Genomic DNA, 72,089 nt, shown 5'->3' with positions numbered 1-72,089 from the left:
AAAGAGGTGCTCATCCCCCAATTACATGCACTTTAAATATGGAGATGTTCTGTGTTTTAATCCTATTAGCATTTAAGCATAAGCAGGATAGATAGTGGAAAGACTGAATGGGGAACTAATGAAATCAACAAAGAGGAAGATCGTTAACTCAAATCAGCAATATCCTCGAAACCGATGGCACTCTAAACTTGTGCAGAAAACCATTAAATTGCAAATGAAACCAAGTTCTACTTACTTGGCTGCATTTGCAATTTAAAACTCCTTTTCGGAATAACTGTTATACAGACAGTCACACCAAGGCAAAATAAACATTATATTGTATAGTTCACTGGATCAAACAAAAATACTAAACAAAAATAAAGAAATGTTATAAGTCAATGGGGATATGCCAAATACAACTACCAAAGTAAATCTAGCTGTAAAGTTAAATAAATCACAAAAAATAAAATGTATCAGGTAATTGTACATTATGTATTTTAATTTTCATGGTATACAACATGATGCCTGTATATCTTAATATTACCATGAAATCTTATAAAATCTTTAATATGCACCTGTGCATAATACGCAGGTATAGATTTCTATCAATTTTGTAGGTAAAAATGAAATACTTGTGTATAATAAGCACACGTAACACCAGCTTTGCAGGTTATTTCTACAATCAAACATACCAATATTTACATATACAGATACTCATACATGTACACACTAACAAATACAAACTCACTCCATGCATCACCTCTACGTTTAGGATCTCCTCCCAAGTTACCTACCTTTGGAGGCTGAGCAGGAGGATGCTGAAACTGTAAAGAGTCTGTTCACCTGGCATCTAAGTGTCCTCACGTGCTACCTGCATCTGAGTGCCTGGAAATGAAGTCATATCCTGAGGCTCTGTGTGACATCTGAGTGCCAGTAAGTGACATCATTTCCCTGCGCTCAGACTCGCTTAGCTCGCTAGAACTGAGGGAACACTGATGGAGTGGGCATTGTAGCTGCCGGCAAAGCCCTCTTCATCAGCGTTCCCTCAGTTCTAGCGAGCTAAGCGAGTCTGAGCGCAGGGATATGATGTCACTTAATGGCACTCAGATGTCACACAGGCAGGGTGTGAGGAGTAAGGCATTGCAGCCCTGGTTTACAGTTTTTTTTTTACTCAGGAATAATATGCACCCCCCTTTCAGGCCTACTTTGTGCGTATTAGAACCAAGACTTCATGGTATATTGGATACAGTCATCTTTTGCCAATGTTTCCTGGCAGATAATGGGTGATTGACCGTGTTTGTATGAGGGCCCATCAGATTTATATTTCTTTAATTATAACCTCCATTTGGATATAGGGTGTTAAGTTATATACATTTTGACAGAACTGAGTTGTAGTTTAATGCATCCCGAATTATATTATTTTGTCAGATTGATTATGTAATTCCTGAATTTCATTTAGAAAGTCGTGTGCACTATAAGACGTGTCAGTCTGCTCTATACTTTTGCCCTAGGGTGTTGCACATTTAAACAGCTTGCTACCCTCTTGACACAACCTATTTAGAGAACATTTTACTAAACAGTTGAATGATGGAGAGAAAACTACATGGAAACTCATTTTAAAGATGATGGTTGGATTCTATAGAAGTAAGGCCAGAATATCCAAACGACAACGGGCTTGTGTCAAGAGTAACGTTTTTGGCGGTGCAACAGAGACATAGGTGGGGAGGTTAAAACAGAACTTCTGCTTATATCTGTATATTCTCTTCATGTTCACATTTCCAATTAATTTAACCCTAGAACACACCCCAGTCATACTTAGGGGTTCATGTTCAAGGGGCTTGGTATGTATATCAGGACATGCACAAGATAATGCTAAAATTTACACTATACAGTAATAGATTTTGTGATATATATAGCAGATACAACAGACAAGTAGGCCTTTCTTTTTTTATAAATTAATTATTTTTATATGCGACGATGGGTGGCATTCTGGTCTCCTATGGGGAGAGGCAGACACTGAAACTGAAGTGAGGAGCATTTAAAAGGAAACAATTAAGCAAACCTTACCACACAGTAGGGTCCTTAGTGATAAGAGACTCTGATAGAGCTTAATGGACATAGCCTGTGCTGTCGGAGATCGCTTCTGCAGTGAAGAGCAGGGAGAAGGTAACCAAGTGGATTTCAGCATCGGCAGGTAAGTTAAGGGTTATTTTTTTTCTTTAACTCCAAAGGGGAACAACTGTGCAAACCATACTTTTAATACAAGTAAGGTTTGCTTAATGGCATTTTAAGTAAGCAGAAGCAAGATTTGCCAAAGGAATAACGAGAGTCAAGAGCTGGAGGGGATAAAGTAAAATACAGAGGGATGTAATACTTACTTTATTTAAAACACATTTGCTGTTAATTCACTAGCTACATTTTGAAATCAATGAACTGAACTGAACTGTTATAAAGAAAACAAATGAAATTTGGTGTCATGCCAGGAATTAAAATGCTGTATTACTAGTTTATCTCACTCTTCATTTAAGTATTCCTTAGTAGTTTAGGTCTATTTAAGGCACAAAAGAACAAACTATTCTTTTGAAGAGTCTTATCACTGAGGAAAGGAAGATCACGTTCCATAGTAAACTAAGGGCAGATGAAAAGGTAATTGCTAGAGTGACAGGTTTGTGAAAAGCTAAAAGGTGGTGTTGTCTAATGGACTAAATAACTTATAATATAAACAATATACAACCCATCTGACGAAGCAGTTCTTAATGGTTTGTCCTTTCTGTGGCAAAAAAAACCCCAGTTTATCAAATTCCAATTATGAATACATTTTAAATAACTTGTGGAATCAGAGATGCCAGAGGGAAAGATGTAGTGCTCTGTCAAAGGAAGGAGGCTCCTAATTTTCCATTCTAGTAGTATTATGCACTGATAACTTAAGTAATTTACTGATTAAATGATGAGAACAAAATTATTCATAGGAAACCATATAGTCATTAATCAACATGTTATTTATTTTGCGGAGTCACAAGACAAGACAAAAGGTAATAGAGTATTACACAATTATTTGTATTTACGTATTTTAATGCCAGACCTTATGATGTGTCTCTGGAAGTAATGTTTATGGAAGGAAGGACATTTATCAAACACTCAGAAGCCAGCAGGACACATACTTAGGTAAACACTACACTATGATTTTGAAGAACATTGTGGAAACACATGGACAACTAAGAAGGTAAGATTAACTTTAACGCACATTCTACAATTCCAAAGCGGCCAGAGGGACACTTTTAAGGGGTGTGGCTAGAGGTTTGGTAAGGAGATGAGACTTTACAAGACTTTAGGTGACTTTATGAGCAATTGATAATCATCTTCTTGAATAAAGTATATTGAATAAATGTAGTGAGACAATTTAGAAACCTGTTGTGTGCTGTTTTCTCACACATTCTTGTGGCCATTTTGGGCTGTAGAATTCTTTGATAGAGAAGGAGGCGTTTTTCATCTAAAGCAGTGAAAAGGATTCTTTCTAGTAAGAACAATGAAGATGCGGAGTTCACTACCTGCAGACGTTGGGCTATCAGTTTCAATTGATGTCTTTTTGGTTTTTTTTTAACAAAGAAGAATATGCAGGCACAAAACTGGTTATAAGGACATAATCGCGTATTGATCCATTTTATAGTTAAGATGTTTCCCCTCTTTTTTAGGCACAATTAGTCATTTCTTCAATGTGGGATTTTTGCTGCCTTCTTGATCAACAAAGAGGTTGATAAAATACTATGATAAATTACTATGTTATGCCATACTCAGCAAACCTTGGGAAGCCCCTACATAAATGGAACATTGGGGAGAAGAATGACAGGGGTTTTGGGTCTTTTCCAGATGCTTTAACCCCTTGACGACAAATTTACATCCTTCCTCTCCCAATATCAACAATATTGAGGCATTCAGCAACATCAAAAACCTACCACACCAAGCAAGCTGACAGTGCCCACAAAAAATTAAATGTGAGGGAGAGAGAGAGAGGGAGAGAAAGGGAGGGAGAAATAGAGAGGGAGAAAGAGAGAAATATAGGGGGAGAGAGAAAGTTTATGAGCAAGTTTAAAATTAATGCTGCATCGTCACAAGAATCCTGACATGGAAAGAGTTAAGATACTGGCATTTGAAATACCCTGTGTTGTCTAGTTTTGAAAACTTTTTGTTTTGATAGGATAAACTGAATTGGCTGGCTTCAAAGCACATAACCTAAGACATGGTGCAGGTTGACCTGATGTTAAAATTCCAGATTGAAAAATGCACACCTCCAAATTGTGGCCTTTTAGCCCACACACAATGCAACAAACCTATACATGGGTGAAATCACTGTACTCGGGATATTGCTGAACACATACTGGGGTGTTGTTTGGCTGTGACACACACAAGGAGCTTTACATTCTTACCAAAAGTACAATGTGTGTGAAGAAGAAAAAAAAACACAAAAGAAACGACTGCCACACACTTACAAAGGCTTATGGTAGAATTAGTGAATGGAAATTGAACTGACTGGCTTCAAAGATGTCCAAATAGGACACGTGTGAAGAATGACCAGATTTGGAAAAAAAAATTTGAAATAGCTAAACTCATGACAAATATTAGCAGAAGAAATACTTTCTAGACAAGAATGTTTAAAATTGATAAAAGTATCACATATAGCTTTAACTGTACTTTAGCAACATTATTAAAAGAGTGGTATCGGAAGCTAAGAATATATTTCACTAACTAAAGTTAATTGGAAAGAGACACCATTAAGCAGATGTCTTAATGTTTAATAACACAGCAACTCACAGAAAATGTGTGACCTAGATAATTCAAACCAAGTACTAACAGATGGTTTTAATGTAATTTCATCATATCCAGAAAACAATGCTTAATTTGGTGATTTAAGTTTAATGTATGAAATTGGAATCGGAAGCAAAACAGGAAAATAGTGTTGTTTTTAAAATATATATATTGTACTGTACTGTGCAAAAATTTTAGGCATGCAGTTTTAGACATGTTTATTGTTTATTTTTTAAACAAAATGCCAAGAGAGTGAACAGAAGAAAAATTTAAATCAATATGTGGCGTGTCCACCCTCTACCTTTAAAATAGCAACAATTCTTCTAGGTACACTTGCACACAGTTTTGTAAGGAACTTGGCAGGTAGGTTATTCCAAACATACTGGAGAACTAACCACAGTTCTGTGAATTTAGGCAGCCTCAGATGCTCATCGCTTCATGTAATTCCAGACAGACTCAATGACTCCTTGTTTTTCTTGCTGTATGTTTGGGGTCATTGTCATGCTGCATAATGAATTTGGGGCCAATCAGATGCCCCAATTGGCAATTGGCCAATGTGATGGTATTGCATGATGGATACATATCTGTCCATTCCTCTCAGCATTGAGAAGACCATTAATTCTGACCAAATCCCCAATTCCATGTTACCTGCAAACACTCATTCTTGAGCTGCTCTCCAGCCCAGCAGTGAACAAACTGCCTAATGCTACAGCTAAATATTTAAAAATTTTACTCATCAGTTCAGAGCACCTGCTCCTGTGTTTTTGTGAATAGTTTAGTTGTTTAGCCTTGTTTACACATTGGAGGTATGGCCTTTTGACCACAAGCCTTCCATAAAAAACTCTTCTGACCAGACTTCTCCTGACAGTAGATGGGTGTACCAGGGTCCCACTGTTTTATGACTTAATGGCACTGCTGGACATCTTTCCATTGTGAAGGGAAGTAAGCATGCTTTGGTCGACCAGTGCGTCTATGGTTCTCAACATTTCCTGTTTCTTTGTGATTATTCAAAAGAGCTCTGGAAACCTCTGTCTGTTTCTATGTGGGAGAGACCTGCAGTATAACTACCTTGTGTCTTGTTGCTTGTGTTCAATCTTGCCATGGCCTATGACTTTTGACATTAAACTGTGAATAGTATTAAATAGTGTGTTTGGCTGTTCCTTACCCAGTTTTATTCCTTTTAAACAACTTTTTCTGTTTCAGTTACTGACTGTGTTTCACCATACATATTGAATGTGTGATCCTGTTTAGCATGGTTGCTTAATCATATACCTAATTATATGACTATAAAATCCCTGAATTTGTGGAAGTAAGCCTAAAAGAATTAATGCTGTTTTGAAGGCAAAGGGTGGTCATACTAAATATTGATTTGGGTTTTTTCTTTTTTTCATTCACTTTACATTTTGTTAAATCATAAAAATAAACTCTCATTCTGTGAATTATACATGTGGTTGTAAGGGATACAGTAAATGCAACAGATTTTGGAATAAAACACAAAGACACATGTTTTGGCATAAACAGGCCATTTAGCTTTAAACATAACAAATATTAACAAACTAATTTGAAACATAATAACCTATACCACAAAAACTCTTGGCCCAAACCCAGAGTTTTCAAACAACCTTATACATAAACTTTAAAAACAAACCCGCCCTAAAGCCATAAGGCCAACAAACTGATTATGATTACCAGTCCACCTCCTGCATAGAGGATAACTATAACCCCAATAAAAGCCACAACAAATTAATAGATACATATACTGTATACATTTATTTTAAAAAAGCTCAGCTGCTGCTCACAAGACTCAAGAGGTCAGTACAGAGAGCCAGCAGTTTGCCTTGTGACCCATATTTATATAACATTTTCCCGCCTTTTGGGCAGCGCGAGCTGTCCGTGAGGAGCACGAGTCTCCTCCGTGTGGAACAAATGTGTTATGCATGAGCGGCACCCGCACATACTTGGTACACATTACTTGCTAATATATGCTGCAATAGAAGAGTGCACCGAGTCACAGGCACTCATGTGACATCACCCTTCTATGGGTTCTCTTTAATGTATGCTCCTGGTGACCTAAAAAGTCAGTGATCAGTGACCTAAAGAGCCATTAACCATTAATCAAATAGCAATTTATTAGGTTAAAGATTAATATTGTAAAATAAAAAATACATAACCAGATCACTTGTGACACATTTAGGCCTCTGACACTTGATCAGTAAATCTGATCAATAATCAGTGACCTAAAATGTCACTAGACAGCATACCTTGGAACTCTCAGGGTTTAACTGCAGGTGACTCAGTGCATCTTTCTTTAATGACAAGTCACGGTTTCCATGAGGACACTATAAAATGTTCACAATGGGCCATTAAAGGGTTCAAGAGTCTTAGGTCAGCTCATTTTGAAAGTTCCCAGGTATGCTAAGTGATCAGACAGTCATCAGTTATGTAAGAAAAATATATATTTTTTTTAAAAAAAATATTATTATTTTAACCTAATAACTTTGTTGACCTCTCTCACTCCCTGACTCTCCCTGATGGTGCATCTGCTGCAGAGTGTAACTAACAGCAACTGACCCGAAAGCACCTTTGACTTCCAGGTCAACGCTGTTGAATATTTTATGGTGTATGAACCTGAGCCGATCTTGTCTCCTCCTTGGCACCACATATTTGCTTATTTAAACCCCCCCCATGCACATGGGATAAGGCATTGACCCTCATGTGCACTGTTATGAGGTGGTGCATGTTCCTATTGTGCCGTTGGCTCCCTGACGTGTAGACACAATGGAGGCCATGACACTTAAGTGATTACATGGTAGATATGAAGTAACAAATGACCGAAAACTAAAAAGAGTTGGTGCTGCATGTACATTGGTTATGAGGTATATACAGAAATTTAGCTGACACATCCCTGCCGCTGCACGGGAGACCAGGCTGTCGTTTGACAGCCTGGACTCCCCACTGACAGCAGAAGCCGGCTTTGCCGGCTTTCTGCTGGCCGATCGCCTGTAACAGCTTCCGGCATGAAAGCCGGTAAGCTGTTACCGGTAAACTGCCCGATCGCGCGATCGCGCAGTTTCAAACGCGCGATCGGGCATTCCCTGCGGGGATATCCTGCCCTCCGATGAGGCACAGAGACGCTACGATCTCTATGCAGGTCTGTGAGGACCTGCACAGAGATCACAGTGTGATCGGTGCAGGGGGATCGCGGGGAGGGGAGTGAGAGACCATCTCTCTCTCACTCCCCCTCCCGTCCTGGAATGGAAAAGCTGAAAAAAAAAAGTTAATTAATTTAAAAAATAATATTAAATAAATCATTAAAATAATAATATAAATAATACTAAAAAAAATTATAATGTGAGCTGTGATGTCACTGTGACATCACTGGCATGTTCAGGAGGTCCCTAGGAGGACCTCTTACCATTACTGTGTAAAAAAAAAATATAAAAAATACAAAAAAAATGTAAAAAAATTAAAATAAATTTTTTTTTTAAAAAAATATATAAAAAAAGATAATAAAAAAATTCTTAAAAAAACCTTCTCCCATTGCCCTAGCATAACATCTAGCCAGTATAACCCTCCTGCCCCCGTTCACAACCCCCAAACCGGTTAAGCCATAGGCATAGAAATTATACAAAATTGTACACCTTATAGTATGCTCCCTGGTGCTGGGAAAGTCTGGAAAATCTATATAAATTAGGTATTTCTGAAATCAGGACACCTGAATTAATAAACTTGGAGGGGATTTTCCATCACTCTACCTAATTTTGTGAGGATTCAGAGGGAAAATGTAAAAAAAATTAGTTTATTTTTCTAATCTTCGCTAGTTTTTACTAAATTTCTCATTCTAAATTTTCAGCTAATCATCCAACTATGGTATCAAACGAAAGCTCTATCTCTCCTTGAAAAAACAATATATAGTTTACATGCGTACACTATTCACAGGAAAAGAGAATAATCGCTAAACCGACATACCCCAAAAAAGGCAAAATTGCTCTGGGCTTTGAGGTACCAAAAACCCCTGGGATTGAAGGGGCTAAAGGTATGTCCTTGGTTTTGTGTTTAGATTCAATGTTTGGTTTCAACTTATTAGTGATTCAGTAAGCAGGGTTTAGCGTTAGGACCCACCGAATATTGGAGTACTTTGGTGTAGTGGTGAGCTAAGCATACTATGGCCATATGATGTGACGGAATCTCTAATAGTTATCAAATAGTCCTAGGCTAGTTCCTGTATTCATCTTTGTCTGTCTCTTATGTATCTTTGCCCTTCTTTCCCTGAATCATCTGAGGATTTTGGTTCCTCTCTCCTCTCCCAATGTCCCAGTTAAGATGTCCTATCCTTGCTTAAAGGAGAAGCGTCTGAGGATTCTGGCTCCTCACTCCTTCCCCTGTGTTCCTTGCCTTGTTCCCTGTCCTTTGTTGTGCCTTGTATCATGTATGTCTTGTCTGGTTATGCTCCTTGCTCGGTCTCCCTGTTCCTTGCTCTGTCCTCCTTGCTTGCTATGTTTCCGTTATATACTCTGCTTAGCTTCCATACTCCCAGCCTGCAGCTTCCTGTACATTATTGTGCATATGTCTCATGCCTCATGCCTGCTCCAGGGTGCCTGCAGGACATCTTCAAGTTTTGTTCGGCTTTCCAAATCCAGCCAAGTTTAGTTTTGCTTTGCTCTGGACAACATCCGCTGCTATGTCAGTTCCCTGGTATGTTGCCGCACTACCCTAGATGCCCACCCAGGCGAGTGCAGGCGCCCTGCACCAGGCCCTGTCCAACTCCGCTACTGCTAAATAACGCCTGAACTCAATCTTTGGGCGCTCTGGGTCATTACAGTCATCTGTATGGACCCAGTCCCCTGACACTGTGTAACTTAGAAATCCATTGTATTAAAGTACTAAAGGTGCTATTCCCCCTACACTTTTGTAACTGAACGAGGCATTAGAAAAATCATTTCAATTACTGTTAAATGTACAATTTCCCAGAAATAAAACTTATATAAACTTTTATCTTGTTTATAATTCATATCAAACAAAAGCAGGCACAGAAGGGTTGTAAACATTATGTGCTGTTTTTATATGATTAACCATTTTGAGGATAGTCTACCCCGGTAGTAGCAGCTCAGTTGCAGTGTGTTGTGAGATGGCCACATGGGAGCTGCAATGAAGGTCTGTGTTTCCATTTATTTTATAGTTGAGATATAAGAGATCAAAATGAACCCCTCTGCCTGTGGGACAGTAGGGAAGCTACACAGGACAGCGCTCGATGGGAGGTATGCCATAGGTAAATCAATCAACATAACTGAGAGACCACCTGATATCTATACTGCCTTAAGGATATGCTTAAAATCCAGGCTGCCAGCGGCAATTAAGGATATCATGGAAACGGCAAGATAATGATGTCTATATCTACGCATACTCTTCCAGTTCTTTTTGCTTTGCAGCAAACGTTCACTTTAGATGTAAATGTAATGGCATTCTGCTTCACTTTGCAGATTGCTTTTACAATGTCAGTGAAATGGCTTCACTATACAATCTATTATATAGACAAATATTGATTACAAAGTCTGTTCAACATACAAACAATAACCCCCGCGTGGTTGTTTGGAAAAAAAAAATCTCTTCATTCAAGGAAAAAACTAAACTCATGAAAATAGTATGTTCAGAAAATATAGGGTGAAATTACTATTTTCATCCCAGGAAATTATGTACGTTTTACATTTTTTTTTATTATTTCATCTTCATTTTATGTATGTAATGCAGTCAAAATCCAGTGAACAGTACTTATAATAGTGCTAGATGAAATGGATACTGTCATTTTATTACTATATGTTCTTCTCAGTATAAGGTCTCTACGTTCAATCAGTGGCAGGAAAGTGCTCTTTCAAATAAAGCACTTGCCACGCATGTACATGATGGTGCTGAGCCAGCACGGGAGCTGGCTGGAGGCAAGTACGTCACATGCAGAGAAACGTGTTCAGCCGAACACATCTCTTGCACGCAAAATAGCCCTCTGACGGGTGGGGGAAGGGGAAATGCATATAGGAGGATTCTGCAGAACCCCCCCACCTCAGATGCAAAAGCAACACCCTGACAATGTAAGAGAAACACAGCTATCATATGTATGGAAGTACATATGTGATGGCTGGAATGTTCCTGCACCCAGGATGATGAATGTCTGTTATATATACGGTATATATCTATAGTAAACTAATACATGTCTTTAGTTGAGGTTGATGCCTTTTACTCTGCCGACATATATATAAAAAAAAGTCATAAGATTTTGGAATTTATGTTCGGTTAATTTTCAATTTTCCACTGAAGATAAAATTGCTATATGCGAGGGACATTCAAAAAGTTTCCATGCTTTTTTAAACTTTTTTTAATATGCCTAATATATCCCACGGCTGACAGGTGTGATGATAGCAAGATTATCAATGTTATTCACCTCACCTGTCGGCGTTCATAATGTTATGGCACAACCAAGTAGCTGGCATTGTGTACAAGAACATCTGAGCATGGGCTTAACTCTCCAAGTCCAAATGGGAGATTCCACAGAAGGTTGTGGAGAATAGCAGAGCTAAGATCCAGATGGACAAGCGTGTACTGGCCAATCATTGAAACGTTTTGGTGGTAGACAAGGACCAGAAGTGGTGGTGAAAGATGAAGCGGGATGACAGCAACATCAGGAATAAGAAGAATGAAAAGCTGGAGAAGTACCAGGGCCTGAAAGGGGAACTGGAGAGGATGTGGAAAGTAAAGGCCAAAGTGGTCCAACTGCTCATAGGAGCACTCAGGGCTGTGACTCTGAAGCTGGGAGATTGGCTCCAACAGATCCCAGGAACAACACCAGAAGAGTGCAGTGCTAGGAACAGCTAAGATCCTGTATATTCTTTTATATATATATATTCCATGTAAACACATACTTTTTACAAAGGGACCCTTTGTAATAATTTGTGATTGGCTGAACTTCAAACAGTTCAATGTAAATAGCTTCAGGCATTTTACTTAACCCCTTAATGACAAAGCCCATACATGTACAGGCTCAAAATTGTTGTTTTCAATGGGTTTAGGGACCGTCCGCTGTCGTTAAGGGGTTAAATCTAATTACATTGTGATTTTTTTTTTTAAAGGTAAAAATGTGTGACATTTAAAATCATTTATTCGTATTGTTAAATTTCACTGCAATGGTTTTCAAAATTGTTTTCTCAGTGATTCTGAGCAAAGTTGTTTCTACAAAACTGCCCCAACAAAATAAAAATATTTACGGTTTTACTTTACATATATTATTTTAACACAAGAACATTGACGTAAATGATTTTATAGCAACAACGTTTAAAAGTGTTGAAAAATGCAGCAAAGACGCATAAAAGCAACATTAGCTCAGATGCAATTTTAAATATACATTAAGGTACAGTAAATCACAACATTGTCCAATATATTAGTAATGGATATTAATACTAAAAAAAATATTTTTTTAAAGTGTTTATTTTTAAGTCTGATAAAAATGTGATTATTACAGATGTACAACAGCCTGATATTCTCCACATTTATCATAATTTTTTTATGATCACATCAATATTTTGGTATGACTTATATAGATGGATTGTTTTGATGGCCACCAAAACTGCACTAGCACATGGACACATGTATGTTTTAAGCAATACATGAAGTCATGATGTAGTGCTGCTGGATTTTGCAGGGAATGAATGCATTCTGCTGCCTACCCCCATTCACACACTCACTCCCACAGACAGCTATGTGTGTTGTATAGGATCTGGTCCTCTACTCTCCCTCCTCCTCCTCCATCAGCCAGAGTAGAGACTGCTGCCTGCCAGGAAACCAGGCAAGACAAGAGACATGATTGTAAACATTAAGAGAATCCTCCCAGCCAACCTCTGAGAAATACTGCAGGGCTGGAGTATGCTGGTATGGATCCCTGCACTGTGCCCTGCTCCTGCGGTGATCTCGGCGCTGGATTGCCCCACATCACAGGGATGCTGCTGCTGCTCTGATGCTCCTGTGTCTTGCTGCACTTGCTTTGCAGCTAATGATTAATTGCACTGCTCCGGAGCCTGTACTGCGCATGCTGCAGGTACACACTGCTCCTCCATCTTATGCTTCCTGCTAATGCAGCTACCGGGACACATCGTTTAATAAATAAAGGCAGCCCTCTTGGCGGCTTATTTCTTTCACCATCGCGTGCGCCTCCGAAGATCGAAAGGGCGACGCAATTCATTGAAGACGAGAAGAAAATGCATGGCTATAGGCAGCGCGGAGCCCGCTGATTCGCTTTTCTCGGGCATCTCCTTCATCATGCACGTTTAAAGGGACAGACGATTTGCATTTGCTTTATAATGGATGTTTACTTAGCTAAACGCAGTGCTTGAAGAAAAGCTGTGTCCTGCGAGCCAAACCTCTAGGTAAGTGTGCGCATCGAACCTCTGTGAATAATATTTTGTTTAAAATGTTATCGTGTTTAGGGTAACGCCTCTTATTAGACCGCAGTTTGATTTTGGGTAGCGCTATTTGGTTAATTAGTCTAGCCAAGCAATAACTGCAAGGCGCTGCAGGATGGAGGAGGAGGCGAGCCCTGAGGATGTTATCATGTGTAACTCAATAAAGTTTTTTGTAATTGAATATCTCGCGCGGGGTACATTGGGAGTTGTGGTTCCTTTTTTGAGTTGATGGCGAGGTGGAATGTCCCTGACGCTTCAGGTCAAATGCTATTTTAATAAGGCTGTGCATGAAGGTTAACGCTTTCTTTTGATTGGTGTGTTTTCTCTCACTTTTTTTCGTTGGCGTCCTTTATTTTGTAAATATATATATATATATATGTATATATATATATATATATATGTATATATATATATATATATATATATATATATATTATTTTGCAAAAATGCAGTCTTTGGAACACGCATTATAAATAATTCATAGTGAATGAAAACCAATACAATATAATAGGATACAATGTAAACAAAAATGTGTTAATTTAATTGTGTTATATATATTTATTTATTTTTCACCATAATGGGCAGATCAGACATGTTAACTGTTTCTTATTTTGACTCAGTAAACCCAGTCCGTTACGTTTTGTCATATGATTACATGTTTGGTATTGATTGCTCTTTTGGGATCCATGATTCTTTTTTGGAGAATTGGTATTCTGACATTGGTTTGAGAGCAGATAGAAGTGAGAGGTATCGGGTGCAAACCTTCAAGTGTAGATGTCTTTCTCAGAGGTATATGTTGGATTTGGTTAAAATAGAAAGCAGGCTAAACTATGTCTTGAAGATATTTTGATTTAACCCCTTGACTGCTAACGACGGCATGGTGCCGTCGCTAGCAGTCCCAGTCAGGTGCTAACGACGGCACCATGCCGTCGCTAGCACTCTCCTACCTTGATGGGGGTCTGTGGACCCCCATCACCACCTACCCCGGCGATCTGCCCCTCATTTTGAAGGGCATCGCTGGGACCACCCGATCCGGCCGGTGACGTCGCGCGTAATGACGCGATGACGTCACCGCGCAACTTTATTGAAAACAGACAATTGTCAGTTTTCACGGTATGGGGGCATGCTGCTTAGATGCCTGTATCTCAGGCATCTGAGCAGCTACAGACCCCCAACATATACCGTTGGAAAGGTAATCGCCTCACCTTTCCAACGGTATAATGCTTGTAAAAAAAGAATAAAAAATATTATGTTAAAAAAATAAAAATGTACAAAAAAAGTAAAAAAATTATTACCCCCAAATTAAATTATCTAAACATAAACTGGTTTAACTTAAAAAAAAAAAAGTTTAAGTATTCTAGCTAAATGATCACTGTGGTAGCCAATGTTACCACAGTGATCATACAGCTATAAAAAGTCACATTCCCTTTTTAAAAATGGCCCATACTAAATTTTAACCCCATGATCCCTTTGATCATGGGGTTAAATTTAGCCAATGGTAGAGGAAGGCAATTTTTGAAATCCAGATGAACTGCAAAAATCAGCCGTATAGCCTGTAGTACGTAAGTTAACCATGTCATCCCTGGAGCCCCTTGCATTTTTACTGCAAAACTTATTTTTGCTGTGAAAGTGATTTTTTTCTCCCTTTACGATCATCTCTTTGGGATTGTAAGGGGAAAGAATGGTGTGTGTGCTTCTGCGAGTGAATGTATGGAAAGTATGGTGTGTGCTTCTGCGAGTGAATGGAGATATGAAAGGCGTGTGAATGGTCAGTAATTAGGGTTGAAGCCTTGACGTGGCATTACTGCTCACGTAAGAAGTTAAATTATGGCACAAAAAGTACATATTTTCAAAAACTACACCCCTCGGCGCATCAAATGAGGGGCTGCGTGTGTTTCTAGGACAAACCTGGAGTGCGCAAGACACAAATGAACATGTCGATATGGTTAGAAAAAACATATTTTCTAGCCAAAGCGACATATTCCATCATTATCTGTGAACTTAACTTTTGTCCTAGAAATACATGTAACCCCTCATTTGAAGCTCCAAGGGGTGTAGTTTCTTGCAATGTGTACTTTATGTACCCTAATTAAACTTCCCAGATGTCTAGACCACTTTAACTTCAGATATGGCAGATTGGAGAATCTTGTTAAAAAATTGTCTTAAAACATTTAGGGGTGATGGCTGCATTTAGACAGCTCTAGACAGCTGGGAAGTTACATTATGGTACATAAAGTATATATTTTCAGAAACTACACCCCTTGGCGCATCAGATGAGGGGCTGCATGTGTTTCTAGGACAAACCTGGAGTGCGGAAGACATAAATTAACTTGTCGCTTTTAATTTTATTTATTTTTTATTTTTATTTGTGTGATATTCACTTATTTGTTGTGCACGTCAGATTTGTGATACAAATACAACTAAGACCTCATTTGCTGCGGCTGGGGGTGTAGTTTCTAAAAATATATAGTTTTGTTGGCATATTTTAACATCCCGGGCAGCTAGAGCTGTTTAATTGACGCAGCCATGCATTAAATTTAAAGATGTCTTTTGTGATAGTCTAATAAATTTAACTTTTAGCAATAAAATATTAGAAAAACACAGTCTACTGTTCTCAATGTCTGTTTATTTTAGACCGGTTACCTACTACAAATATTTAGCAACACAGGTTTTGATATTAGAGTTTAGAAAAATAACATTACAAACTAGTTTTTATTGAGTTGGAAGTGAAAAATTACACTTTTTTCCCATTTTTGGTTGTATTTTGCAAACCTAATGAGACATACACATATAAAAATGGTATATTTGGAATCTGCTGGGTGTGCTGAAAAAAACAATATATGGTTTGTATAGTTTATTCCCAAGGAATTTACTTGAAACACGTTTAAACGTGAGATGCACGAAAATGCCGAAAACTAGCTTAGCACCAGGGTGTGAAATGGCTTAGCAGCCAAGGGGTTAAGAAGACCAATTTCATAAATTGTTGTTAAATAGTTTCAGGTGTATGCAGATTGTAATGTGATTTTACCTTCGTTATTATCTTTGCTTGTAATATTACCGGTATATATGAGCACACACACATATACAGGGACTGACTGGGGAGAATGATGGGGCCCGGGCACTTTAAGGCCGTCAGCCGCCTTATGACTTAAGCACGTCCTACGGTTGGATACGATAGGCCTAACATTACATCTGGCCGTGCACACTTATCTTTCTAGAAGAGAGTCTGATAAGCCAGGATAGTGGTTTCCATGGATTAGTAGTCTTGTATATATTTTTTTTTTTTCCTTCAAAAATGTCTCGATAGCATGATAAATTGATGGTTAATGATCGAACCTTTGTAAAGGAGCACTCTGGCCCCATTTTCATGTTAATGCATAATGGAGATTGTTTTGCATGGACGCTAGTTGATTTTATAGCATGCAAATCTGTGCGGGCACTCCTTTAATTATTGGGGTAACTCCTCCCCCAGTTGAATCTACTGAATGCAGTGAGCATACTATGGTATGCTTCTTGCTCAGTACAACTCCTGTTGATTTCATGAGCTGACCTTAATAATAATAATAATAATAATAATAATAATAATAATAGAAGAGAAAAAAGTTACTACAGGTAGTTTTAATTTGTGCTAAATGCAGTTCCCACAAAATTCTCCTTTAATATCTAAAACCGGTCTGCTGATCAATTAGAAGTGTTGATGTAATTATACGGTGTGCTATGATAAAGAAGAAATTAGTGTTACTTTAGCTCACCTTTAGCCAGCTAGGATTATTCATTTTAGAAGGGCTGCAGTATCAGCAAATAGAATGGTATTTATGCGCCTGCTTCGAAACATGGAGATAAATGGTCTGTTTGTATAACAAAGCCCATTTAGTGTAAGGATACAAATAACATAGACAGTAATTTCTTGAACTCCATCAAGTTAGTAGTAACTGGAGAGCAGAGGAATATGAGTTCTTGCCATGTACAAAAGTGGAAACATAAGATATTTTTGACAATAACTAAGTCTGTACTTTTAAATTGACTTATAAATATCTTCCCCTATATGGTGGCAGATAGGAGAGGGGGGGTTCTCAAAACGCTGTCTTAATTAGATCTGGAAAATTACAATGGACAGAAAGCACTGAGACATTTCTTTTCTCGAGTGTAGACCATTGATTAACCTTTGCCTAATGACAGAAGGAAGTTAGAACCCTCATCCAGGTGATAAGTTGTGTAGTCAACACATTTTATTTCTTCTCTACCACCTAGTGCGGATTGGCTCATTAGGTAGGAAATATAGCATTGCATGCTTTGATCCCTGAGAGCCATTTGGTTTCTTAGTTTGAGTTACAGGGGTTAGCATGCATTATGGTTTGCAGAACAACAGAAGAGCTTCTTCTCCGTCTACTGGTATTTGGTGACACAAACAAGGGTAGCTCAAGTCTCTGTAAATTGAAGCACAATCGTAGTGCTGGTAGTCACCTCTTTCCGGGTGCTGTAGCGGGCCGGGAGCCGTTTCATGATCCCATAATACAAAATGCAAACACACAAGAAAACTCCCAGCTTAAATTAGAAGTAAATCAATGTAAATAAAATGGTATTTATTTGCATCCTTCGACAGTAAATACAAGCGCAAAAGGGATCCTAAGATGACCAGGCTAATGCATATTGCACTATGTATGCTTATTCCAAAGCAGCCTGGATAACAATGCAGCCATGTGAAAATCATATTAATTAAACTGTAGCTGAAAACAACATGTTGGGAGGCAACAAGGAACATTAATAGATGGCAAAACACACCTATAGGTGTAACACCGTAGTTACCCCGTCCACAACACTAATATAATACCACAAGCAAAAATGAAACAAGGTCCGTTTCATGAAAGTTACATAATATATTGAGCAAACAAGGAAATAATTAAGTATCTCAAATAACTAAATGTATAACAGTCAAAATAAAATACAGTTTGAACGAACCTCGTAGTTACCCTATGTAATGTATGAATTCTTAGCCTTATGTGTCCAATATATAAATGTATATGTACTCATCTTTATGTAGACTTAAAAAGGAACAAAAAGTAAATGTTATGTTATTGCAGATATAAACTAAATGCAGTACGGAATGTTGATACAAAAAAAACTATCCAAACAGGGCATGGAACATATCTTGTGTCAACTAATATCACATAACCAAAATGCAATATGAGGAAGATTCGGTCAACTACAGACCAGTAAGCCTTACATCGTAGTTGTCAAATAACACTAACCCTCATAGAAGATTTATAAATAAGTTGCAGTCTTTGGGTACGGATGCCAGAATAGTTGAACTGATAAGGTTATAGTTGAGCGATAGGAGGCAGGAGGTTGTAGTTAGTGGCGTGTATTCAGAGGAAGGAGTTGTCACTAGTGGGCTACCTCAAGGATCGGTAGTGGGACCTGTACTTTTTAATATTATTAGGTATGGTATGTTTTTTTTGCAGATGGTACAAAGGTCTGCAACAGGGTAGACATTCGGTGGAACAACTCGAATGGTGAATGGTTTAAGTTAGTTGGAAGAAAGGTCAAGAGTGTGGCAGCTGCAGTTTAATATTAATAAATGTAAAATAATGCACTTGGGACGTAAAAATCCCAAGGCAGAATATAGCATTGGTGGCACTGTTCTGTCAGTGATGACGGGAGACTTAAGAATAATTATTTCTGATGACTTAAAGATAAGCAGACGATGCAATAAAGCATTGTCAAAAGCAAGCATAATGCTGGGTTGTATACAGAGAGGCATTTAGTAGCAGAAAGAGAGAGATGATTATGCCACTTTACAGATCTGGGGTCAGGCCTCACCTAGAGTTTTTCATAGAGTTCTGGAGACCCCATCTCTAGAAGCATATTGACACATTGGAGATAGTTCAGAGAAGAACTACAAAAGTGTGCAGGACAGAAATTATCAGGAAAGGTTAAAAGTTTCTCAATATGTATAACTTGGAGGAAAGAAGAGAGAGGAGGGATGCAAATACTTAAAGGGATTTAACAAACCACAGAAGGCATGCTTATTTGAAAGGAGGAGCAATGCTCTAAAACTAGAGGGTCATAGGCTTAGATGTAATGTAAGGAAGTTCTACTTTACTCAGAGGGTAGTAGAAAGATGGAACAGTTTCCCAGCAGAAGTGAGGGAATTTAAAAAAAGGCATGGGATAGACATAAAGCTTTCCTTACTGTAGGACCTGATAGGTGTTTAACCCCCTTACATTAGGAAGGCTAGATGGGCCGAACGATTCTTACCTGCCGTCAAATTCTATACTTCTATGTCAAATTCTATGTAATATTTTCCTGATGAATAATATTTAAAGCTGCCTTTCAGTTGGGTTAATGACGGGGTTCAATAATAATAATCTCTTTTTATCTATTTACAGGTTATTTGTCCTGACTTTTATGTGTGGAGATGAAGTTCATAATAGGCATTCTCCTGTTTCTAGTGTTTTCCCTTTGGCTGGATGAAGTCCATTCCAAGGAGAAATCCTCAAAAAAGGGGAAAGGGAAAAAGAAGCAATATCTGTGCCCATCGTATGTATATCTCTTCAGTACATTATGCAAAATTGTCTTCATGATTTTTATTCTTGCTTTTTTAACATGAAGATTAGGTATTTGCTCTAGAGACATAAGTAGGAAATGTTTGATCTACCATGTTCTTTTGATGATGTTTCAGGATGGAGCAATATAGTGCCCTGTGGTATATGGTCTATGTGGATTTGGGCTAATGTGATATTAGTTTTTTCCAAAATTACACAGAAAACTATAAATATGGTTAGATAAGAAATGCTTGTACAAGTTGTATGCAGTAATAAAAAAAAATTATGTCACCTAAACTTCTGAAAATAAATAAATAGGTCAGGAGCACTAAATGCAACACATATTGTTGTCCTCTTGCTTTTTGTAACATATTGTTGTTGCTCTTAGTCCTTGGGATGGGTTGCCACATCAGTGCTGACACAAGACGGGCGCAACTAACTCATTTGCAAAGCCCTTATTCTCTTAATATGTATATTTATACCATTGTGTAAAAAACTGCGAACAGGCCATGTGTCCTTGCCTGTTGGTGAATCTGGGATATGTAAAGATTGTGCCTTTTTTAATTATAGTGGATTTGTATGCGTATACTAGCAGGAGTAATGATCTTCACTTCCTGGTCAGAGAGCCAGAATGTAGACTGGTAGAGTAACAAGCTGAGGTCAAAAGGCCGGAATTCAAGATAGTCGGGGTCAAGCTAGGTCAAACACAGGAGCAATAGAACACACTGAGATAGAATACACTATGGTGAACATAGGTACGAACATCAGAGGACAAAGTGTAGCAGTTCTGTATAGAGAATAGAATGAAAAAGGTGCCAGCGGATGAGGATCCGCTGGACATCGTGGGGCAGCAAACATGGGACCACTCTTGCCAGAAGAGCAGAGGGACCTGCTGCTTGGGGCCAGCTGGGGACCTTTCCATGCATAATAGTTCTTCTTTAGTTTGATAAATATGCAGATTTACCTGTTCTGCACATAAAAAATTAAATCTAGAGTTTCTGAAAGGTTGAAGAAGCTGAGATTATTGAAAATTCACTAATTTTATTCTTTATCTGGCGCTTCAACCCAAGTTCTGGCAACCTATACTGACCGTCTAATAAATATTTGGAAGACATGTTGTTTTTATTGGCTGACAACAAGTCATGCATAGTCTTTTTTTCTGGTACCGTTACTCAATCTGTGAAGAATTATTTTTAAAATATCCGTTAACCAAAAAATATCTGTCAAACTGAAAATGCTTTGCCATGAAGATTGGTAGTGTGACTTTGGTGACACTATTTATCTTGCTAAGGTCAATACAACAAGATACATAATTATAATGTCAACATTTAAAGTGACAGTAATTCTTCACTTGACAGCAGATCTGTCACGCTTCCAAAATATTATATTTTGCTGTTCTGTGTTCTAAATAAAATTATGTAAAAAGATCCTTCCCGCTATTTTTTTCTTCTTGCTTATTTCAAATACCCTTTTTGCAACTGATCGAGGGTTAATTTATCACCATTTAATCTCTGATTTTGAATTAAGATTTCCTTTTAAGGAATCTATTTTTTTTCTCTGTACTGCACAGTTCAGGCTTCATATATCTGACAGATTCATGTTTGTTTTACACAAGGAACCTGCTGTGCATGAAGAAATTACCTGCAGGTGACTATCTTTCCATGGATCAGCGGCCTGGCAATATTTCTGAAGCATACAAATCTAATTAGAGCTTTGGAAACTAATTGGCCAGAAGGCTAGTCTCCTTAACTATGATGATTTTACTTAAATCTATTTCCAGCTCACAGTTACATATTAAAGGAAGCTAAGGATTAACTGAATTGATTTATTAGGACTCTGATTCATCTTCCAGCACATTAAAAGCATTTTTCCTCAGACTGGAGCCAGTTCTTTCTATTTACTTTCCTATTTGTAGCTGAAAGTATACTGTAGCTTATTTATTTTTGAAGCCTTATGGCATTTATTAAGATATTAAGCAGCCAGACTGACTGTATGCCAGAGGCATGGGACCAAAAAGAGGGACTTCGAGCCTTACCTACTAATATCATCGAGCCCAGGAAAAGCGCTAGGATTTTAGGCCTCTCAACTAAAAAAGGATTTAACAGGTCCACATATCTGTCGGCCAGTGGCACATCAGAAGAAGTACATATAAATCTAGGAAAGTAGGAAATAGAACATCAACAACTGGAATATAGAAGACTTCACTTGGCCTAGAGCATTGGTTTTCAATTTCAGGTGTTGAGGGCTATAAACAGGCCAGGGATTATGTGTGTTCTTGCTAGAAAAGGTAATTTAGTGATTAAAAAAAAAATTAAAATATCTAAAACCCATGGCCTTTCTGATACCTCTTATGGCCTGGAATTGAGCACCATTGGCCTAGAGAGGGCTGTTTGGGATCAGGATACTCGTCTGCCTATTGCACTTGATCACATTCAACTTATCAGTGAGTCAGGGTGCTTGTGTGTGAGCATTTGTCATTATGATTGGTTTCTATGTGTATATTTGCTGCCTGTCACATGTAGATGGTAATATATATACATTCACCACACACACACCCAAGCAGAAAAATGACCTCTGACCTACAAATCAATAAAGTAATAAAGTGTAGGCTGAGAGTATTTTCCTAACAGCCTTGTGTATTGCTACATTACTATTTCCCTCGGGCATCCAGGTTATTTTTCCATTTGCAAATGTTATTTAATTTACGGGGAGTCCCCTCTTCATTGACCCATAATCATTATTTTATTTCTGTTTTACGTATGTATACCTCACAAGTCTCCCTCTTTGACTATAGTTGCCATTGGGCAAGAGGGGGAGTTACCCCACATGCTGGAGGATAAGGGGCATGCTGAAGCCACCTGGTGGCCCGTTCCCCCTTCCACGTCTTTAACCGGATCTCAGACCCTATTTCCTCCCTGATGTCCTTCTTGTCTATGGGCTCTGAATGTTTTCTGGATTTACAGCCCTTAACAGCCCAATAACGTGTATGGAAACAACAAAATATGCGTTTATGAATTAAATATTGCAGAGGGAAAAAATTGATTCTTTTTTTCGCTGTGGCTTGCTTTACTACATAATTCATAAGTGACAGCGTCACGTAAAAGGTTTGGTAACGCCCTACCTCCTAGACGTTAATTTCTAAAGACAAAAGTGACCCAATATGTTCATATGAAAAGTGAGCTATGTGTATGCCCTTCGCAGTGATCTGCTCCATCCATCCACCCATGGGAATTATTAATAATTATTAATAATAGTAATTGGGACTCCACATAACACGTCCATAATATTCATAGTGAAAATTATTTTTATACCTGACATTTCTCTGCCATGGATCTAAAAATCTTTTTGTTACATTGCTATTTTCTTACCATCAAGGATTTCATGGTAGTTTTACATCTTTTAGTTTTTGCCATAATTTACAGCTGTTGGCTTCTTGACTACCCTATCTTTCATCTAGCTGTACTAATATTATTTTAGTTAGCAGTAAGTAAATCTGTGTAGTCTTGATGATTCATGTACACTGCTCCTTCAAACTCTTTTGATTTTGGTTTTCTGGAACCAAAATATAGTGTTTTGTTTTTTTCCAGAAAGAAAATACACAGTTATTGAATGCAGTTAAACGCCACCTGTTTTTTGTGGTTATATCTTCTAGGCCAACAAGCTGTAAGATCTATAGGAAAATCAAGGACTTTTTTTACGCCTATCCTGGTTAAAACAGGAATTAACCTTAAAATATCAAAGCTTTACAGAGTTTAATACAAATTAATTTGATAATGCTCACAGCTTGCTCTACATAGTATACTCTATATTCTACTACATATAGTTTCTTTGTAATAGGTGTCATAGTTTGTATATCGATTTTAATACAGTGAAGGAACCGTAGGTACCCGTGTGCAAATTCTGTTTCTACAGCAAAAAAAGCAAGCTGACTGCAAAATAAAAAGACAAATGTTTTATTTATGATATTAGGAATTATTTTTGGCTCTTATCTGCTTCTCTCCCTCGGATCCACAATTTTAAGCAAGCATTCTTTCATTTTCAATTTATATTTCTTCATGTCTACTTAAAAGCTGAAAAAAACATTTATTTCCTGCATATCGCTCTACTGTTTTGTGGATTTCATTTTTTTTTTTTTTTAATATTGCTGTCGCTACTTGATATTTTTTTTTTCCAAAGGCATTCATTTTTTATTAAACATATAAATTAAACATTGAAAAGCTTTTATTGCTTTTCATAGATTGTAGACCAAGCGGAAACAGACATGAAACTAGATTAACGTATAATCATGGATGGATGACACAATTATTAAAGCGTGTCGCTGGTTTAAAGACTGAAGAGTAAAAGTAGTTGAAGGAAAGTGCATTTGGAGACCTGGCATCTGACCTGTCGTCGGATTCAGTGTAATTGTTAATTAAGGATATTTGATTGTAAAATATTAAAAGTAAAATAAGATATTGGTTAAAAATATTCCCTTTAGTGAATAGACCCTTTTTAGATGTACAGCGGTTGATATTTTTTTCAAACATATGTGGTTTCAGCACAAATATAATAGAAAAAAATAAATAAACAATTAGAAGGCTTTACCAGTAGTGTTTAACAAGTAACCATTGCCAGCTCTGGAGAAGGAGAACTTATGGGCTTGGTGAGCGGGATGTGGTCAGTAAAAGCCAACTTCTGAAATAAGAAACAGGACACAACTTTGTGGAGAGATGGAGGAAGGAGAGAAAATATATGCATAAGACACGAGGAGACTGTGCGGCAAACAGATGTTTGTAGAGTTTATGCCTTAAACCAATTTAGGAACCAGCCTCTGTGTTTTTGGAGTTCTATAAAAAGAAACCAAAATAGCGGTGTCCTTAGTGTTATTTCCATCCTTCCTGGCTCTTAGGATTTGTTTAACCATATAAATATATGGTAATATTCTTAAAGGCACAGTCATATGCGTTATACAGCCCCACCAAAAAAAGGCATATTGATTTGCAGGCACTTTAATATACATCTTTACCTGGTGAAAACGCTGCATTGTACGCCCCCCTGCCAGATTTACTAATCACTAGCAAGTAAGCTTTCTGATTTAAATCAATGGTGCATGGGCCCAGTTTGACCCCCATTGAACTCCAACTGAATGCATCTTGCTAAAGGGCAGAGAAGAAGAGCAAGTGCTCTCTTCAGCTATGATATGCATTAAAGTGCATACGGTGGCTGGAGTGATCTCTTAACGTCTGTGTATCTTAGCCTGTTTTGTTCGGATTTTATCTTTTACTCTCTACCCATGTGTACTGGTAGCTTTCTCTTTTTTCGTTTCCAAACCGCTTATAACAGTGTATCATTTGTTGTGTTGTTTTTAGGCAACAGTCCGCGGAAGACCTTGCAAGAGTCCCAGTTAACTCTACTAGCAACATCTTGAACAGACTTTTGGTTAGTTATGATCCGAGGATCAGACCAAACTTTAAAGGTTGGTTATTATATACATTTTTGTTGATTGTTTAATTTCTGTGCTTTATTTGTGAAAAATATTCTCTAGGATCCCATAGCCAGGATCTAAGTATTTTGAATGAATGCCTTTCATATTTAGAGCATTACGATAATAATATAAATAAGCTATAAAGCAGTATGAAATAAGGTCTGTGACCTGATGATCTATTTCATGTGTATGTGTATATATATATATATATATATATATATATATATATATATATATATTAGTAATTTTTTTAAAAAAAGAATAATTAAATACTGCAAATCTACAGTTGATTAGTTTAGAAGAACCTTTTCAGATATAATTTTCCACATATTAGTCATTCCTTAATTATTGTGTGGTTGCTTAAGTACTAATTATATAATATAGCTGTAAAAGAAGCACTTCAAATGTTTTGAAATATGACATTCTCAGTGCATCTAGAAGGGTTTGTGTTCCCTTTAGGGGAATATGATAATAGATTTATTTGTCTAATTAGACTATTCATTTTGTAGTTTGCTTATTTATTGGCCAAGTTCTATGCAAATCATTTTAACCAAAATATGCATATAGACACAATATGTAATATTTGAGATTTATATGTATATAATATATACTACTTATAAAGGTCCTTGTTTTGAAAGAAAAACGGTAGTGTGTGTGTGTGTGTGTGTGTGTGTGTGTGTGTGTGTGTGTGTGTGTGTGTGTATATATATATATATTATAATATATATTGTAGGGAACTGCTCACACATTGGGCGGCAATGACAGTATTCACACAGGCAGCAGGTTTCAAAAGTTCAAGAGGGTGTTTATTTAAATGATTTAGGCACAGAGCACATTGCAAACAAAACAAACTCTAAGCCTGTCCGGCTCTAACTAAACATCAGATTACCTCACTATCCCACTACAGGCCTAAGGTCTGGCACCAAGCAAAATAACAAGTTGTCCATAGGGAAAGATTCATACCTGGTGGGCTGCAGCGCTGGCTATAGCCGCTCCTTGACTCAGTCTCTCCTACACCCTGCAAACCTAACAGCCCTCTCTTTTAAGGCTTCCTCCCCAGTAATAAGCATAGGAAGCCTCACCTGAGGACCCCTGGGAGTAAGGAAAACCTGTAGTGGACTAGAGCTCTCCCACTTCCAACCTGTCCTCCAGTCCAAGAAATCCAGCCCATGTAACTTTAAACAAAAGAGCCCTAGCAGACTACCCTCTGCTAAAGCAGCATGTATCCTCCTGAATGTCTGCTACTGTGCCTGGCTGAGAAAACCAGGTGAGATATACACCCCATCCACCACTTTCCCATACGCTTTACCACAGGGCTTGACAAATTTGTTGTGAATCTAGGCGCCAGGTAAAAAAGTTAGGAGCCAGGATTTTTTTGAACTAACACTTGGTCAGGAGTGATCTGATCATCATCAGCCCACTTACTAAACTCACAGCGCTTGACCTGGAAGCACCCTGGACTTTCAGGTCAGTGCTGTTTTTTTTTTTTATTAATTTTTTAATTTTATTTTTTTTTTAACTCTTTCGATGCTGATGTTCCATTGGAGCACAGCATTGATTGATATTTAGTCCCCACAAGCTTGTGGGGACAAATGTTAACCCCTGCAATGCCACGAATGTGTCATACACAATTGTGGCATTGAAGGGGTTAACGCTGCACTGTCGCTCTCATGGAGCAATCAGGCAGCAGGGGGGTGTTGGGGCTGGTCTCTACACTCATGTGGAGACCAAAGAACCCTCTCCCCTGTCCCTGAAGCTGCCTCTGGCAGTCAATTGCTGGTCTATAGACCAGCCATTGCAGGGAGGGGAGTCTTTGATGACTGCTGTAGGCTTCCATGCCTACAGGAATCATCAAAGGGCTTGTGGGGGCTCGTTTTTGCCGTTGCTGGTCTGCCTGGGCTTCCATGCAGACCACCAGCTGCAGAGCCCCGTACAAAACGGGAATTAACCCCTAAATGCCGCGGCACTGAAGGGGTTAACGCTGCACTGTCGCTCTCATGGAGCGATCAGGCAGCTGGGGGGTGTTGGGTCCGGTCCCCACACTTGTGTGGGGACCCAATCAACACACAACCCCCTTCCCTGAAGCTGCCTGTGGCAGCTGAAAACACGATTGCTGGTTTTGCAGCAACCGCGTTTTCAGCCTACAGGCTCATGGGGGCGGGCTCTGAGTGGCTGTGCTGCCTGCCCAGACTCCTGGGCAGACAGCAGCAGCAGCGCCCCCGTGTGGTGACTCAGCCTCTTACATCCACAATTTTTTCTGGATGTAAGAGGCTGACAAAACCTAGGCGCCAGGTCAAAATTCTCTGTCGCCATGGCGACTTGGCGCCTGGGATTTGTCGAGCCCTGCTTTACCACAATATGTATATGTATATATATATGTATGTGTGTGTGTATTACACATATATGTATATGTATATGTATATATATATGTATGTGTGTGTGTATTACACTTATTGGAGATGTGGATTTTGTGCACGGGTGATGTGGAAATCATTTGTCTCTGGAGCTGCGTCTGGGAGGGAGGTTTAAATTAGTGAGTGGTAAGGCTATTCAGTTTGGGTCAGCAAAGTATCACCAGAGAGAACTCCAATTGGGACCTCTGCTTTTATGTTATTATTTTGTTTTGTGGTGTTATGCTCATTTCCAGATAAAAGCCACATTTCACCAGAATAATACTGTACCTGAGCTTTATTGCCCTACAGGACTATGCTTACAAATAAGTTTGTCACAATATATACATTTTTAAGGGGAAATCTACAGAGCATGTGCAAGAAACATTGAGGTATGCTCCTTATTTTCAGTTCAAACAGCTGGGGGATGGGTTTCAAGAGATAGAAGTCTTATTTTGTAACTGCAGTAATTAAATAATATCGGCACCTATATGCATGCATTAAAACATACCATGCAAAATATACTTCAATATGCACTTAATATGAACATAGTCCTGGAGTGGCCCTACAATGCAAAGTAGCTTTCCACAATAATTCATGCAATTATGGAACCAGAGGAATACCTTTTAAGATTATTGCCAATCAGTTTAGGAATTGTAGCTTCAAAACACCTACAGAACCAGCTCTTGATTTGTGGAATTCTTTCTTATTGGATTCATCTAAACAAGAAAAGCTGCAAACAATTAAAAATGATGTCTGATTAATTCATGTTATCAAAAATATTATAACCAGAAGATCATCTAATGCAGAAAAAATCTTTGTAGCAATGAACCTTAACACATGATGAGCATTAACGAGGATAGCAGTACCTTTGTTCTATATGATGATGGATTCTGGTGCGTGGGCTTTATCCCACAGACAATAAAATGTACTAGTACCATGGCCTGTTGCTATGGCAACTAATATCCGCAGAAGATGGGGAAAAAAAATGTTTAAAATAGAACTGCACAGTATGTATGTCTACTCAAATACTTTAATAGCATGTTTAAAAAAAAAATCTAAATTGCAGAATTAAAGGGCACTTAAGACATATTTAGAACCTTGGGGGTGGTGGGAAACATGCATGTGTAGACAAAAGTAAACTACTCGAAATGTTCTGATATATCTCCTGATTCCCTAGGGCTAGTTTGTGTCTTGTACAGGCAGCATTGCTCCTATGTTTCTCCCCTAGCAGGTGCACTCAAGATTGAACCCAATCGTTACTCGCTGGTGTCTTTGAACTATGGCTATAAGTGAAGTGCTTTTCCCAAGAATATTTTCCACACCAAACAGTCCAAGTTACTGTTAATAGATTTGGGCTATTTACAGCTGGAGATTTATCTTCAACCTCCTGTGATAGATATTGCAATCATAGCTACCTTTTATTCTTCAAGTTAATATTTTGTTGTTCCTTAAAGAGACACTATCCCATACAGCCCCATAAGGAAGAATGTACTTCAATATATACGTGCACGGGGGACTGAATAGACCCCTGACCACAGTGTTCACTGAGCCAGTGTTGGAGCTGACTGCTAGTAAATACATCATGTGCAAACAGATGCGGTAGGCTGAACATATATTCTGCATGAAAAATAGGTAAATAATCATAAAAAATGTAAAGGGATCTCAGCTACCATCTGCAGTAAAGTGCATATGATGACGGGAGTATCTTTAAAGTTTTACGATTTAATTTACCAATTCGTATAAATGCATGTCCATATACAAAGCTCATGTCATTAGGTATAGGTTTGTCCTACGCCATATACTGTGTAAAGTTTAAAAAAAATTGTTTTAGCCAAAACGTGGTAAAGATGATAGTAAAAGAAAATTCTGGAAATAAGTGCAGTTTTAGTAAAAAACAATTATAATGAATCTAGCCCTCTTTAACTTGTAGCTATACATATTTGTCAGTTTGAGTTTGTCCTATGCCTTAAAAGGTTCTATTTAACTTGCTGACACTATGTCAATTAATTATAATTCATGTTCCTTTTTTCATAAACTATTTCAGGTATACCAGTGGATGTTGTTGTCAATATTTTTATTAACAGTTTTGGATCTATTCAAGAAACCACTATGGTGAGTACCCAAACACAATGACATACAATCAAGCCCGAAGTGTAACACATACCATTTAAAATATCTGTATGTAATGTATAGGCACATAATTATGTGATGGATGAGATCTTTTAGATTTTCCTATTTCACAACACATGTAACTTGTATGACCTCAACAATATGTACATGATACATGTATATCACCAGAGGATGCCTCTCCAGTAAAGGAGGATCTGTCCCTTTTTAGAGTGGATTTAGGACCCAAATCCTCTTGCCCCTCTTTTTTTTTTTTGGTGAAGAACGTGTGGGAGATGTTTGTGTATGTTCAATGTTCTACAGCCCCCAAATCGCCATGATGCGTAAAAAAAAAAAACAACAACAAATGTTACATCATAACCATGTGTATTAATTGAATTAAAAAATATTAGATTTATTTAGTGTATAGAACTTTAAAATTAAGAAGGATTTAGGGAAGGGGAATTTAAGAGGAGTATGCCAGGCCCTGGTCCACAATATTACTAGGTAAAACAATGATACAATCCTATTTTTTTTAAATTAATTTTGTGTAATAGTATTTTTGTAGTGGGCACATAATTTGCTAACAAGTCATTGTATATCCCCTTCGCAACCTTTGCCAGTTCAGGACCGTCATACAAAAACGGTCACGTAACGGTTACGTAACGACGTAACGATCACTTTCCTCGCTTAAACCGCGTTGCTGTAATGCCTCGATGTTGAGGCATTCAGTAATGCTGAGATCGGCATCGGGGGCCATGTCTGGCCCCTCCCCGAGGCGTCAACACCCGCCATACATTGTATGGCGGCGGACGCCCGTTTTAAAAGTGTTTAGGAGAAAATGTCTGCCTATAGGTAGATGTTTCAGTTGCTAGACAGCTACATGTGAATGACTTTACTTGCTTAACATTAACCGGTATTGAAACAGTGACGGCAGGCCCTTTAGGAGGAGACGAGCATGGAACCACCTGAGTCCTTTTGGAGTATGCCTTTAAAACTAGCACACTTTACACTGAATAAAGGATTCAATTATACCTTTTTTTACCTTAATATATAGGTATACCTAACCAAACTTGCATAGTGATTCAGTGTAACGTAATAACATTAAGCCATTAAGTAGTTTGTTATGGCAGGATTTAGAGAGTGATTTGATGTGCAGTTCTGTAACAAAGAATGATCTAAAATTCTTCCTGAAAGCTGTGCAGTTCTGATCTGCGGCTACCGGAAACGCTTGTTTGAGGTTATTGCTGCCAAAGGAGGTTCGACCAGTTATTCAATCCAAGGATTCACTTACTTTTTCACAAGCACTGTGAATGTTTAATGGGTGTGTTCAATAAAGACATGAAAAATATGATTATGTGTTTTTAACATTAGCACATTTTGTTTGTCTATACTTGTGACTTAGATGTAGATCACATTTTATGAACAACATTTTAGCTAATCTTGCTGGAACTAGGTACTGTCTGTTTAAGACTTTATCCCAGCAGTGGACTGCACTGTTGACACTTCTTATGGCTTTAAGACATTAAGAAGGTCCCTCCACAGCATTTCAATCGGGTTGAGGTCTGGACGTTGACTGGGGCGTTGCAACACCTTGACTCTTTTTCAATCATTCTATTGTAGATTTGCTGGTGTGCTTGAGATCATGACCCAATTTCCGCCAAGCTTTAGCTGTTGGACAGATGGCCTCATAGTTGACTCTAAAATACTTTGTGGTCGGATCAATGACTGCAAGGTTCTCAGGTCCTGTGGTTGCAAAACAACCCCTAATCAGCACCCCTCCACCACAGTTGGTATGAGGTGTTTGTGCTAATATACTGGGTTTGCTTTTTGCCAAACGTAGAGCTGTGCATTATGACCAAACATCTCCATTTTGATCACGTCTGTGCAAGGGCATTGTTCCAGAAGTCTTGTGGTTTGTTCAGATGCAACTTTGCAAACCTAAGCCATACTGTCTTGTTTTTCATAATGAAAGTAGCAACAGGGACGCTATCAAGTAATGAAGGGCAACAACCCTAACAACCCTAACCCTCCATCTGTCCCATCAGGCATACTGATGGAGTATTTAACGTTTGCACCTAACACCACAAGTTCCCATATACCCCTGAGAAAGCCAACAGCTCTCAGCGAACCCCGCATTGGGTGTTTTCATTTCCCCTTTTAGCTCTTTTTAGTTTATTAGTAGCTTCAAACAAGTAAATAATTTTATAGATTAGCAAAGGGTGCACTAGTTTCATGGAAGCTGACTAATATGTAGGTTAGTTTGGCTGGAATCTTGAGTAAAACTTTGTAGGTAGGTCTTGCTAGATCCCTGTGTACAGTATATGCTAGCGTAAGAGAGTGGGTCTTTTTAATATATATATATATATATATATATATACAAGATATTAGCAGGGGATAGGAACTAGTATAACAGGAATTTCTCTTCTTGAGATAGAATTGTGGCAGGCTCTTTCGATACTAAACTCTAGGACTTCTCCAATTATAATGTTTAGTTTATATTCAATACAAGTTAAGTTTTAATAATTTCTAGCTTCAAGTTTGGTGACAATTTAATTGGAATTTAACTCTTACTTTTGTTTCCTGCTAAATGTGTAGGTGGATGCATTTGTTTTCTTTATTGTTCTTTGAATGAATCAAGGAATGAAAGTAACATTCAACTACATCAAAACCTCTGTTTAAGAATCACCCTGTCCCTTATAGTTATTCACACAATTTGTAATCCAAGTAGTTTTGAGAGCAACTAAAAAAGTAATTTCTATCAAATGATCCCTCTTTTTTTGTCCTGCAGCTAGCATGGTCCCTCTCTGCAATTTTGCCTTCCAAGAAGCGTTACACACGTTTTAACAGAAATCCTGTATGATGCATAACAATAAAAATTTGGTATATCTTTCTGTACTGTGTGAAAAAAATTAAGATAATATGAAGCCATCTTAAAACATACAGTTCTAGATCAAGATCATTACCTTTCTATATTAAGGTAACAAATAAATACATAGTAATAGACATTATAGATTTGTCTTTCCGATCTGGGATACTCTGTAAGGATTTGCAGTGCATTTATCACTGAATTTTGCTGGGCGTTGCATAGTTTGCTTTAAACTTTTGCTGTTACATTTTGTTCTTATTTTACTGCAGACAGACAGTAAATATATCTACTGTATTAATGAACATGCAGGTGCAAAATTGGGCCAATATGAAAAATATAAAAAGTAATAAATCAAAAAGCATGTATTGTTTCAGTGCTCTGTTAACCTTTTTGCATATTTGACCCACAATTTACTTAATCGTATTGGGACACTATTAACACTGAGGATTTTGTTGACCTACTACCACATGACTGGTACTATTCTTGTTGGAAATAATCGTTCCTGGGAACTTCCACATCTCTTCCGTATCTGGGGGAATGGCTTCACAAAGTAGTGGGACTAACATGGGGCAGGGCTAGCCATTCATAGGGGTGAGGCTAGCCTCAGACCTCTTTAAGGGGGTCTGCAATAGGAGGGGAGTGGGCACGGCCAAGAGAAAGTGGAAACCGTCCTAGTGACCTTAAAGGACATTGTACAGTTACAATTACAAATTCCAGTTATTGGCCAGTCAATAAAATGTTTATGATCTATTTATTAATGTATGATATGAATGCATTCGGTTATCTGAATATAACAAGCAGGGGTCCATGTACAAGCTTCAAACTATAATATACAGTATGTACAAAAGACATTGCTGGCTTGGGGACTCTCCAATGTCATGATTTCACAGCTGGATGTGGTGAAGGAAAAATAAAAAAGGCAGTTTGTTAAAATAAATAGTCCTTTTATTCAGTGACAAATTTACTTCCAATGTAGAAGTAGGTGATAAACTTATGACATATGGGTAGCAATGATTAAATGTCTGCAACTTGTTTTGGAAGTCAATTCATAAAAATGTCAAAGAAATTTATGCTTTGATGAGCGTGGCTTCCCAAATTATGTTCACGGTTGGTAGTAGCATTTCAGGTGCCAAAACAAAGTAAAGCATTTCATTGATTGAAGTCAAGTTAAATGGAAGAAGCGCAAGAGAGCTAGAAAACGTATTTTTGAATAATTTTCCCATTATGTTATATTTTTTTTCTATGTTTCTAGGGGTAGAATTGTAGAAAGGATGCCAAAATGACATTCTTGTTTCAATAGTATGGTTTGAGTAGATAAGGGCAATGAAAACTTTAGGCATCCTTAGAAAATATATGAAATCCTTAAGCATAAAGTGTAATGAGCCTACCTTCTCCATTTTACACCTCTTCATTTGGACACTCATATCTTCATTTGGTTTCCAGTACCACATATACACGGACAACAGCCAAATCTATATTTCTTTGACTGTCCTTTCACCCTCTCTTCTAATTCTGCTCCACCAACCAACAAACTGACTAAGTTCGCTGCCTTAGTGTCACACTTGACTGAAAAAATTCCCCAAATTTGGCGGTGTCATCCTTGACTCTGCGCTCTCCTTCATCCCTCATATCCAGTCATCACACAAGAAACACCAAAATATGAATCCGCTCTCTTGTGATATCCCATCTGGTCTCCTCATCTCATGTCTTTCAACGCTCCGATTCATCCAGAACACTGCAGGTTTATTGGCTCTCCATACACCTTAGAAACAATTAAAACTCCTGACCTGCAGAGCCCTTAACAATTCTGCACCCCCCCTTATAACTCTACCCTCCTATCCTAATACACCCCTAACCTGCCTCTTCGTTCCTATCATGACCTGCGTCTTTCTTCTACCTTCATTACGTCTTCCCACTCCCGTATTCAGGATTTCACATGAGCTGTACCCGTTCTCTGATATTTCCTTCAGACTTTCTCCCTTGTTCGCAAATTTCAAAAGCTCTCTGAAAACCCACCTTTTTTGAGAAACATACAACGTGCCTTCCTAACACTCTACCCTAACAATCTGCTGGTGCAATATAAATGTCATTATTATTATTATTATTATTTCAAACATATGGGATTAGCACTTTTTTTTACGGTGTATATATAGTATATGTTCTTTACAGTACCCACTCTTTATCTTGTGCTGCCACATTACACATTGCTTTCAATCAAATAAGGCATTGTAGAATTAAGTAATTAATTAGTATTTTATTAAATCAATCTACTGGAGACTTGGCTATATTTTAGTATATTAAAAAAAATAAAAGGAAATCATGAGTATAGAAGCTTTCTTTTAATAAAGACATGACTTGTATCAAACATGTGATCATAAGAACTATAGAAAAAGCTGACCTTGTATATAATGCCATTAAAAAATATTATATTCTTACAACAATATAGCATCCATTCTTCTCGCTGGGCATGAAAAGCACAGGGAATCACATATTAAATCAGTTATTGACATGGCTGAAATATTAGCAAGACTGGAGACATGAAATTCATTATGCTATGACAAAGAAACTATGTACTTTGAGAGCTCAATTAATCAGATCCCAAGCACAACCAAATTAAAATGATAACAATAGGAGTTTTTTTGAGAGCTGACCTATTTTCTCCCTTTATTTTTCTTAAGGCCATCCAGATATGCGCTCTCTGATCCCAGTATGCAATACAGTATACAAATAAAAGCAGTAGCAGATTAAATGATATTCATCAAGTGTTGTGCAATATACCATGAAAGATCTTTGCATCAGTTCTTATATAAGCTGGCTTTAACCTGAATAGATATGTAACATTAGACTTGACTGGCTATAGTCTTAAACCCTAGCTATATGTCCTATAATTCACATCTTATTAGGATCTTTTATATTCATGCTGGTGGCCTAGATCCTTTAATGGTGCTTTAAGAGGAAAATTAACCCCTTCATGACAAAGCCCGTACATGTAAGGGCTCACAATGCATTGTTTTTTAATGGGTTTAAGGACAACCCATTGTTCTTAAGGGGTTAAAGAATAAATGTTTGCTATATACATAAAATCCCATATGCTGCTTATTTCAGGTTTTGTGTGGTATGTATCCCAAGTAATTTATTACAATTAAGTGGCATGTCGTGGTGTTAAAGGGATGCCGTAGCCATCCTATGCTCTTCAATGCATATAATAGCGTACATTTGCAAATACATGGGAGATTCTGCAGAATCCCATCACATGCATTTGCCTCTTTCCCTGCTCCCCAGCTAGTTGCTGTGCAGGAGATGTGTTTCGCTCCACCACTAATTCTGTGACTTGGGGTCGGGTTCTGTTCAGACCCCTGTGTGCATGAGCGGCAAGCTCTCTTCGATTGACTTCAAGCAGCAAGAAATGTTGGACCGCAGAAGAGCAAGGAAGCTGCAGCAACATAGTGTTTTTGTTTTGAAGAATGGATACCCTAATATGTATTATTTGTTAATGAGGGTGTTTGGGACAGTAAATTTAAAATTCTCCCATACCCAGACCTCTAGTAACTGCTTACTCCTGGCTATTTATTGGCCATTTATTCCTTCCTAGGTTAAGACGGACAAACTGGCTATGCTTATATAACAGGGGCTAGAGCGTGGGCTTTCTAAATATAAAATCTGATATATTTTATTCAATTTGTATTTGAAGGTAGCTTGTTATTGAAATATCTATATTTATATTTAAGCATTGTTCATTGCTATACCAAAAATAACTGACAGGTTATTACTATTATTATTATTATTATTATTATTGTTTGTATGAATCTGAAATTGTAGGAATGATTGGAAACTTTCTAAATGAGCTGATCCTAAGGTTCTTGAAATATAACCCCTCTAATAGTCCATTGTGAAGATTATATGTGGCTACTTACCAAATGTGTTAACTAAATGGCTGTAATAGCGGTTCTCATGGACATCTTGTTGTTTTTTAAATATATACTTAATTGGGTAACACGCATTCAAGCAGAAATACCATAACATACTGGTAGGAAAAGCACCAATTAGGAGTCTTAAATATGATCGCAGCGGTGTAGAATAGGAAGGAGTCAACTCCAGATTGCGTGACCCTGAGAATCTGACCGGAGACATTGAAATTAGGGTAAAAACGCCAGTGTTCCCAGGTATTGTATATACTATTTGTTTAGGTTTTTTATTAAAATAAACTAGTACAATAAGAAATAATGAATAACATACATACATACATGCATGCATAAGCTCACTGCTTGCGGATGTGGGAAAATTGGGAGGGTGATTAAAAACATTCAGTGGATAAAGTAAATGCTTTGGGGAAAATAAATGGTTATTTTTAAAATGTAATGGAGGCATAAGGCTAATATTGTTATGTAACTGAAGACTTTCAGAACCTGGTCGGATGCTACACATTTTATCTAGCAATCACTTGTTTCTTACTATTTCTACCAAGTCTAGGGCTCTACCACTAACTGTTTAGGGCTGTTTAGACTTTGAGATCAACTTCAGGAGACGGGGAACATGTATGCATTTGATTCCGCTGGGATTTTCCAACTCTTTTCTTTTTTCGTGTTGGGCACCACAGACATGGTTCGAAAGCGAAAGAGATCTTTAGTGTGGATACTTAAAGGGACATTTTGGCCATCATACACACTTTAATACATGTAATAGCTGAATGTCCCCTAAATTATTTCCTCCCGTTGCATATGCACAGATGGAGTCATCAGAATTCGTCATGTATTTTTTAATAATAATATTGGACATCTGAGGGTAGACTAAACTACCCCCTAATTGTATTGCTTACTTAAACTTACCTAAAATGAAGCACTGGATGATGCTCACTGCACATTTGGTCCATAGAGATGCCAACCCTGTTAAGAAGAGATAATTTAGACTGAATAAAGAAAGTGCTGGGGTTGCCTTGCCTCTGTAGTATTTAGGTTATGATAAGCTAATTCAAGTAGTAATGTTTTGTGCCCAACAGCTTCCATGGAAAGAGAACTGCTTACATGGAGTGATGTCATGAAGCATCAGCATGCAGCGCATCATATGCCGGCAGCAGTTACAGTGTCATTAGACCTCAGATATATCAAATTGCAACCAAAGTTACATTACATTTAATATTATGCTCCACAGGAACAGCGAGTAGGGGAAGGCACATATTAAAGATATGAGAGCTGACACGACCTGAAAGCTCTCCACTTGTAAAACCTATATGGCATTTGGGTTCAGCTAGGGAACTGCTAATTTTAAATCTCATGCCAAGATTTATAGACTAAGGGATTAATTCTAAGGACATTGGAATGCAGGTGGTAAAATAGTATAAATGCCTTTTGTTCTACTTCTGCGTTGCCTATATGAAGTAACCCGAGCAATGTGTAATTGATTTAGTTTACCTTCAAGGGACTATAAAAACTGCTTTTGACTGATGTCAGATATTTGAGGGTCTATAATAGTGGATACTGGAATACGATATTAATTCAATGCACAAGTTCACATTTTTGGCCAATACAAACAGTGGCAGTTGCTTAAAGCAAGTACTCACATGGAGACCTTTTGACCACATTCTTTTGATCCTGATCCCTTTGCTCTGATTAGGTTCTGTTTGTAACCGCACATTCTTTATACATGCTATTTCCTTTTACTTGGCCGAGACTCATACATCAAGACTCACTCAGCACCGCAGACTGGAGCCTGCTACGTTTAGAAAAAAGACAGAAAAATAGCTTTCACCCAAGCCTTAAACTCTGCCATACTGTCACATTCTTTTCTGTATTAAATACAATTTATAAGGTTATAGTCCATTGTTTAGCATAGACACCATTGATATCAGTATTGGTTATTTTGTAATATCATGTGGTATAACACAAAATGGTATACCGCCTACTCTTTTACCATTACTATATTATATTTATTTAAAATTAGCTATGCTTGTTTTTTTTTAATTAATTGGTTTATAGTGATTTTAGTTGTAGGAATATTTGTTAGGCGCTGCTTAATCAAAAGTTTACGGAGGTAAATCCTACATAACCATATACGTTATTGAAACGATTTTGCCTCATTCCTTACTAAGACCGACAGAACAACAAGGATCAAGGACAGCTTAATCAGTAATCACACAAAACCTGGTTAGGTTAAGACTGTTTTTGAACAGAGGTAAAGTGGACTTCTATAGATATCGCCTATTTTGAGCAGTAAAAAAACATACTTGGGGCACATGGTTAAAAATGCAATATTGACATTTGTACTGTAGCATTTTATTACAGGAAGTGGACACTGAAAATAGGTTTCCATAGCAGCATGCTATTACAAAGAAGCCTCCGTTACGTTCGCACACTAGTTGACGGTGTTTCCCATTGTATACATTGAAAATATTCTTACCAAAAGCAAAATGTGCTTTATTCTTGAAGAAAGAACAAGAAAAATACATGGTGCTCATTGTGGTTTTTTGACATCAATTATTTTAAGCAATGAAAATCAACGAATTTCATCTTTGTTTATTTCAACGACTTGTAGAAATAATTTTCTACATGAAATATCGTAAATGGTGTGTATATATATATATATATATATATATATATATATATATATTATACCGTATTGGCCCGAATATAGGCCGCACTTTTTTCCCCCACTTTAAGTCTTTAAAGTGGGGGTGCGGCCTATATTCGGGGTCTAGCGCCCGGCGCCCGGGACATGCAGTTCCGGGCGCCGGGCAGGCAGCGGGGTTAGGATACAGATCCCCCGCAGCAGTGCAGGGGACCTGCATCCTACTGTCTGATACGCTCAGACAGCCTCCCGTGCCAGCACTTTCCACAGGGGGAGTACCGGCACGGGAGGTTGTCTAAGCGCATCGCACGGACGTTCACCGGCAGCAGCGATTTGCCGGTGAACATCCGCACGATGCATTTTAACCCCCCCGACTTACCATAGCAGACTCCCGGGTGTCTTGCAGGGCCGGCGGAAGACATCTACGCAATACGCGTATACAACTTCCGGTGCCGGCACTTCCGCTGAGTGCCGGCACCGGGAGTTGTATACACGATGTGCATAGATGTCCCCCTCTGGCCCCGTAAGACACCCGGGAGTCTACTCTGGTAAGTCGGGGGGGGAGGACAGAGTGGCAGCATATCGAGGGGGAGGACAGAGTGGCAGCATATCGAGGGGGGGGGAGAGGACAGAGTGGCAGCATATCTCGGGGGGGGAGAGGACAGAGTGGCAGCATATCGAGGGGAGGGACAGAGTGGCAGCATATCGAGGGGGGGAGGACAGAGTGGCAGCATATCTCGGGGGGAGGAGAGGACAGAGTGGCAGCATATCTCGGGGGGGGGACAGAGTGGCCGCATGTTTTTGGTGCTTTTTTAAAGAAAAAAACTTTTTCTTTAAAAAAGCACCAAACTTTTAGGGTGCGGCCTATATACGGGGGCGGCCTATATCCGAGCCAATACGGTATATATTTATATATAATAAAAGTTTCCTGTTAAATCTCCATCCATGCAAAACTTTTAATGTATACTTTTTTTTTTATAGCAGAAGATCAACCACAGCATTCCAGACATAAGGAAAAATAGCTGTTAAACTGGGCCTTTTGAAGTCTTGAGGATTTGAGGACTCAGATGCCTATATAGAGGAGATTTGAGAAGATGGTTAACATTATATATAACATATTCTCATATTTTATATTTGGAAATGTGTAAATTATTAATTTATTTAGACACTTACTGTTTGGGGCGATACACAATACTATAATGGACCTTCAGCAATGGCACAGTTCAGAGACTTCCTTGCTACAGTGCAGTAGTGAAGTATCTTGTTTTTCAACATCTTCAGACATCTCCGTAACCACCACAGGCTGCAGGCTTTGTTTATCTTGTTTTAAACCTGATCTTGAGACTATGAAAATGCTAATTATAGTAGTTCATCTTCTGACTATTGAAACATGAGCACATTCTGCAATAAGTCTTAACTTCCTCAGTTATCTGTTTTTTCCTTATTGGCTTTAAATCATTTAAATTACCTTGTGTTTATTATTTGCAGGACTACAGGGTTAATATTTTTCTACGGCAAAGATGGAATGACCCTCGGCTCAAACTTCCCAGTGATTTCAGAGGTTCCGACGCACTGACAGTGGATCCCACAATGTTTAAATGTCTCTGGAAGCCAGATTTATTTTTTGCAAATGAAAAGAATGCCAATTTTCATGATGTCACCCAAGAAAATATTTTACTATTTATATTTCGTGATGGCGATGTGCTTCTTAGCATGAGGTAAGTTTTCTTTCTTTACTTTGTCTTTGATCACAATTTTTTTGGCCAAGCCAATTCACACTTTTGGTAGAATGGAAACTTATTGCAACCTGGTTTTTCTATAAAGACAGTACGTGTCAATGGCAAAAGGGTGCACATATTGGAACACACTTTTTGATGGTGTGTCAGGAACTGGGTCCATATAGACGACTGTAATGACCCAGAGCGCCCAAAGATCGTGTTCAGGAGTTATTGCGCAGTAGCGGCATTGGACAGGGCCTGGTGCAGGGCGACTGCACTCTCCCGGGTGTTGAGCACCTAGGGTTGTGCGGCCACATACCAGCGCCCTGACATAGCAGCGGATGTTGTCCAGTTCAAAACAAAGTAATATCCTGCAGGCACCCTGGAGCAGGTATGAGACATAGCTCTAAAGACGAATGTACAGGATGCTGCAGGCTGGAAGCTAAGCAGAGTACAGGAGAAACATAGTAAGAAAGGGGAACAGAGCAAGGAACAGGGAGACAAGCAAGGAACATAGCCAGACTTGACATACGTGGTACAGGACACAACAGGGGACAGGAAAACAAGGCACACAAGGGATGGAGTGAGGAGCCGAGATCCTCAGACACTTTTCCTTTAAGCAAGGATAGGATATCTTAAACTGAGACATGGGGAGAGGAGAGAGGAACCAAACTCCTCAGACGATACAGGGAAATTAGGGCAAAGGTACATAAGAGACAGACAACATTAAATACAGGACTAGCCTAGGACTATGTGATAACAATTGGAGATTCCGTCACATTATATGGCCATAGTATGCTTAGCCCACCACTACGCCAAAGTAATCCAATATTCAATGGGTCCCAACACTAAACCCCGTCTACTGAATTACTAATAAACTGAAACTAAACATTGAAGGACATACCTTTAGACTGCAGACTGAGACAAACATAACAAACGGGTGGGGCAAAACTTATAAAGGAAACAGAGCTGAAGCTAAGAGCAGAACTGGAATCAAGGAATCAGAAGCACAGAACAGAGCATATGGAAATCCAGGAATAGATTACAGCAAAAGGGGGAACTCTAGCGAGACGGGGGGAACTCTAGCGAGACGGGGGGGGAACTCTAGCGAGACGGAGGGAACTAAAGAGAAGCCGCTCCGCAGCCTGAATGGAGCCTGACATGGTGTAACATTGATCATAACATGTGGGTCTTCATTACACAGCAGATACATCTGTCTCTCAACTTTGTTGTGGCATCAGTTATGTATGTCTCAATACAAAAATATTAATTGCTTGTCTATGACCTTTTAGCAAGCATTGTAAACTTAAACCACAGTGACTGGATTTTCTTCCATCGCAACTTTTTAAGGCATGCCGCTATTTCTAGAAAATTACTTTTCCCTGTACTGTTAAAATGCTTGTATTTCATCTTGGTCAGCACTGCCTCATGTTCTTTAAGTGGAACCAGTGACATTTTTTTGAAATACATTTGGTCCACCAGTGTCAAGTTATTTATTTGTATTGTTAAAGAGGAACTTCTATATGTATTAATGCTAACTCTTTACAGCAATATGCATCATATTTTGTTTTACTCTTTTTCTTTTTTGTATTTAAAAGCTGTTGTCTTGGGGCAGCATAATATGTATGAAAGTGCTGTCTAGGTTTTTTGTAATATTAATTTTACAGAACAACCGGATATTAGAAATTACCTTTAGCTGCGTATGTATCTGACAAGATTCCCTTCTCTTGGGAAACAAAGGCTACATCTTCAATAGATGGCATAGCTGCAAAATATTAATTTGAACATCTTATAAAGGAGCCTTATGTAAATTTATTAACATGGTATTTGGTACCAGAATCATGTATTTATTTTAAAATGGCACTTCCACATTTACTATATTTTAAATATATAATCTATCACAATTCAGTATGATTCCATTGCAAAAATAATATTTTATTTGTTTCTGCCTTATATATTTTCTGGTCCCCTAAAGTTTTATTCTTTCTTTATGGATCAGTCATTGTGTTAGTTAATGCAGACATTGTTTCAAAAAAATCTGTGTGGGCCCAATACACTTCTAAAGAGACACTCCAGCACTTTAATGCATTCATACCTGAATAGTCCCTTTCAACTTTCATGCGGTACCCTTTGCAAATACATGGAGGGATTCTACAGAACCCCCCCCCCCCATATGCATTTGCCCTCCCAACTCCTTGGCTTGCAGGATATGTGTTTAGGGAAACATCTGCTGCCAGGGCCCTTAAGGGTTCCAGGTGGGTCTAACAAGACACCTAGTTCAGCTGATCTCAATGTGTGCATTTTCCTGCCACTGAGGCTGTTTTAACCCCTTAAGGACACATGTACGGGCTTTGTCATGAAGGGGTTAATCTCTGGAGCTGCAATCTTTTCCCAAAAGTGAGTCATTTAATGAATTCTTTTTTTTTTTTTTTTTTTTTTTAAACAAGTTAAATTAATACATAATAAAGTATTTACAATCATCTCCCCTTCCACTCATGCTCGCTTCCTTGGTGTAACCCTTCACTCTGAGCTTTCATTCACTCCCCACATCATTCTGTTTCAGCAAACTTCTGTCTCCATCTTAAAAACATTGGCCTTATTTGCTACCTAACAGAAGATGCTACTGAGTTCCTTGTTCATGCGTTTGTTATGTATGCTCCTGCCAGCCTTATATTCCTCATCCGTCTCTTTACCAACACCTCTCCCCTCCGTCAGTCTCTTCACTGGCTGCCTGCGTGCTTTAGAATTTATTTAAACATCCTGACTCTTGCCTTCAAAGCTCTTCATAGCAGTTCCCCTGCCTACCTCATCACTCATCTCTAAATATACAAAAGAATAAGGGGTGGCCGGGGAATATGATCAAACAATGCAGCAGGGGTTAAACAACAATACACCTAATGTTGTATAAAAGACATAAATAAAAAGGATAAACCCCGTGCAAGGATGACCAAAAGAAACCCGTGAAAACACCAATGTGTTATAAAATATGTTATAAACTTACCTGGGTATAAATAAAAGGCAGATCCAATAAGGAAAAAATGATAGAGAAAGATCTGCAAAACAATAATACGCACAGTAGTGCAGAATGTATAAATAAATTATATTAATTAAGTGAGGATGGATTGCACTCACAAAATGAGCTCCATCTGGAAGCCTGGAGCAGCGCAGCAAGTAAAGAAACTCCAAAGTCGTTATGTTACTACTTGCTGTGCCCTGTTTACTCATTGTACAGCACTGTAGAATATGAAAGCGCTGTAAAAAAACAATTAATAATATAAAGTACCTTACTTTCCATTATTTGTTGGTTAGGCTGTATTGAACGTTAGACCATCCCTTTTAAGTATGTTTACATTTTTGTGACTTGAACATTGAATCTATTAAGAATATAATACACAAGTCCTTTTCTTATTATACCCAGTCTCCTCTACTGAACATGATCTTGCTTATATAACATAAGTAAACTTAGCCTGCCAAAAATTGTTAGGTATGTGTGAATCATTTTAAATATCTGACAATTATTCCATTGTGGATAAAATCAATTATGCCAGAATGTAAAATGTATAAAGAATTCGACCACCTCCGGAGTTGCGCGCTGGGGGTCTGTACCCTGTTAAACAATATAAATTTTTTGACCACCAGATCTGTGGCTTTTTTTTTGTAGAATATTAAAGTAATATGGTCCTTCTTTCACATTGTATAAATCCAGGATTGAAATGTCATATACTTGCATTATTATGTGTTTAATTTAAGAGCAGAGAAATAGTTAGCCCCCTGATGTAAAGTAAAAAAACAAAAAAAACATGGTAATATATATTTATAATATATAATATATATATTTTGTTTCCATCATCATTTTTTCAAGTTAAAACAGGTTTAAGTGAACTGAAAAAAGTCACATTAAGAGTCTATTAAAATTTTAAATGCATGGCAGAACTGCAATTAAGTACTATGCAAACTGCCTAGCTCTTTGCATAATTAACAAAACCTTATTTACACAATGCTTAGTTGAGCTTCTATGCACAACAACAAAATTACAAAAAGGGGAGCACACAACCTAAAAAACAAAAGCATAAAAGGCATACACACTCAGATTCCCAGGATGCTGCTAGAATAAAACCAATATGTTCACAAAACAGTCTCCCAGGAGAAAAGTAAGACATCAGAAGGTTAAGATCATATTCTTATCTAATTTTTCATGGCTATATTGCTTACCAAGGAGCTGAATCGGTGGGACTTCACTGCATTTTAACCCAAGGAGGCTCTCATGCAATTTAAAGTCTTCTCTGGATACCATTAATGAAATGCCTTGGGCAGTCAGGTCTTCCCAACCTTAAGGTTTCATCATAACCTGCAAATATGCACAACAACAAAAATATACACAGTGGGAGCACACAAAAAACCATAAGAAGCATTCAGATTCCGTGAGACTTTCATTGGGTTAAAATGCAGTGCAGTCCAACTCCTTGGTAAGCAATATAGCCATAAGAAATTAAATATGACACGCCAAACTTGGGGTACTTTGACATAGTGACAGGCTAAACAATAATTGGTCATATAATGGGGGATTCCTCAATATTTATGCCTTGGGTGTTTTTTGAATTGTATTCACTGGGTATGCACTGAATTCTTGCTTTGGTTTGTGTAAATTGAGCTTCTGGTTATATTGTGATGCATTTTTAGTATCCATGTTTGTGCTTTTAAATGTAACAAGCTCCTTTATCCCTTCCTTGTTTGATAATGTTTTCAAACTTAATGGGACACTCCTGCCATCATATGACCTTTTCCGTCCCCACGCCAGCTAAATGCCTTGCTGGGAATGAGTTCGGACAAACACAAATATACCTGTACACGATACACTAATCCCCAATCAGCTTCAGCGCTGGCGTGGGTAAAGCTGGGGACGAGGGCCAATTCAGACCCCCAGTGTACATGTGTAGAATGTGCCAACATTAATTTGAATGGGGCACTTTCCTGCCAAAAAAATAATAATTGTCGGACCTTAGAGGAGGAGGGCAGCTGAAGTAAGGTAGGTGCTTTATTTTTTTTTTTTATTTTTTTTTATTTTTTTGAAGAATGCATGTAAGTACTCACAGAGTATTTTAAATGTATTATTCTTTTCAGGGGTGTCAGGGACATTAAACTATCCCATTAAAAGCATCCTTGTACCAACTTATTAAACATATATTGTACATTAAAGATATCTTAAGCATGAGCTCTGTTTAAGGAGGGGTGCATAAGCAGGAATTCTAGGATAATTCTAGGAATTCTGTGATGCACAATGATGTTTCTTCACTATAAGGAGAGTTGTCAGGAGAGTTTTCTGGAGAGTTGTGGTTCAAACTCCATGCCTTTGCTTTAAATTATGAAGGTCTAACCTCAGTGAGCTTCTGCAGCAGGAAGAGATTGGCTGGCTCTGGAGAATGTATAGGTAAATAAGCAAGATTTCTTCAGTCTCTACACCATTTGAACTATGCATTATGAAGGACCAGCACGCCCCGTCATACTGCTAGTGTTGACCCTTTAAAATGAATAATAAAAAGTGAGGGAGTTAAAACCGCAAGTCTCCTGCAAACCATCTCTTTAGTGCATAAATATCAGTGGTTATTAGAGGATTTTTAAAACTGTCAGGATTATGGCCCTTTATTAGCAAGTTTGAGAGCCTTAAGAGGTTAAGTATCTCACCTCCTAGGCTCTGAATACCAATTACAAACCACATTTCTGATTTATCGGGTCTTTCATTATGGTTTTTTATGCTTTGTAGGTTGTCCATTACCTTGTCCTGCCCGCTGGACTTGACCTTGTTCCCCATGGATACTCAACGTTGCAAGATGCAGCTAGAAAGCTGTATGTATACTTTGTTTAACATTTCAATTCAATATGTATTATCTGAAACTCTAGGAGTTGTCAAAACCAAAGAATGAACATTTCACCCAGCATTTTAGTTTTTCAGATATAAGCTACCGTTCAAAAGTTTTAGGTCACTTATCTGTTTTCATTGAAAACAAGAAAATAACATAATTGCAAAAGGGTTTTTTAATGATTAGCCTTTTAAACTTAAACATGGATTAGCTAACACAACGTGCCATTGGAACACAGTAGTGATGGCTGGTAGTAAATGGCCTCTCAACACCTATGAAGATATATTGTTAAAAATCGTTTATAAAAGTCATTTACAACATTAACAATGACCACACTATATTTCTGATTCATTTGATGTTATTTTAATGGACGCACTTTCCAGTACTTTAATAATTAAGCTGCATTTAACTTGCTCATCAAAGTGCATGTGAAATGTTTTTGTTTTCCCAAACGAAAAAAGCAGAGCCAGAAAGAACCCATAGCATCTCTTTCGCTGCTGATAACAGAAAAAGTTAGTCTAGAAAAAAAGCAGGTGGCTTGTTGTCATTTATAATATGGCCTAACACCTTTTTTGTTATTCGTCAAGTTGGATACACAACAGATGATTTGCGGTTCATATGGCAGTCAGGAGATCCTGTTCAGATGGAAAAAATTGCATTGCCTCAGTTTGATATTAAGACAGAAGACATTGAATATGGTAACTGCACCAAATTCTACAAAGGCACAGGTAAGTACTGTTTGCCCCAGAGAGTTGCCTATATTAAGAGTTTGGATTAGATTTTACATTGAAAACTAAGGTTTTGAGAGCTGCATACTACATTTTATACTATACTTTGGGGGAAAGAAACTACTTACCTTCCTAAAATGTGGCACACAATTCTCTCCGTTGTCCAATTTTCACCTTCTCTTTCAGGGTTCTTCTAACTTGTCTCACACCACGGGTTCATTAGGGAGGCAGTACCTTAACAGAGTGATCCCTTAACTCCTATATTGGATATCTCTATTACTCGATAAAAAATATTATTTGTTATAATTGTATAGGCTTTATATCGCATATCAATACATCTGGACTGCTGCATTGCATAAATTAAATGTTTTATTTCATTCTGTTCAAGGTTATTACACTTGCGTGGAAGTAATCTTCACGTTAAGACGACAGGTTGGGTTTTACATGATGGGTGTCTATGCTCCTACCCTACTCATTGTTGTCCTTTCTTGGCTCTCCTTCTGGATCAACCCTGATGCAAGCGCTGCAAGAGTACCATTGGGTAATATATGTTTCAAAGTAAAGCCATCTTAACATACAGGAATATGAATGCTTTCATCACGGCCATCAATGCATTTTGTGCATTTCATTGTATGTTACAAAGCATGTGACGCTATTGGATCTATTTACTTTTTTTTTTTTTTTTTACCAAGGGAATATTAAAAGAAAACTAGCAGGAGGTTAACAACCTTTTTCTCTGCTTACATAACATGTATTATTAATTTACTATATATAACTCTACAGCGCTCTTGGTGTTATGTAAATAGCAATAATAATAAAATTGGTAATAAAATAACTACACTGCAAACATTCAGTTAAGCTAAATTATTCACGCAGAAAGTAAAGGAAAAAAACCCTGCAAGCAAAGTTAGGATAAAAATTGGAGGAAATATCACATTGAGTATTAAAAAGGCTATTGAAAGAAACAAAAAGTGGATGAAGAAACAAAATATAAGCTAATAGTATACCAGAACCAGATACAAAAGGCAAGTGCTAAGTATATTGATAACTTACATTAAATTACATTTATTTATATAGATTCCATAGTGCTGTTAAAACAGAGTCAGTAAAATAATTTAAAATCATTCTGAGTAACAAACTGATACAAAAGGAGAAGAGGGCCATGCTCTTGCAAGCTTACAATCTATACCCAGTGGTTCTAAAGAATCGCCGCACTACTGTCAGTGATGTCACATTTACCAAACATAATAGAGAAATAGCTAAGAAGTGGCCGACGCTACAAAATACTGTCCACCCTGTTTCATCAAACAGGACTTCTAACAATGAGATGAAGAACATATACAGATGTTTACATTATGCTCATCAACCTAGAAGATGAGTCATATAATCGACGTGACATCATATAATTAATATATTATGGCATGCACTCTTCGGGGTGACAGTATAACTACCGGAGACAATAGTTAACCCAAATATATGCCAAATGGCTTTTGATAAAGATCAAAAAAGATTCTATTAATCTCAAACTTTATAGGACACTCGCATACCATCGTAATGACTATGCAACAATAACTATTCAAAGATTTGGTTCAAAAGAAACAAAATGATTGCTGTTCTTTTCCTGCTTTAGATGGCACAAAAAAACTTGGATGAACGGTGTAAAATACCCAAGAAAGATCCCCAAGTTTATTAAACACAGCAGGCGCTTCTTGTCAGTAAAATCATGACCATAATAGTACAAAGAATTATTTTGATCATAATCACATGTTTATTTCATCTGAGCAAATGTGCTTTTTCTGTTTTTGAGAAAACCAAACTCTGCAACTGAATTTGTCAAACCACAGTCAATTTAACACATAAGTGAGTCTGTTGAATATTGCATTGGAAGCATCCCAAGATTACGCTTCAGAGGTGAACCCAAGTTTAAATCAATTGGGACAACATGTGGAACATTATAAATTCTTGGCTAGTGCTAGATTTTCTAATCATTTGAGGGTTTTTTTTATCTACAGATTTTTTTTCCCTTATTCTTTAAAAACAAGGGGAAAAAGTTAATGTTATCTACTAGCATCATTAGAGGGGATATGGCACTTCCCTAAATTCTAAATTTTATAGTTGCACGCATTGAAAGAAAAAAGATGATTGTTATTATGTCCTGATATGTAAAACCATAGAATTCAAAAAGGTGTACTTTCTTTTTCACACGACTTTAAAGATATATAATATGTATGAAAGCAACCGTATGCATATATTGTGGGATCAGTTATCTGAATTTGGATGTGCCGAATGAAGAGAACTGCATTATAGCCAATTCATTAGATGGCACTGGCTCTTCCACAGATCTCAGCTTCCACATAGTAAGTGTTCAAGCTAAAATCTATTCCATTAATTGATAAACTAGTTATGCTAGAAGCTGTAATGGCGACAGTTCCCCTTTAAAGAAGGAAAACATTTTAGAGAGACTACCCCTTTATTAAATTAGCCGTAAATAATTATGCATATGGTATTACTTCATAATAACAATATACCAACAAGCAAATGAATTTCTCGGGAATATCCTTGTAACTTGCAAGTATTATATATTAACGTATATTTTTTTATTTTGTATTTTTCAAGCTTCATTTTTGTAAGTGCAATGGCATTAGATAATATGAAGCCATATGTCCATTATTTCAGAGCAGGTCACCAGTGATTTGTGTTGAAGATTGTAGCTAATATGACTAACGTTTTCTAGGAAAAGACTGATGACTTACTATTACAATACTTTAATGCAGAGTAAAAAAAAAAAGTCGAAATATTTCTGATTATTATCTTTGTATCTCCCTGATTGATATATGTTGACATTGCTTTCATTCTTAGATCTTGTTATGATTTCATTCGCCATGTAAAACATTGCCATCTGTATGTTTGACATGTATATGTGGACCATCATCATCATCAGTTGGCTGAGTCATACCTACATCAGTGATTCAGGATTCATCTGACTGTGTAAGATGCGTATTATCATTCTCTTCTGTCATTATCCTCAACAATTATTTGTGACCTAGTGAAATAAAATGCACTTGTCATTGGGATGTACTGTAACTGGGAAATGTGTATTTGAATGCACTGTTCCTATTCAGACCAGAAAAGTCCTTTATTTTCTACATGTACAGAATAAACAGTTTTTAAGCACACTTAAAAAAAAGAATTTTCACACCAAAAGTACTTCTATTAAATCAAACAGTTCAATCATAAAAAATTACAAATTTTACTTTAATAACATGCCCAATTTCTTTGGCACATCTGCTATTAACCAAATCTTGCTCAGTTGGGTTAACATCTATACCACTTTTGTTCTTAGGTATATTTTCAGTGCTCAGCTTGGCATCTGAATGTACCACGCTAGCTCAAGAGCTGCCAAAGGTATCGTACGTCAAAGCAATAGATGTGTGGCTCATCACCTGTCTTCTGTTTGGGTTTGCTTCTCTTGTGGAGTATGCTGTGGTCCAGGTGTTTTTGAACAGCCCAAAGAGAATTGAAGCAGAGAAAGCCAAAATTGCAAAGGCTGACCCACCAGATGGAAAGGGCGGCAATGCAGCAAAGAAGAATACTGTTAATGGAACTGGCACTCCTGTGCATATCAGCACCTTACAGGTATGTATTGAACAACAGCAGCACCATTGTTATCAAAGATGGCGTAAGTAATATATAGAATGCATAAAAGAAATGGCTGCTTAATTTGTTATGACATGCTTCTGCATAGAAACCTACAAAACAATCTACAACATGAAATATACAGAGGGAAGAGAATGCATTAGTATGACCAGGGACATCATTCTTCTCCTCTCATACTTTATGTAAAACAGCTTCTAAAACATGCTGTCTCCCTAAACATTCCACCCTTCATTGTAACTATAAGCATGGTTTAGTTTATCATTTGAAATGTGTAGAGCCATGCAGAGTTCTATAGATCAAACCCATTTGAATGGAAACTCAAGACAAACCGTGTTGAATAATGATTTCCTTGGAGCCTAAGTAGTGCAAATCTTAATACACACATGAAGATATTAAAACACAAGGACTAAGAAAAAGTGATTACTGGCAGAGCCAGACTGACTCATTGCAACATTGGGTATTGGCTGCAAATTAATAATTGGCAACCAATTGCAAGTGACTGCATGAATTCATGCTGCTGTACTACCCACAGTAACTGGAGATAAGAAGAAGGTTCTGATGGGTCAACATTTTTAGAGGAGGTTCAAATCTACAAGCAAGCAGTGCCCTTTTTGGCAGTTGGAAGTGTGATGCAGCATTCACCAGCCAACGGGAACAGTATTTCAGGCACTGTGCTATGTTTCACACAGTGGCGGAACTACCTGGGTCGCGACTGCGACCGGGCCTTGGAGTTCTGCCAGTCAGGGGGGCCCAAGGGGTGCCGAGCGGTTGCTGAAAACAACCGCTCAGCAACTCTTGGGCCCCCCTGACTGACAGAAATCCAGGATGCCGCCGCTGCAGCCGCCGCCGCCTGCCTCAGCGCTGCCCAGAGTGCAGTGTTGGGAGCGTGAGGCGTTTGTCTCGGGTGCCGGCGCTTCACGCTGAGCGCCAGCATATGACGTCATATGCCGGCGCTCAACAGTGAAGCGCTAGCACCCGACTCAAACGCCTCACGCTCCCAACACAGGAGTTGGGTAAGACGGTAAGTGACCTACAAAGGGGGGGTAGGGAGGGAGTGGGTACATCGTGAGAAGGGGGGGTAGGGAGGGAGTGGGTAGATCATGAGAAGGGGGTAGAGAGGGAGTGGGTAGATCGTGAGAAGGGGGGGTAGGGAGGGAGTGGGTAGATCGTGAGAAGGGGGGGTAGGGAGGGAGTGGGTAGATCGTGAGAAGGGGGTAGGGAGGGAGTGGGTAGATCGTGAGAAGGGGGGTAGGGAGGGAGTGGGTAGATCGTGAGAAGGGGGGTAGGGAGGGAGTGGGTAGATCGTGAGAAGGGGATAGATGGGTTGGGGTTGGGGGGGGCCTTAACAGATTCTCGCACCTCGGGGCCTTGAGGTTTCTAGTTACGCCCCTGGTTTCACACACATAGTTTGGCAAGGTGGAACTGTGGATAGCGTCCTTCATTACAAATGTGGGTACTGAATAAGAAGTAAAGAATGAAAAAAGGAAGCTTTTCAATAGGGAATATAGGACAATTCGACTGAAAAGGGGATTGAGACATGGACCAGAAAGGTGACATAAACATAGAGAATGTGATTGAGAGTTGAATTGAATAGGATGAGGTGAGGAGAAAATATGTGTGAGTGATTGACTGTATCCGTGATAGACTCAATCATTTGGTGTACACCTTCCAAAGATAATTATATTGCAATGTGGTTGGGGGTGCTGCAGAAGATGTGCTTGGACCCAGATGGTAATCGACGTTCTGTTCTTTTTTTTCTTCTTTCAAATTCACTCAACCATGAATAAATGTATATGTGTAGTGCCATCTCCCATGTCTACAAGAGAACGATCATTGCACCTCAAATCCACTGTTATCGAAGATTGAAATATTTAATTATGTGTGCTGGGACTTATATGTAGCTTTCTGAGGTTTCCAATGAGGAACAGGGGTAACTGCTTCATCACATCCTCTGTGCCACAGTGCACATGATGGAGGTCAACTTTACATTGTGGTGCATACCCCTAGGAACTTTGAATGTTGAGTTGCTGTCACATGTTAAAATCTATTATCAACATAATCTTTCCACATATGGTGAAGAAACCCTTTATGTGTCTATAAGTTTCCAGATTTTTTAATCAATGAAAGGGAGGGCTCTTGTTCATAATCAGTATGTATGCCATATTGATCGATTGGTAGAGAATGAAAATCTCCAATGCTGGTTTTCCCTTGAAGGCTGATAAGGGAGATTGCTTTACAAGATGAGAACATTACTGATTAACATCATCATCTTCATCTGACTATAATGAGAAATTAATAATGGTATTGTTTTTGAGGGTTATAGATCTATTTTTTCTTGCTCTTTCATTTCATCTACCCCATTCTATTATGCTTACAGTCATTAACAAAATCGTATTCATTTCTTCCAGGTCGCTGAGACAAGATGCAAGAAAGTGTGCACGTCAAAATCGGACCTGAGATCCAATGACTTCAGCATTGTTGGAAGCTTACCCAGAGATTTTGAATTGTCAAATTATGATTGTTATGGGAAACCCATTGAAGTCAACAACATTCTTGGAAAATCTCAAGCAAAGAATAACAAAAAACCACCTCCTGCCAAACCAGTCATACCATCAGAAGCAAAACGAATTGATCTTTACTCAAGGGCACTCTTTCCGTTTTGCTTCTTGTTCTTCAATGTAATATATTGGCTAGTATATTTATGATAACATTTTATCCCCATTTAAGTAGACATAAGCTACCATAAATATCACACTCCCTAAGGCTGACCTGTGATCTTGTCTACATTTGCAAAGCAATACTTTTCATTGTAGATGTCATGCTGTTGTAATGAAAATGTTTTTTTTTTAATGGAAGCATGACACTGCAATATCCTTGCTTAAAATGGTGTATATATATATAAATGTAAGTTATACTTTCCGCGATAAACAGTTGAATAAAATAGTGTAAAATGCATAGAAATCTACTGTTTGAAACATGAAAGCCTATGCTTCCAAAACATAAAATTCATGCACGTTAAGTGTAACCAAAATCATAATTCAAGATATATATATATATATATAATATTTAAATTGAATTCTCATTATTTTCAAATATAAATTATAATATATAAGTTTGGATAGCATTCAGTCCAAACAAAATGTACAGTACTTCATAAATATTTAGCATTAATTAGTCAAAAATTGATTAAAAAGCTCTTGTCAATGTGTAAGATAAATGATCAGAGACTATTTTTGGTAAAAGAACCTATTTAAAGAGATTTCTCTGTATCCTTTGCGTGAGCTAAGGTTAATATGTAAAAAAAAAAAAAAAATACACATAAACGGTAAAGTGAAGTGTGCCAGCTGATGTTTTCCAAATAATAAAAAAAGAACATTTTGTATTATGCATGGAAAACACACATGACTTTGTAAGTGGGTTTAAGTTTTTTTCTTTGTTTTTTTGGAAAGTTATACTACATTTATAATCAGGTTACTGCTAATAGTAACAAATGCACTAATCCCAATGCAGTATTCTAGATTAGATGTTCAATAAAAAATAAAAAAAAAACATTTAGTAAACAATTAGTTTAACATTTTGTATTATAAACATATGATAAGAAATTCTGCAGGAAACCTTTTGCCTTTTCATTATGTGACTAAAACTTGGCAGTTTCCACAGCTCCCTTTCTCTAAAATTATGCATTTGTGGACAACAGGGGACTGACTGTCCATGGTTAAGTTCAGCTACCACTCTTGGACCAAGTACATTTTCAGTAAAAGTCCACAATGTTTCTTCCCCAAAAAAAATCTGGTGTGTAAAATTGAAATTCAAGACATTTGCAGTTAACTCACTGGTCTGTTCACATGCTGCTTGTTGCCACACACTTAAAGGTGATCCATCTATAATCAATCATTTTTCTTTTCTTCATTTTTTAAATGTATAAGAAGGCTTTAACAATTTCAGTTTTATATTCGGAAAGTCCATTGTTTCTAACTGCTGTACACTTGCTTTATTCACATGTGTTTACCATTCGTACCACCTCTGCTTTACTAAATAAACCTACCAAGACTTTATTTGCTGCATTGTGGTTATAACAATGAGGTATACACCTTTTGCAAGCTGAGGACCGATATGCAAATTTAAGGATATATGGAATTTATGTTTATCATAATTGTGAACAACATAAACGTGTCATGCATGTAATTTTTCATTCTGTTATGCAATAGTTTTGATATTTGTAATGATGGTGTACTTGTTTCACGCTTTACAATTTTCTACCATTACACACCCAAACTCCTTTCTTGGAAGTTTACCAGTACTCAAGCAGACAATGTGTGTAGTAGCTGGATTCAGCGAGTTATGAAATAAGTTCTCAGGCAGGCAAATGGCCATGGGTAATTTTATATGCAACATCAGCCCTGTTGGAACATCCTAATTTACTAAGACATGCTTCTTGATGGAACTGTCCAGTTGAAAAAAAACTCATTGTGTGTACTATTCAAATTGTGATGGCAAGACGACTAGGTCAGATCATCTCCAAAACTGCAGCTCTTGTGGGGTGTTCCCAGTCTGCACTAGTCCGTATCTATCAAAAGTGGTCCAGGGAGGAAAAGCGGTGAACCTTCAACAGGGTCATGGGCAGCCAGGGCTCATTTGATGCATGTAGGAGGTGAACGCTGGCCCGTGTGGTCAAATCCAACAGTCGAGCTACTGCAGCTCAAATTGCTGAAAAAGTTAATGCTGTCAAAACACACAGTGCACCTCAGTTTGTTGCATATGGGGCTGTGTACCCACAGGCCAGTCAGGGTACCCATTCTGACCCCTGTCCACTGCCGAAAGCGCCTACAATGGGTACATGAGCATTGGAACTGGGCCACGGAGCAATGAAAGAAGGTGGCCTGGTCCGATGAATCATATTTTCTTTTACATCAGGTGGATGGCTGGGTGTGTGTGTGTTTCTTACCTGGAGAACACACAGCACCAGGTTGCATCCATGGAGACCCCACCTTGCCACTTAAAGGACCTGCTCTTAACATCTTGGTGCCGGATATCACAGCACACCTTCAGAGGTCAAGTGGAGTCCATGTCTCGACGGGTCAGGGCTGTTATGGCAGCAAAAGGGGGACCTACATAATATTAGAGAGGTGGTTATAATGTTATAGCTGATATGTGTATATATAATTAATACCGTATTACTCTTATTAAAAGTAACTTATGGGCATATGACTATATTTTAAAGAAAACAAATGGTAGTAACATAAAGCATGGTTCCCCACATCTGTCATAAGTAATCTCTAGGAAGCAACATACCATCTCACATTGCTAATGAGCACCCTCTGACCTTCCATGACTGTTGATCAGGGAAATTCATCTGTATGGTTGTCTGATTTAATGATTTATTTTTTGCCATTTGATTATAGTCATACCTCCATCTGTCCATTAGTAAACCAAATTGGTCACTTTTGTCTTTTGAAGCTATAAAGAGTATAAATTATTTTTTTATGTGAGACAATAATATAAGTCTCACAGGAAGACATCAATTCAAATGGCTCTCTACATCCCCAACCTAGGCACCACCTGTATATCAATCCTACAGAGAATGCTGTTGGGTGTCTTAAAATACTGTCCTGTATGGAAGCAACATTTAATATTGAGTGGTTGGCCACTAGAAACTCATCATGGCGTCTGACTCCTGATTTATGGCTGAGAGGTCTTAGCACCAACCTTGATAAGACTGCTAACATTTTGGATGTGAAGCTCTTAAGCAGTAGTCCTCTGAGAGGCACATTTGTAATCCCTAAGCAAATGCTTTGCTGTATACTTTGTTGTCTCCTTAAGTATTATTTGAAATGTGCCACTTATATGCCACTCAAAATCATGCATTTTACTTTTATACAATAAATATGTCTAGGTTATTGTATAATGCTCACAGGTTATTATTATTTTAATTTGTATTTACCGGTAATTTTATTATTCTCATGTTATATGTTTTCATGTAAACCCCATTAACATAATGTGACTTTTCTCACTGCTGCCAAAACAAGTAGCGCCTATAGATAATGTGAAGTTTTAACATAAATTAACTTGATCCCTATGCCGATAATTATTTGCGAATAAACTTGACTCAAGTATAGTAATTGTTATTTTTGAAGAGACAGAGGTACTTACGGATGTCATATTAAAATAAGTAGTATAAAAATGTTACCTTTAAATAAGCATTTGCTCATGGAGGATATGGTTGATGTCTTTGCCATCAAATGTGTTAAGGGTGACTTGTTTAAGAGCTTGCAATCTGTCACCTCACTTGCCATGAGGAGAAGGAACAGTGATACCTGGATTTTGCAGGTTTAATTCCCACTCAAGGTAGAGATAAAAACGCTACCTGTTCGAGACCAAGTGCAGCTCAAGTAGCCTAACTGTCTACATACCACCGATTTTGGGGAATATCACCGTAAGTGAATAGTCAAGTTAAATCTTGAGCTGATGCAGTCAAGGCTGTTGTTTTTTTTACTTGCGCTCAAATTAGAATGTCATACTTGGCCAATCATCATAGATTTTATATGACAAACAGTGGTAGACCTTTGAGATCACGTTAGTCACCATTGAGTTGCAATGAGGTGACATGTTGGCCCACGTTACATGCTGATGTGATATAACAACTACCCATAATGCATATGCAAGAGGGTCTGTTTTGCCATAGATCAGACCATTTCATGCACATTACACTTAAGGTATCGTACACCCATAGCAACAAAGTTACAGATACCAGTAAAGAAAAATAAATATTTCTCAAGATAATGCAGCTATAAAATACATGTCACATCCCATAACTACTCGGGTATAACATGCACTAATGGACTAACACTCGGCGTCAGTTGGCCACGTAATGTATGCCATCTACCTCAGGTAAAATCACATTGAGAATTACTCTAATTACAATAAGAAAGACAAAAAAATCACCCTCTCTCTAATGTCCCTGATATCCAGGGTGTTAAATGGAAAGGGTGCTTGGCTTTTCGTGATTCAAAATCTGAAATACATTTGTGTATTACCTAGTTTCATCCACACACACATGCTGTAGAATTCACTGTTCATGGTTATAGTGCATCAGCACCCTCTAGTTGTCAGTTTGTAAGGATACTGGTTTCTCATCGCAGTGTGAGTTTGGGATATTGAAGTGAAAAAATGAACTGGACAGGTTTTATTATTTTTTTAAAAAAAAGATATTTATTTTTGTCTGCATTGCATATGTGTTATACGCCAATGTCTATAAACATCAAAGGCTCCAGCTATATGTATAGAAGGCAATGTTAAACTATTAAACCTGGCAGAGACTTCCATAAGGTCTGCACGTCTCTAGGTCTTGTTATATAATGTTTGGTTTTGCCAAGTATAACAAACATTCCTATGAGTACAAAATCACACTGTTCCTGGCAGTTCATCAGATACTTGTATGTATATGTATTTGTATATATAGTAATATATAAAAATTATAAAAAAAAAAATCATTTTTTTTTGCTTTTATCTTGACACACTAGATTGTAGAACTAACCCTTTTTAGAACTACATCCTATAAATATTGAATATCAGCAGTCATAACTGATGTATCAAAAGAAATAGCATCTAAGCAGAATTGTATTTAATGACTACATGTACAATTTATGAGCATAGATATAATTATTTTTTTAAAAACATCTTGCCATGAATCGAATCTTTAAATATGATTTTTTTTTTATATACTTTTGAACCTTTAGGATATATGTCAAATTATTTATCAAAACACAACTGAACATTCCCGTAGTTCAGGGGTGTCCAAATTTTTTCTGCATTGGGCCACTTAATCAGAATTGTATACATGCGTGGGCCACACTCATTTTTCACTGTGAGAAAATATTGTTGGTTGAAATAATGGTCGAATTCTCCTCAGAAAGAGTTTTCCTTTATTTAGATCATGCGCGGAATCGAGACAAGGCACACAACAAACAAAAGTCAAAGCATTGTCTGATTACATGTTTGGATTACATGGTTTATCCCCTTAAGGACAATGGGCGGTCCCTAAACCCATTGAAAACAATGCATTTTGAGCCCGTACATGTACGGGCTTTGTCATTAAGGGGTTAAATAGCATTTTATCTACTTCTAATAGCATGCATCATTCCGATTGGTTACTTTTCCAGCAGGTTACGCCTCTTAAGCTGCATAATTAAGAATGGCCTATACTTGACCCTTTGCACATATATATATATACATATATAATAACAGAGTAGATGTGTTGGCGCGAACTCTTGCATATATCATAGACTAGACATTTTCTACTTTCTTATGTCTTTGTCAGCAATAATATTTACAATAACATAAGCATTTTTCGAACAAATATAGCCTTTAATAAGATACGCAGATTAAAATAAAGTAAATGACACAAAACCTTTACTGGGAACTTCTGGGCTCCGGCTACCCAGAGCCTTCCCTTGCAGGACGCGGCCAGGACTGCATACTGACATCAGTGGGAAACACAGCCATTTAAAGGAAAAATGGTCGGAGAGCGGGGCGTGTGAAGACCCCGCTCCCGCGGGGCTTGGAGGCTTCGGGTCAAACCCGGAGAGTTCCCAGGTATGCAAATGTGCTTACAACAAATGTAGCAGCAACAGCAGCGCTACACCAATGTATAGACACATCCAGCTATGGGACTGAATTTCTCCAAAACTTGGACCATTTTGATGAATGTATCCCTCAGAGTAAGGAAGGTGATAAAGCACCGGCATCAGAAGTAGGGCACTGAGAAGACGCTGGCGGACACACATCCAGTTCCATTTCCCCCAAAATTAGATACATACCGTATTTATCGGCGAATAACACGCACTTTTTTAACTAAAATTTGAAGCTGAAATCCTACCTGCGTGTTATACGCCGATAAATCCTAGAGCCAGTGGCGGAACTACCGGGGTCGCAACTGCGACCGGGCCCTGGAGTTCTGCCAGTCAGGGGGGGCCCAAGGGGTGCCGAGCGGTTGCTGAAGACGACCGCTCGGCAACTCTCGGGCCCCCCTGACTGACAGAAATCCAGGACTCCTCTGCTGGCGGCCGCCGCCGCCTGCCTCAGCCTCAGCCGCCTGCCTCAGCCGCCGCCGCCCGCCGCCTGCCGCCGCCTCCGCCGCCTGCCGCAGCCTCCGCCGCCTGCCTCCGCCGCCTGCCTCCGCCGCCTGCCTCAGCCGCCTGCCTCCGCCGCCTGCCTCAGCCGCCTGCCTCCGCCGCCTGCCTCAGCCGCCTGCCTCCGCCGCCTGCCTCCGCCTCCGCCTGCCTCCGCCTCCGCCGCCTGCCTCCGCCGCCGCCGCCTGCCTCCGCCTCCGCCGCCGCCTGCCGCCGCCGCCTGCCTCCGCCGCCGCCGCCGCCTGCCTCAGCGCTTCAACTCTTGTGTTGGAAGCGTGAGGCGTTTGTCTCGGGTGCCGGCGCTCAGCAGTGAAGCGCCGGCACCCGAGACAAACGCCTCACGCTTCCAACACAGGAGTTGAAGGTAAGTGACCGGGATGGGGTTAGGGAGAGAGAGGGGAGATCCTGAGAAGGGGGGTTAGGGTGTGTGTGTCTGAGTGTGAGTGTGTCTTACTGTGTGTGTGTCTTACTGTGTGTGTGTGGTTTCCCAGATAGCAGTGATTCTGATGAAGTTTTTTTTGTTCAGTTTTTTTGTTCAAAAATGGGGGTGCGTGTTATACACCAGTGCGTGTTATACGCCGATAAATACGGTATTTAAAGAATGAATCCCTCAGAGTAAGGAAAGAGGTTGAGCCGCAGAAGAGGCAGGGCAGTCATGGCAAGACACTTCCAACCATATGGTAGAGGCCGGATTGACCCCCAGAGTAAGCCGCAGAGGCAGGACAGGAACTGGCAAACAGACACATGCAGACATATGGTATAAGAATGAATTTCTGCCAAAATTAGAAAAAAAGGTATATTTAGGAATGGTATTTCACACAGTCCTATGCTAAACTTTGTCACCAATATTTATAAATTATTTATTATTTCGTGTTGTCCCCTAACTAGAGGTATATGGTAGCATAACTGTACAACTTAACTCAACTCAGGAATAGTGGTTCAGGAACTGAAACATACTACATGCATGCACAGGCCAATGTTATAAATATGTATTAATTCTTGTTTGTGTTTTCCATAAATTAGAAATTATTTTTGTAAATAAAAAGAAACACTTAAAATAAATTAATTATTACATAAAAAAGGATAAATAAACTTTTGATGTAGTCCCTGTATAAGGGTATAGGCTGTTGGACCCATCAATCAGAGCCATAACCATCAATGAGACCATGCTTACCAGGATTTTGTCATTGGTTTTCGTTAGTTTTGTTGGGGACCGTCCTCGTTATCGGAGTAAAAATAAAGTTTGTATGAATCCAGATCATGAGCCACTCTCCCTACAACAGTACAAGTAAATTAATGACATTAAATATAGAGCAAGTTATGTCTTAACGATCGTATCTGTAAAAAGATCACTCTATGGTTTCTGGAATTTTGGCATTTACATGATGTATTTGAGACATAATTGTATTTTCTTATGTTATATGCCACAGGCACAGTGTACAGTACCAACTGTAGGAAAGAGCACTTGCTCTGACTCATATGTCTAAAATTGGCAACCCTTTTTTGCTGCACAGAATGTCTTTAGTAACATGTTTAATTAAGTATTTCATTTATTGACATTTTACTCTAAGAAAGGCATTTCTGAAGACTAAATGAGACATTTTGGAATGTCATTCATCAAAGATCTGTGTATTCTAGCTGCAATATGAATTTTGGACAAACTCTCACTTTGAAGAAAAGGAAATGTTGTATTTTACTTTTTTTTTTTTATATAATAAACTGTTTCCTGTGGAAATGGCCTGTAGTTCAAACTTCAGCACAAAAGTAGTCTAATAATAACACATTTTATTCTTTATAGATCAGGGACTGGAGGGTCACTAGTACATTAACCTTAAGGTAATTCTATGGTAGAAGTATATAATCATTCCGTGTCTGTGCAAAATAAGTCTACTTGATAATTATTAGTGTGAGTGTAGTGGTAAAAGGTCCTGTGAGAAGTGCTTACACTACAACAAGCTTAGCATCCCTAATTCACTTATTTTCTGTTGAGTTTAGCTGGGAGCTTTGCCTTTTCACACATTAAATAACATGGATATGCGTGTAATGTTCCAAGTAAACCTTAGTATATAAGATTACGCAACAGTTGGCTGCATATTGTTGCTTTTCAGAAGCAAGTAAGAAAGTGAGTTATGCATTTCTTAGTTGCCATATATTTTGAAGTATCATCTAAAAACATATAGCCACCTTTGCTCTGGATGCTACTGTTTAGTGTACTTGTGTTGCAGAATTGCTTGGAGTAGTATATTATTATGATTAGAAGAATTAAGGCACTTAATGGAAAGGTTTTAAAAAGTTTTTTATTATGACCAGGGCAGGACTGGTTAAGAAAAGCAGCCCTGGCACTTTAAGGCCAGATATACAGTGGGGCAAAAAAGCATTTAGTCAGCCACCAATTGTGCAAGTTCTCCCACTTACATGAGAGAGGCCTGTAATTTTCACCATGGGTACACCCAGTATATGACTCCACATCAATAATAAATGATTATGAAACACTGTGCTAGTGGGCAACTAAAGGTGCCCTTGTCCCACTGGAAAGAACCAATGCTGTTTCATTTATTGTTGACGTGGTTTTATATCTGCTATTGACTGTGGTAGCACCGGTGACTACAGCCTGTAACCTAAAGTCCAAGATGCTTGCATTTTGGAATCCAAAACAAGGTGGGTGCTGTTTTGTTTCTGATCACTTTAAGGCCAGGGGGTGCTAAATGACATACGTGCTGACACTGGCTGGAAACATGCAGCTACACATTATATTCTTTCACCTGCACAACGTGGGACCGGCTGAGGCTCTCTGGGGTAAGCAAGCTGCGTGTATATTTGTGTCTGTTGGAGGATGTTTGTTTGTGTCTGGGTATATATGTTTGTCTGGGTATAGTGGATGGATGTGTATGGATATGGTGTGTGTGTATGTTATTGTCTGCCTGGGTATGCATGTGTGTCTGCCTGGGTATGCATGTGTGTCTACCTGGGTATGCATGTGTGTCTACCTGGGTATGTTTGTTTGTCTAGGTATGTATGTCAGTGTCTGTCTGGGTATGCTGGTATCTGTCATATCTGGCATATATGTTAGTACCTGTCCGGTTATGTTACTGCATGCCTGTCTGGGTATTTTAGTGTGTATGTTAGTGTGTGTCTGGGTTTGCATATGTGTCTGCCTTGGTATGTATAGGTGTCTGGGTATATTAGTGTGTGTTTGGGTGTCTGGGTTTGTTAGTATGTGTGTGTGTATAGGTATGTTAATGAAAGTGTGTGTGAACATGTGCATTTGGCATTTGTCTGTAAGTTAGTGTGTGTGAACATGTCTTTGGGTATGTTAGCATGTGTGTCTGGGTATTTTAATGGATGTGTCTGTTTTGTTTAGATATGTTTGTGAATATATGTCTTCATTTGGGTTCGTTAGTGAGTGTGTGTCTGGTTGTGTTAGTTTGAGAAACGGGACGTGTGTGTGATGGGTGGTATACAAGGGGAGATGCCAAAGGCGTAGCCAAATGACGTTTTGCCTAGAGTGACAAAAAACAATGCACCAGCCTTGTTGAGGTCCACAGGACCCCTGTGAATTGTACGTTTATGTAATGTCTTACGTAATGTAAGGAATATGTACTTTACTGTTGAACAGCCTCCAAACAGAAGAAGCTTGAGGTCCACAGAACCCCTAAGATTTGTATGTTTATTTAATGTAATAAAGTCTTAGTGAATGTAAGGAAGATGTACTTTATTGAGGAGGTGGTGAATACGTGGAACAGCCTCACAGCTGAAGAAGTTTAAGGTCCACAGGACCCCTAATAAGGCACTTGTGATTGCTCTGGAGACCGATCACATGGTACCCTGTTTTTTCATTGATCACTTTCTAAGCTCTGTCCAGCAGCTAGGCGCTCCATATTTAAAAAGGCATACAGTAAAAAGGACTATGAAAATAACAAGAGGTCATTCATTCAGATGTGAAGAAACAAGTTTTCACTTAAAGTAGCGAAAATGAACAGATCTGGAATTTATTGCCGACAGACATTGTGCTTTTAAATTCAATAGATGCCTTTAAATATGGACTTGATGACTTTTTAGCAAAAAAAATTACACAGGGATAAAACTGCCTTTAACGACTAGCTATGGCTTGTTGATCCAGTGAGAAATCAGAGTGAAATTTTTTCCCTTCGAGTCCCAACCAGACTCAACTAAAATGGCAATTATATTGACACAGTTCTTCCATTTTATTGCACGGTCTGCAATGAATTCTGTAATGATGCTCCTAGTGTGAGGGCTGGTTGTCTTCGGGCAACCAGCTTGGGTCACCAGCTTGGCTGGTTCAATGTGGGCTTACCACATGAGAAGTGTCCCTGTGGGAGCCCATGCTAGACACTGTGTTAGTAGACAGTATACAGCAGGACAAAAGAAAGGGGAAAGCAATAACAAAACAAAGGTTTATTTTTTTGGCAAGGATAAAAAGACACTAAAGGGGATCATGCGCACTGATATTAAGGAATGATCACTATGAGGAAGACACACACACAGCGCAGCCGAGATACAGATTTCATGGGGCAGTTTGTTTACCCCTCATTTCCTCCGTAAAGAGCTCATACTTTCATGGAGACCTAAAATGCCACTTTTGTTCTCTACCACAATTTACCAAGTTTTGTTATCCAGCACAAGTCACGTGTTTTCCCCTGGGAACATGAGTAAAGAAGTTCATGAATCATATCTAGACGTGCTTTAAAGCAGTGTTTGTCAGCTTGTGTGCTCAGCATAAAAACTATAATGCAGCAACCAGAGCATTCATGATAAAAATTATATAATTGTGTAACAGATGCAATGTAATTAAAAATATTCAAAAAATAATTATAATTTTCAATTTGCATATAAGACTTCATGGTATCATAAAGGGCAGGACAACTTGCGTTAAATACATTTTTGCTTTTTTCTCTAACAAGTATTCCAGAGCAGATTATAGACATCAAACTACATTACACAACACTCGAAATATCAACCCCATCATACCTTACCATCAAGACCTTCTGCAATATCACTAATAAAAATATTAAAGATAATGGGTCCAACTACAGATCCCTGAGGTACCCCACTGGCATTTCTTCAAAAAAAAAAAAAAAAAATAAATAAATTTAAAAAGTTACCTTACACAGAATTTTCAGCCATGCTGTAAAACATTCTTTCTTCCATCCTGATGTGAAATGTCTTGCCACTGATTGGCTGTTTAAGGTTTCAATCAGTGGCAGTAAAGTTTGTCTGATGAAATCAATGGGAGCATGTCCTGTCACTAATTAACAGCTTTAGCAGCCAAAAAATGGCAGGAAAGTGCTCCCATCAGGAGAGAGCTGGGAACGTCTGGTCTGGGGAGGGGGCAGGTATAGCCAAGTAGCCCCATAACTCCCTTGAACCCCCTGGTAGCCAACATACACACTAACACACATTTTTACACACACTTACGCTAACACCCACATACTCTAAGATTCCTATATCAATATTTACAACACTAAAACCGTAACCTGCAAAACCTGCTTTTTTGTAATTAAACAGAGATTTTTTTTCATGATTTAAATGCAATGAAAGCATTCTATTTTCATAGCATTTCTTGTTTCATTGTTAATGATTTGCTGCATCTAAGGTTTCCATGGTAACTTCAGACTGCTTTAGGCCCCGGGGAAACATTTGTTAGTATACTGGACGTTTAGCATTTAAATGTTTCATTCCTAAACAACTTCTTGTTTTAAAATAATGTATATCCCAAAGAGGTTTTAAAGTGAAGAACTATCATAAATACATAAATAAACAATAATAAGCATACAATGCTTGTAGTTACCATCTTATGATGTGCGCTAATAAGCACAACAATAAGAAAATAGATTTTAGCAAAATGCTTGTATACATTTACAGTAGTTATGTAAACCCACCAAAAGTAAGCCCTTGTGCACGCAGTTGCAGCAGCTTAGTTCCATTGAGCGTCTCTAAGCTTTAATAGCTTTAAACAGCTGTACATGATCATTTTACCTATGGCTCCCTGCACCCCTTTGAGTTTTGTTACCTGTAAATTGTCAGTTGCTACTAACTACACCACTACCAAGAAAGAAAACTGTATCTAGCTTCTCTAACACTCCTTTCCCCACCTCCAACTATCTCTTGGTAGTCTGATTTCACTCTTCTTCTTACTCCTTCCCAAGCCTCCAAACAACATTGCAAGACCAGAGATATTCACTCTCTTAATTTCCAGCATATCTTTACCCCCCCCACTACCTCTTCCCTCTCCCATCTCAAACTTTCCTGCCCAGATCTAGCTGCCACGTTCTGGAACGCAACTCTTGCTTGCCCCAACTACGATGCTATGTTCGTGAAGCTAAAGATTCCAAACCTAGAAAACAATGATAGCCATACATTCCCAACATTGCCCTCAAACTGCTGAGTGAGCTGGAGGAGTCTTGATCTGCATCAGACTTCCTGATCTATAGTCCTATTACTCAGTACTTACTTCATGTTTTACAAAAATTATGTGAAACTCATATTACTAATTACTTTTAATGTGCTACTACAGTGGCAAGAAAAAATAAGTAAACCCTTTGGGATTACCTGGTTTTCTGCATTAATTGTTCATAAAACGACATCTGATCAGTATAGGCGAAGACAATGTGCTTGTTATTAGTATAGCTAATAACACACAAACAATGAAAATCTTTCATGTCTTTATTGAACACACTCATTAAACATTCACAGTGCTGATGGGAAAAGTAAGTTAACCCTTGGATTTAATAACTTGTTGAACCTCTTTTTGTCAGCAATAACCTAAAACAAGCACTTATGGTAGATGCAGATCAGACCTGCAAAAAGTTCAGGAGGAATTTTAGACCATTCTTCCTTACAGAACTGCTTAAGCTCAACCATATTCTTAGGACATCTGGTGTGAACAGCTCTCTTGAGATCATTCCACAGCATCTTCAATGAGGTAAGGTCTGGGCCACTACAAAAGGTAGAATTTTATTTTTTTAAAACATTTTGTAGTAGATTTACTTTAGATGTTTAGGGTCATTATCCTGCTGCATTACACAACTTCTAATGAGCTTCAGCTAGCTGACAGCCATCTTGATATTATCCTGTATAATACCTCAACAAACTTGGGAATACATTGTCCCCTCGATGATACCTCAACAAACTTGGGAATACATTGCCCCCTCGATGATGGTAAGCTGTCTAGGATCTGAGGCAGCAAAGCAGCCCTAAATCCTGATGCTCCCTCCACCATAATTCCCCATTGGGGTGATGTTTTCATGTAGGTATTTGGTGCCCTTTTTACACCATACTTTGTGCGGGATGTTCAATCTTAGTTTCATCAGTCCACAAAACATTTTCCAACTGTGGGGTATAAAGGTACTGTTTGGAAAGCTTCAGCGCAGCGGCTTTCTCCATGGTGTCCTACCATGGACTCCACGATTGTTCAATGTTTTGCATATAGTAGACTCATGAACAGAGATGTTAACAAGTTCCAATGATACCTTTTAGCCTTTAGCTGTTACTTCAGGGTTCCTTTTACCCTATTTAACATTCTGGGTTGTGCCCTTGGAGTCATCATGACAGGGCACCCACAGTACTAAATCGCCTCCATTTATAAACAATTTGTCTAACTGTGGACTGATGAACATATAAACTCTTTAAGATTACTTTGCAACCCTTTCCAGCTTCATGCAAATCAACAATTCTTGATTGTAGGTCTTCTGAATTATTATTTTTTGTGAGGCACGTTTTACATTAGCAGATGGTTCTTGACAATAGCAAACTCAAAACGTTTGAGTGTTTTTATGTCAAAGTAGCTTTAAAACACATCTCCAATCCCGTTTCATTGATTGGACTCCAGGTTTGCTAACTCCTGACTCCAATTAGCTTTTGCTGAAGTTATTAGTCTAGGTGTTCACAACCCACACTGTGAATGTTTGAATGTTATGCTCAAAATAGACAAGAACAATCCAATAATGTGTATGTTGTTAGTTAAAACAGATTGTGTTTATTCATTATTATTGAACTTCTTTACTTTAAAAATAATAACTAATCATGGTATCTCTTCCTCTTTGAAGAGGATGATCCTGTTCTACTATTTTCCTCTTTTCCAGTCATCTTTCCCCTTGATCCTACCTCCTATCACCTCACATCTGCCTTTAAGCCTGCTACCATAACTTCCATCTTAACCCCCAACCTTGAGACCAGGAAAAGAGAATGCAGGTACATGGAGGGACAAGGTGAGAACAACCCTGCCGTTCATTGCTGTATGGTAGAACAGAACTACCATGCCCCAGGTAATCGTCACTAGTACCCCAGCAGTCGGGACCAGAGTGGCGGGCGTGGGAGCTAGACTGCCAGACTACCACCTCATCTGACTATTTCGCCTTACCGCCATACTTTTTGAACAGCTTATGTATAACAAGTTAACTTGGTTCCAACTCTTTACTTGACCCTTTTCAGTCTATATTACATTCTCAACATTATACTGAGACTAGGCATGTGCAAATGGCCAGAAAACCATTCAGACAAAGTTTTTGGTTCATTTTGGCCCATTCGTTTTCGTGCAACAATTTTCATTCCCTGGTGGTTTACCTGCACCCATCCCCAGCCTTTACATAGACAGCTACTTAAAGCTCAAAACAACTTAGTAGTTGGTTACATGAAAGTCTGGCTCGTATACAGAATCCTCTGCAGTTGTCTTGCTGGGAAAAGGCTGGGAAACCATGGCCTTGCTCATGAGAGATATGGGTGTCCAGACAGGTAGAAAAGCACAGGACCCATGCCCAATATTTATTATAGTTCTCTTAAAGCACACCTTTATGAATGCAGTTTTATAATGGCTTAACATATAATTAGAGATCCCATTGTATTAGTATTATAAAATCTGTTTTATTTCCAATTTATTTTATTTCCAAAATTATTGCAATTCGGTAATAGCTCACTGTTGGGTAAATAAATTAAATGGGTGATATCATACCCCTGCATAAAATGGAAAATTTTAAAACAAGTAGAGTTGTCATGGAAACAATGAAAACCGCATTTTGAAATCACATTAATAATCACTGTGTCAGTTTTTCATTTACTATGATGTTTTACATTTTATAAGTGTGTTTGGGATTAAAAAAGAGAGATTTAAATGTTTGGCACACTTTGCTTGACTGTGTTCCAAAACATGTTCACATGCATTTGTTGCGGTTATTGTGTTAGAAGACAATGAAAATAAGATTAAAGAACAGAGCGTTTTGTGGTTGTGAATCATACCATTAAATAAATGGAGATGTTCGTACGTTAAAATAGAAATTAAGTGTTCTGTCTTGTCTGTAGTATTCACCAAACATAATTTCTAAATTATTTACGTATACAAAATATCTGTATTCCATGAGCCAGGCGCTACTTGGAACATTATAGAAATGCCGTGGAACACTGCAACTACATTTACAATGCAGTAGTAAATGCAGTATTTACTATTTTCAATAAAAATCACAAGAGAGAGCAGGTGCTGGTACAGTAAATGAGTAACAAAATATGTGGTTTGACATATTGCCTACTTCCTACTAATAACAGCCACCAGGGTCACCACAACAGCTGATTCAATAGCAAAGAACCTTCTAGAATATTACACAAATGTGCCTTTGTGTTACGAGTTCAAGGGACAGAGACATCTTCATCACCTCCATGTGAATTAGGGGTTTTCCAAGATATAATCATAAAGTGTACACATAATTACGCTACCTTATGCTTAGCCTTGTATGTACAAACTGGGATTTGGATAAAGAACATTAGCATTAATGAAACAAGATTACCGTATTTGCTCGATTATAAGACGACCCTGATTATAAGACGACCCCCCAAAATCTGAATATTAACTTAGGAAAAAAAGAAAAAGCCTGAATATAAGACGACCCTAAAGGAAAAAAGTTTTACCAGTAAATGTTAATTCATGTAAACTATTTTTTTTAATAAAAGCTATGATTGAGAAAAATATTTTTTTTTTGTTTTTATTTCTTGTATTTTCCAACCTGTCCCCCAGTTACGCACATCTGCCCCCAGGCTTGCCACTCCAATATGGCACTGTGGCCCATGATATGCCTTTTAACCCTCTATATGCCACTGTGCCCCATGGTATGCCTTTTGACCCCCTATGTGCCACTCTGCCTCCAGAAATGCCTTATACCCCTATATCCCATTCTGGCATTTAGGGGGTTAAAATGCATATTATGGGGCAGAGTGGCATATAGGGAGGTATAAGGCATTCCAGGAGGCAGAGTGGCATTAAGGGAGTTAAAAGGCATTATATAGAGCACTCTGCCTCCAGAAATGCCTTATACCCCTATATGCCACTCTGGCATTTAGGGGGTTAAAAGGCATATTATGGGGCAGAGTGGCATATAGGGAGGTATAAGGCATTTCAGGAGGCAGAGTGCTCTATTAAATGCCCCCTTAACGCCACTCTGCCTCCTGAAATGCCTTATACCTCCCTATATGCCACTCTGCCCCATAATATGCCTTTTAACCCCCTAAGTGCCAGAGTGGCATATAGGGGTGTAAGGCATTCCAGAAATGCCCTACACACACACACACACACACACACACACTTACTTACTTACTTACCGGTGCTTCCAATTTCCTGCTGTATTGCCGGGGCAGCGGGTTGACGTCTCATTCCGCGGCAGCCGGAAGGAGGTGGAGTTGGCAGCGGGGGTTTGTATGCGTCCGTCGCAAATACCTTCCCCGGCTGTCAGAGATCAGGAACTCTGGAACTCTGATCTCTGACAGTCGGGGAAGGTATTTGCGACGGACGCATACAAACCCCCGCTGCCAACTTCACCTCCGGAAGCACCGGTAAGTGTGTGGGGAGGGGGTGGGCGACGACAGGAGGATCCAGGTCCCCTGCAGCGGTGCGGGGGATCTGGATCTTAGTCTCCTAATCAGACCTCTATTTGAGGTCTGATTAGAAGACGACCCCGATTATAAGACGAGGGGTATTTTTCAGAGCATTTGCTCTGAAAAAAACCTCGTCTTATAATCGAGCAAATACGGTATATCAATATTATATAACACCAGCATATGCATTAAGTAAAACATTACATTGTAAAAGTAAACCCGTTATTTACGGATTGCTAATAGCATTACCAAGTAAATTAAATTAAACCTATACTACACGCACCTACCTTGCTGCCTCTTTTGTGAAGAATTCATGAACTTTTTTGTAGAGTTGAGGACTTAGAGGATACACAGTATGATTAAAGGGAGAGAACAGTGGAAAATGCCGTAATATAGATAAAATGTTTGTGGTTTATATTTGAAAATATTCAAGGACAGCAAGTTGTTTGTTTGTATAAGTTGAATTATGTTCCAAATGTGAAAGAGCTTATCATTGTATTGACAATTGTATTGAATTGTCTAACCATAAGGTCTGTTAAAATACATGAAAACATAGGCAACGCCAACATTCCCTCGATATACATGCTGCCATAGTCACCATAAGGGGCACAGGTAGCTTGTTTGGTATCTTTTTTTGTACTGTGCTGGTGCTCATGGTAACCATAATGTAGCAGCACTTGTCTTGCTCAGCAGAAGACACACTATTTAATTATATGCATTGAACTTGTGGCACTACCTACCTGTATTCTAATGTGGGCTGGTTCATAGCTTAGAGTTAAAAGAGAAAGTGAAATGAGAAAATGGTTGGGTGTAATTTACCTGCTGTGGACAGTGGGGGCTAAAAATCTAAGGATCAATTGACGTAGGACTGAAGACTGAAAAAGGAAGTATGCTTTCTTTTTTGTAAATGTGTTTTGGACAGGACTGAACAGAACGTGTTAATGGGCCAGAAACTTTTGGG

The 72,089-nt window shown here is 38.4% G+C and overlaps 1 protein-coding gene across 1 annotated transcript; it reads left to right on the top strand.

Moving 5' to 3' along the window:
- Positions 1-12,633: 12,633 nt before the first annotated feature.
- GLRB (glycine receptor beta) lies at positions 12,634-54,130 on the top strand. Its single transcript, XM_053460321.1, has 10 exons — positions 12,634-13,190; positions 19,616-19,766; positions 25,120-25,226; positions 29,673-29,740; positions 40,653-40,882; positions 46,644-46,726; positions 47,328-47,468; positions 47,857-48,009; positions 50,812-51,104; positions 53,534-54,130. Exons 2-10 carry the CDS (start codon positions 19,645-19,647, stop codon positions 53,828-53,830), a joined length of 1,494 nt encoding a protein of 497 aa, XP_053316296.1. The 5' UTR covers positions 12,634-13,190; positions 19,616-19,644; the 3' UTR covers positions 53,831-54,130.
- Positions 54,131-72,089: the final 17,959 nt, after the last annotated feature.

Source organism: Spea bombifrons, chromosome 1, assembly GCF_027358695.1.
Source record: "Spea bombifrons isolate aSpeBom1 chromosome 1, aSpeBom1.2.pri, whole genome shotgun sequence".
In the NCBI taxonomy this organism is placed as follows: domain Eukaryota; kingdom Metazoa; phylum Chordata; class Amphibia; order Anura; family Pelobatidae; genus Spea; species Spea bombifrons.
The sequence above is the reverse complement of the archived record's forward strand: the minus strand, read 5'-3'. Positions and strand labels throughout refer to the sequence as shown.

Excerpts from the sequence above, each read along its gene's own strand:
- GLRB (XM_053460321.1), top strand. The coding sequence starts at position 19,645 with ATGAAGTTCATAATAGGCATTCTCCTGTTTCTAGTGTTTTCCCTTTGG. Across the intron at positions 29,741-40,652 it reads CTATTCAAGAAACCACTATG|GACTACAGGGTTAATATTTT; the intron begins GTGAGTACCCAA and ends TATTATTTGCAG. Across the intron at positions 40,883-46,643 it reads GATGTGCTTCTTAGCATGAG|GTTGTCCATTACCTTGTCCT; the intron begins GTAAGTTTTCTT and ends TATGCTTTGTAG.